Genomic DNA, 69957 nt, shown 5'->3' on the forward strand with positions numbered 1-69957 from the left:
TTAGGGGTCACACAAGGACTTCAGGTCTGGGAGAGTGGTCTTCAAAAACTTTATTTTTCTTGGACACATACACCTGAAACAAAGTTTTGTGAAGCTGCCGTTGCCTAGACTGTTTTAAGTTGACAGATATTTTTTATCATAACTTACATGGTTGCAAGTGCTAAAATTTTAGGTGTATGATAAGTATTTTCATTTAAATACAATGGGAGGGGGGTGCCTGGGAAACTCAGTTAAGTGTCTGACTCTTGATTGCAGCTCAGGTCATGATCTCATGGTTTGTGAGATCGAGCCCCACGTCAGGCTCTGCACTGACAGCGTAGCCTGCTTGGGATTCTCTGTCTCCCTCTTTCTCTGCCCTTCCCCCCTCTCTCTTTCATTCTAAATAAATAAATACATTTTTAAACAATAAATAAATAAATACAATGGGGAACCTCACTTTTTTTTCAATGTTTATTTATTTTTGAGAGACAAAAGAGAGACAGCACGAGCAGGGGAGAGGCAGAGAGAGACACACACAGAATCCAAAGCAGGCTCCAGGCTCTGAACAGCTAGCACAGGGCCCCCCCACACAGGGCCTCAAACTCACAAACTGTGAGATCATGACCTGAGCCCAAGTCAGATGCTTAACTCACTGAGCCACCCAGGCACCCAAGGGACCTTGCTGGGAGCTGCGTCGGCCTTGCTGGATGACACAGTCACAGCGAGGAAATGACAGACATTTGCACAACTCCTGCCATGAAGCAAAACAGGTATCTCCTACTATTGGCTCATATTGGGAACGGGACTGCTGTTATTGATTAGGCCTCACAATATTCCAAATCAGACCGATATTTCCCACACAGATACCTCAGGAGAAGAAGCATATTCCCACCTCTACTAAGAGGAATTCAGACAAAGCACTGCAGATGTTTGTCGAAAGGCTCTTCTAATGAGCCTTACAAACCCAAGACATAGATAATAAGGGGGGTTAAAGAACACAAGAGTTACTATTATCTTTGGCCCAGAGAAATGGAGCCTAACTTAGAGATCAGAAACAAACAAGAGCCGGACATAAGTTACTACCCATATCTTTGCTAATTGGTGCCACAAATACCTTACCTTACACTGATATCCATTATGAGGATGGGTAAGAGTAGTTAAAACTTAAACTCATACACAAAGGCCGGCACATCTAGGGCTCCTATGGTGCTTACACCTTCAACATCAAATAACAAGGTTTACTTACTAACCAGCGCAAATACCTTCTTCCTTTTGTGAGCCAGACAGAATGACTCCTAGCCTAGCCCATGCCTGAATCTTAGCATTATTGATATAAACAAATGTGTTTGCTATCTGCTTCTCACTGAGAAAATCCTGCTCAGATTTCTCACTCAGAAAATCCTGTAAGATTTACTACTGGTTTAAACAGATGTGTGTCTGCCTCCCCACTTTCTTTTCCTTCATTGCCTGAATAATTCAAGCCCAAACCAATGGATGTGTGCATTCTTGGGAGCCTCTGAAAACCAGATGTCCTGACAAGATTAGATAATCGAGAGTGTGTTGGGAGAAATTCCCCGGGGGCAGGGGTGGTCAGGGGGAGACAAGGAGACCGGGAGAGCCTCCAGACCACAAGGCTGGAGGGCAAGGTGGAGGATGGGGGAGGAAGTCTCAGAACGCAGAGCAATATAGAAAGCGTCGGCCATGCTGACAGAGGGTGCCTGAATGAATTTTACCTCCCATGTCTCTCTGAATGGGTCAGAGATGGAGGGGCTCCTGGCTAGCTTGGGGGTGACCTTCTCTTCCTTTCTTAAGGCAGGAACTCAATGGAGTCCTTCCACTGGGCAGGCCAGGAAAGGGAACCCTGGCAAACAGTGGCAAGTTCTTTGTGAGGGCTTCATCTGAGAGTGTGTCTGGGCCACCTGAAATCATCATTTGACCGAATAGTTCTGTGTCTGCCCCATTTCCTGTCTCTCGTTGTCCTTCACCTCACATACATATCCTGTCCCCTTCTTCTTCACCTCATTCCCTCTCAGTATCCATCTGGATTCATTTAGTTTTTATTACTGTATCTCTCTCTCTCTCTCTCTCTCTCTCTCTCTCTCTCTGCCTGTCCTTCTGTCTCTGACTCTCAGTTTTCATCATAATGTTTCCAGATGTTTGTCTTCTCTCCCTCTCTCCATTTCTATCATTCCTTGTTCTGTGTGTCTGTCTTTCCCTGGGCCAGGAGCACCAGAATGTGAACCCTCTGCCTTCCTTCCTGAGCCAGGGACTCTCATTGCCCACCTATCGGTCTGGTCCCTGGCACTCTCCCCTTGCCCGTCTCTGGGTCATGACTGCCTTGGGTCTTGGAAGATCCTGACCCCCTCCCCTCTTCCTTTTGGCTTCTGGGGATTCCTTTTACTCCCTGGGAAGATGGTCTCGTGCGCACTTGTTAAATGTACTCTTTCCTTGTCCATGTTGTCTTTCTTCAGAGGAAGAGAAAGTTAGAGCCCACCCTTCCCCCCGGACTGGTGCCAGGTCTGTTGGGCCTTGGGTTTGTGCCAGGATGATCAGGGACGCTCAGAGAAGAAGCGATGCTGGCCTTGTGCTCGTTGCGTTAAGTGCAGGAATCCTTCAAATGGCCTGAACCTGGGGGAGAAGCGCCGATCTACGAGGAAGGGCAAAGGCCGAGACTGAGGACAGAGAGTCATGGGGTGCGACAAGGCTTACTCTGAATCTGCTTGGGGACAAGGCCTAGCTAGGTCCCTGCCACTGGCTGTGTTGTAAAGTTTACTGGTGGCATGTTGACTGAAGGGCAACCATCAGCTGGTCCACCAGGGGGCCCACTGGGTTAATTGAATCAAGCCTTCCTTTCTGAGCTGGTTCTTCCTTGGTTGGGGTGCTGGGGGCTGGGGAGACGGGTTGGCTTCTGTAGGGCAGGGTGAGGCGGGGCCGCAGCTCTGGGCAGCGGGAGCCCATCCAGGTGAAGCCTGGGAAGCCTTCAGTGGGGAAAGGCACTTGTAGGACGCCCAACCCTCCAAACTTTTGCCAAAACGGTGCTCCGGGCTGACACAGCCTGACATGGTGCAAGGGCCCTGAGGAAGGTAAGAAGGGCTAGGCAGGCTCAGATAGAGGACACACCGGATGTCCCCCTCCCCCGGTGTGGCCTAAATCGGCTGACGCTCGGCCGTCCTTGTCGGGGGACAGCCCCACTCATAACAGCTGGCAGAACCGGCGCCTTTCCAAACCGCCTCCTGCCGTCCTCCAGGTGCAGAGCCTAGAGGGTCACCGGTGCCAGTGCTTCTAGGCCGGATCTCTCTGACCTGGGCCCTGGGAGGGAGAAACTGGCAGAAGCTTAGAGAAGCGGCCCTGGCTCAGAGCTTATGAGACAGAGGTTTGTACGTCTGCCTCACCTCCGACTTGCTTGTTGGCTCAGGAAGGTGGCAGCACCTCTCTGAGACTCGGTGACACTCAGCTTCTTCATTAGTACAGTGGCCATAATCATATCCTTCAAGGCTACTGGGGTGCAGGAATCTGTGTTCTGTAAATCATGTGTGCGGAGGGCTGTGGTTATCCAGGTTGAATGGCTTCTAGTCTGATACCACGGTCAAACTCAAGAGGACCAGAATATATAAAGAACTCTTTGGATTAGTCCAATGGCCAGATTTTACAGATGGAAAAACAAAGGTAAAAAGCCAGGATTTGAACTCAGCGTCCTGACCTCATGAACAGAGCTCATGTAACTAACGATACCACCTCCATTCTCCCTCTCGGCCTGGTCTAAGGAAATGCAGGGGGCTGGTGGCCACAGGTGTCTATGGACCTGGAGGTAGCCTGGCTAGCTCTAGTACTATTGCTCTGACCTGCTTTTCTCTCCATAGACTAATTCCTAGTGTAAGTGGTCTCTGGATTCTCTTTCCCTGCTAAGCTCCAAAACGTCCAAAGATCCCTGATGAAGACCTGGTTTTATCACCAATACCTCCTTTGGGTTCCGATTTGGTCGGACTCATCTGTGTATCCCTAGTAGCCAGGCTAGGACTTGCACCAGTTAGACACTCTGGAAATGCCCAGGGATTGGAAAATGAACAAATGAACATGCTTCTCCATCATTTCCAATTTCATTGGTCTGGTGGTTTGGTGGAGAAAGTGAGGGACAAGATATCTGCACATGTGGCCTCCTTGCCAAGCATGTGGAGTGTAAGGGATAAGGAACAGAAGACTTAGAAATAAACTTAACCAAGGGCGTGAAAGATCTGTACACTGAAAACCACAAGACACTGATGGAAGAGATTGAAGAAGACACTGATAAATGGAAAGATACCTGGTGTTCATGGGTTGTGAAAGTGTCCATACTACCAATCAATAGATTCAATGCAGCATCTATCAAAATTCCAATGGCATTTCTCACAGAGATGGAAAAACAATCCTGAGATTCCTATGGAGCCACCAAAGACCCTGGAGCACCAAAGCAATATTGAGAAAGAATAAAGGTAGGAGCATCACGCCTCCTGATATCAGACTCTCCTGCAAAGCCATGCAGTTAAAAACAGCCTCGTACTGGGGCTCCTGGCTGGCTCATTTGGTGGAGCATGCAACTCTGGATCTCGAGGTCATGAGTTCGAGTCCCACATTGTGCACAGAAAAAGACAGCAGATTACTAGCATGAAGGTGGACACAGGGACTAATGGAATGACAGCCCAGAAATGGACCTTGCATATATGGTGGGCTAACGTTTGACAGGGTAACAAAGACTACTCAGTGGGGAGAGGATGGTCTTTTCACTAGATGGTGTTGGGGCAACTGGATATGGAGATGCAAATGAATGAAATTGGACCCTTATCTGTACCACTCACAAAAATGAGCTTGAAATGGACCTTAATCATTAGACCTGAAACTATAAAGTGACTAGGACAAAATATAGGGGGGAAGTTTCTTGACATCAGTCTTGGCAGTGATTTCTTTAGACACAACACCAAAGGCACAAAAGCATAAACCAACAAGTGGAAATACGTCAAGTGGAACTAAAACACTCTTGCACAGCAGAATCAACAATCAGAAAAATGAAAGGACAACCTACAGGATGAGAAAATATTTGCAAACCATATATCTGATATGGGGGTTAATATCCAAAATATATAAGGAATAACAAGAAAAAGCTCAAACAATTAAAAAATGGACAGATGACTTGAATAGACATTTTTCCAAAGAAGACATACAAAAGGCTAACAAGTACATGAAAAGGTGCTCAACGTTACTAATCATCACAGAAACGTGAATCAAAGACACAATGAGATGCTATTTCAGTCCTGGTAGAATGGCCATCATCAAAAAAACCTAGAGATGACGTAGTCTGACAAGATGCACAGCAAGGGGAGGCCTTGTGCCCCGTTGGTGGGAATGTAAATTGGGACAGCCGCCGTGGGACGCAGTGAGAGTTCTTAAAAAGTAAAAATAGACCTAACATATGACCCAGCAATCTCACTTCTGAGTATCTATCCAAAGGAGACTGGATTACCATCTTAAAAAGATATCTGCATTCCCATGTTCGCTGCAGCATTATTCACTATAGTCAAGACATAGAAACAACTTAAGAGTCCACGGACAGATGAATGGATGAAGAAAATGTGGTACATACACACCATGGAATATTATCCAGCCATCAAAAAGGAAATAAATCCTACCATTTGTGACCACATGGATGGGCCTCGAGGCCATTATGCTAAGTGGATTAAGCCAGACAGAGCAAGACAAATACTATCCTGTCTCCCTTATATATGGAATCTGAAAACAGCAAACTCCTAGAAACAGAGGCAGAATGGGGGCCGCCAGGGGCGGAGTGGTGAGGGAAATAACAGATAGCCAACGAGTACAAATTTTCAGTCATAAGATAACTAAGTTTGGAAATAAAAGGAGGAATTGAGTTCCAGGGATCGGCGTGGAGCGTGGTGACTATAGTTCACAAAACTGTGTAGCATGCTTGAAAGTTGCTACAGAGCAGAACTTTAATGTTCTCAGAACAATGACAACAAAAATGGTAACTATTTGAGATAAAGGATGTGTTAACTAGCGTTATTGTGGGAAACATTTTACAGTATGTTCACGTACCTGGTCATCACATTGCACACCTTAAACTTCCACGTTATAGGTCAATTGTGTCTCAGTAAAGCTGGGGGCGGAAAATCAGAATTATATAAAAAGCTATCATTACAGCAGCTTTTAAATGCTCTTCACTCCACTTCCACCCAATCCTTTTAAGTAACAATTTCAATCCTTTATTCATTTATGATTTATCCTTCTTACATTTTCGTTATCTATATATAACATATATAATAGTATTATATAATATATAATAATAGTATATTATATAGAATACAATATACATAATATATAACATATATATTCTTATTTGCACTGTTTCTTATGTGAAGGACAGTTTACTTAGCACATACATTATTTTACTTACCAGTATAAATGACAATTCATCTCAGTGTATAGAGATCTTCACTCGATTTTTTAAAAAAATGGTGTTGGGGCACCCGGTGGCTCAGTTGGTTAAGCATCTGACTTCGGCTCAGGTCATGATCTCATGGTTCGTGGGTTTGAGCCCCGCATCGGGCTCTGTGCTGACAGCTAGCTCAGAGCCTGGAGCCTGCTTCAGATTCTGTGTCTCCCTCTCTCTCTGACCCTCACCTGATCACACTGTCTCTCCTGTCTCTCAAAAATTAATAAAATGTTTAAAAAATTTTTAAGTGGTGTTATAATATTGTGTGTGCATCATAAGTTTGTTTCTCTCATTTCCTTGTCTTGCATTAACAGTCTTTTGCTATTACAAATGTCACAGATTATGTTAACATGATTGTTGACGCATATCCTCAGGGTAGATTATCCGAATGGGATTACTGACAGGATAGACAGGTGCATAATCTGGTGAAACACGGATACATTCCCGTCCCCAGGACAGCACTGTTTTGGGTTCCTACCAGCTGAGTCTGAGAAAGACTGTTTCTTTACAGCTGTGCCGGTGGGGTTTGGGTTTTTTGCCAGTCTGGTAGAAAATGGTATCAGAGCATAATTTCAATGTGTAGTTTTCCTTATGAGAGGTCGATGTTTATTTTTTCCTTATTTCAAGAGACATTTTACTTTTTTTTCCCACTATGAATCTTCTCTTCCTGTGTTTTAGCCACATTCCTCTTGCGTTTTTGATAGTTTTTTCTTTATTTTATAAAGCTCTTTATATACTAGGGAGATTAACTCTTTTTCTATGATATTAACTGAGAATATTCCAAATTTTTCTGTCTTTTGATTTTGTCCATAGTTTCTTTTCTTCTTTTGATATGCATTGAAAAATTATTACAGTTTTCCTTATATCATTTCTCCGCTGACTTGAAATGCCACACTTATCGTATGTTATATTTTCATTTGTAGCTGAGTCTTTTCTCAAGCTTTCTATTTTGTTCCTTTAACTAGTCTGTTCATATACCGATAGCACATTGCTCTGACTCTAGAGACGTGATAGTGGCTTTTAACATATAGTAAGGCTAGTCCTTTTTGATGCTTTTCTTTTTCAGGAATTTCCTAGTTACTCTTGCTTGTTTTCTTTCCATATGAAGTTAGAACCAATCACCTCCTCTAAGCCCCAGGGGAGAAAAAAAAAGAACCTTAATCAGTACTTTTACTTTTATTGCAATCATGTTAAATTCGCTTGAAGAAATTGGACATTTTTATTATGCTGCAATCATTCAATGCAAGAACAAGGGATGTCTTCCTACTTACGTATACTTTTGAGTCTTTCAGAAATGCTTTAAAATTTTAGTAATTTCTTATGGTGTTTATTTACGGTGTTTAAATTTTTTGTTGTATTATAAATGAAATGTTCCCATACATTAAATCTTCTAATTTCTTGTTTAAATATAAGAAGAGCAATGATTTTTTAATGTTAATACAAAATTTTACGTTAGGTTTAGCATGGGCTCTTTTGGCTTTGATAGATACCCTACCTGTCATCATCAGTGATTATTTTAATTATTTATTTCTAATTCTTAATGTGTCTAATTTTTAAAATCTTGTACAACACACTGCTAATTCTTCCAATATAATATGAAATAGTAGTGAAGTTAGTGGATATTTTTCTTCTTAATCTTAATGGAAAAAAGCATTTGTATCTCTTCATGAAGAAGGTATTGGTCAATTTTCGGTTTATCAAATGTGTATACAGTTTTTAAAAACAATAAATGAGAGTTTACTTTTTGGAAGGTCTTTTCAGCATCTAACGAGAATGAATCTTATCATTTCTTTTCTCCCTAGATATATTTACATAATAAACTATATTAAAGAGTTCCGAATGTTTAGCCATCTTGTATTCCTCAGAAAAAAATCCATTTGGTCACAATGGCTTATTTTTAAAACATGCTGTTGTATTCCATTTACTAACATTTTAATTTGGATTTTTGAATTGGTATTCATTAGTGAAATTGATGAGTGATATTCTCTTTTTATGTAACTTTTCCTAGGCTTGGATGTTGATTTTACTCTTACTTTATGAAAAGACTTGGGAAAATTCTCTTTTCTATACTTTGGAGCAGTAGCTTAAGTGGCTTTGGATTTATGGGTCCGTGAGGCCTTGAGAGGAGCCTCCAGGGACCCATACAGGGTAGTTTTGCAATCATTTCTCTTTCTTCGAGAAAAATTGGTCTACTTTCACACTCTAGCTCTATTGGGATAAAATTTGGTAAATGGCATGTTCCTGGGAAATTACTTACTTCATGTAAAATTTTATCTCTATGACCTGAGGCACCGAGCACAGCCCAGCAGCCCCCGCCGGGTGATGTGGGACGGGGGCGGGGGGGGGGGTGCCTCATGGTAAAAACCAGCCACTATTTACTGATGGTGACAGCTTTCTGTGTCATAATATCTCCACCAAGTGAGGAAGTTAAAACCCTCCTTGGAGGCAAGAGACGACTGTGCCTCGGAAGGCTGGTGATTCTTCCCCCATCACAGTGGTGCTTGGTTGCAAAACTGGGACTTTCCAGAAGGGGGGCCAGCTTCACTGGGGCAGGAACCCATCTGGTCACACTGGAGCGATGCCCCGCTGCCACCACCTTGAAATCCTTAACGGTTTCTGGACAAGGGGCCTTGGATTATTGTTTTGCACTGAGCCCCACAAAGTACGTAGCAGGCTCGGGGAGGTTCTGGGTTGTGCATCTGCTCTCCAAACTTGACCTGGCATATGTGCCGGGTGCCCGGAGGAGCCACCCAAAGTCTGCTTGTTGATTATGGAAGCTTTAACAATGAAATTCACCTGGAGGCATTACCATCAGATCATTGATTACTTCTTTATAGGTATTTAAATTTCTCGACCCGCTGGAGTTCTGAAGTTTGTGATGGCCTCTTGGAGGGGAAGGCAAAAATGAGTGTGGTCATGTCAGAGGAGACCTATATTTTGCTTTCAGTGGTTTGTTATTTTCTTTTTTAAAGAACAGCTTTACTTTTTGTAATGTCTGTACATTTATTTTGAGAAAGAGAGAGTGAGCGACCATGAGTGGGGGAGGGGCAGAGAGAGAGGGTGAAAATCTCAAGCAGGCTCACTGGGTCAGCACAGAGCCCTACTCAGGGCTCGATCCCACCAACCATGAGATCATGACCTGAGCTGAAATCCAGAGTTCGAGGTTTAACCAACTGAGCCACCCAGGTGCCCCTAGTAGTTTGTTATTTTTAATTTAAGTTTTCAGGGGTGGCTCAGTGGGTTAAGCATCCTACTCTTGGTTTCGGTTCAGGTCATGATCTCACAGTTTCATGAATTCAGGTCCTCAGTCAGGCTCTGTTGATGGCATGGAGCCTGCTTGGGATTCTTTTTCTTTCTGCCCTTCCCCCACTCACATGCCTTGTCTCTCTCAAAATAAATAAGTAAACTTAAAAAAATAAAGTAAATTTCTGATCTCAGAATTGCAGGTGAAACCTTTCTGCCCTCCTCGCTCTAGATCAGTTACAACAAGCGGCGTCTGAGTAGCTCAGTCATTTAAGCATCTGACTTCGGTTCAGGTTATGATCTCTCAGTTCGTGAGTTCGAGCCCCTCATAGGGCTCTGTGCTGACAGCAGGGAGCCTGCTTGGAATTCTCTCTCCCTCCCTCTCCCTGCCCTTCCCCTATTTGCACTCCTTATCTCTCTCAAAAATAAATAAATATTTCAAAAAAGAAATAAATCTATTGGTTTAAATTTTTTTTAATGTTTTTTATTTATTTTTGAGAGACAGATAGGGACAGCACAAGCAGGGGAAGGTCAGAGAGAGAGGGAGACACAGAACCTGAAGCAGGCTCCAGGCTCTGAGCTAGCTGTCAGCACAGAGCCCGACGTGGGGCTCAAGCCCACGAACTGTGAGATCATGACCTGAGCCAAAGCTGGATGCTCAACCGACTGAGCCACCCAGGCGCCCCTAAATCTATTGGTTTTAAAAAATAATAATATATGATCAGACTTAAAAATTTTTTATCAATCGCTGATAAAAACCGGTGTCTTCTTTCATTTTACATGCATGATTATTTATGAGGCCAAACATATATTCAAACCCTCAAATAGTCATGATATAATTAATATCCATGTACGTAGTGCTGCATTAACAAGCAGTCGCAAAGTGTCCATGGCATAGCACTGTGCAAGTTTATTTCCACAGACTCAACAGGTTTGTAGGGGTGGTTGAGAAGTCATTTACGCCTTCTATAAGCTTCAAAAGATCAATCTAGGAAGAGCCGAGTAGGGAACACCGGAGCAGGAAGGACTTTGTCCGTAAAGTTCATTTCCAGTAGGAGGAGATGGCACACTGTTACCCATTAGATCACTGGTAGACAGGGGGTGTGATTGATGGGATGCTCCCTTATTTTTACCCCATTTCTCAATCTGTCCCTTCTGGCTCCATCCAGCGGGTTTTTGTCCCGACACCCTCCACCAGCTTGTTGGCACCAGGCCACCATGTCTAGTGGCCTGCCTCATGGAGGAGGTATCCTCCATTCCCCTTGGAGATTGTTGTTAGCCTGTTTCAGAGAACCTCTTCCAAACATAAGAAAGGAACATTATAAATCTGGACCTGAATGAGCATCCCCAAGGACTACCATAAATTGGGAAGGGGATTCATGGTTGGCTAATGGCATTTCCTGGCTTCCTTCATTAGTTCATTCAATGAATTATTTATTGTTTTACATATTCTAGATGTACCGTGTCATGTTCCTGAACTACACAGAGAGGTATTGTCTTTGCTCTGATGACAGGTGCAGTCTACATGTGCCAGTCATCGAGCAGGTGCTGGGTTAGATCTTGTTGGGTGAGTTCTCCTGGAAGCAGACCGGCAGCAATCATTTGAGGACAAGTAATTTATTTGGGAGGTGATCCAAAGAATACTATTCAGAGGACAGTTTTGTGAGACAGGGAAGAAGGAAACCAGAAAGGGTGCAGTGCTGAGAAGATTGCTACTATGGGCAACTGGGACTCAACACTGTCAGAAAACTCTGGAAGGTAGTAGAGAACCTGCTTCTTCATCCAGGCTGAGGAGATGGGGTATTTGTCCTCCAGCTCCTGTGTGTCTCTGGCTGAGGCATTTGGCTCCCCTGACTTGGGCTGAGAGAAAACCCTCAGGCAGAGTAGCCCAGGAACGTCTATTAGATGCCGCTGGGAGGTACTGGGATGGTGAGTGCCTTGAAATTACGGACAGGGCACAGACGGGTCAGCTGTAAAACCTTACTGTAAACTGTAGCCAAAACAATTTGGGCTGGCATCAAGATTTAATATAACGTTACAAGTCTTTATCTGCTCAGGCTGCTATAAGAAAATATCCTAAACTGGGTGGCTTAAGCAACAGAAATTGATTTCTCAAAGTTCTGAAGCCTGGGTAGTCCAAAATCAAGGCACTGGCAGATTTGGTGTCTGGTGTGAGGCCTCTTCCTGGTTTGCAGATGGACGCCTTCCTATTGTGTCTTCGCGTGGCAGAGAGAGAGAGAGAGAGAGAGAGAATCTCTTTCGTATCTCTTCTTACAATGGCACTAACCCCATTCATGAGGACCTCACCCTCATGACCTAAACATCTCCCAAAGACCCTACTTCTAGTACCAATAGGATGGGGACCAGGGCTTCGACACACTTTGGAGGAAACACAAACATTCAGTCCGTAGCATGACAGCAATGCAAGCAGTGGGGTACTGGCCAAAAGACAGGCCTGTACATCAGTGGGGAGCACAGAAAAATACTTATGCACCTAGAGTCAACTGACTGTTAACCAAAGTACAAAGAGAAGTCACTGGAGGAAAAAAAACAGTCTTTCAGCAAATGATGCCAGAACAACTAAACATCCATGTATATAAAAATACGAACCTTGATCCATGCTTCATGTCATTTACAAAAACTGACTCAAAATCGATCACAGACATAATCGCAAATATTACAACTATAAAACTTTGAGATAAAAGCATAAGGAGAAAATCTTTGTGACTTTGGTCTATGCCAAGATTTCTCAGGTACAACAGCAAAATCATCTGAAGAAAAAAATGATAGGTGGTATCTCATCAAAATTAAAAACTTCTAGGGGTGCCCAGGTGGCTCAGTTGGTTTAGTGTCCGACTTCGGCTCAGGTCATGATCTCACAGTTCATGAGTTCAAGCCCTGTGTTGGGCTCTGTGCTGACAGCTCAGAGCCTGAAGCCTGCTTCAGATTCTGTGCCTCCCTCTCTTTCTGCCCCTCCCCCATCTCAAAAATAAATAAAAACATTAAAAAAATTTTTTTAATTAAAAACTTCTGCTCTTTGAAAACCACTGTTAAGAAAATAAAGACAGGACACCAACTGGGAAAAACTAGTGCCAAAATACATATCTGCTAAAGTATTTGTATAGAGAATACATAAAAAGACTTCAGAATTCAGTGATAAGAAAACAACCCAATAAAAATGGGTAAAAGATTTGAACACTCACCAAAGAATACATACAGATAGGAAATCAGCACATGAAAATCATCACTTTGTTATTAGTCTTTAGGGAAATGTAAAGTCAAAGCTCTATGAAATCTACTACATATTTATTAGGATGGCCCAAAGCAAGCAAACAAAAACAAAAAAAAACCCCCAAAAAAAACTATACAAGAAAACAAAAAACAAAATGGCAACAAAAAGCAAACAAACAAAACCACACACACCACCAATACCAAAAAACCCAAATAACAACAAAAAACAAAACAACAATAACAAACAAACAAAACCATACACTTGTGTACACGCGTGTGTGTGCGCGCGCACACACACACACACACACACACACACACACCATCAATAATACGAAGTGCTGTCAGTGATGCAAAGTGATGACCGATCTGGTAGGAATCCACTGCTGGCGGGAATGCAAAGTGGTCCAGCCCCTCCGGAGAACGGCAGTTTATTATAAAGTTCACGTACATTTCCTCACTTCCTAACAATCTACTTCTAGATATGATCCAAGAGAACTATAAACCACACACGCACAAAAACCTGTTTCTGAATACTGACAACAGTTTTGTTCATAATTCCCCAAACTGGGAGCAACCCCCAAATCCTTGCACTGGGGGATGCATACGCTGTGACATTTCTATCCCTAACCCTTGCAAAGGAACAAACTACTGGGAACATAGACATTCTGCTAAGTGAAAAAAGGCAGACTCAACAGGCTATATCCTGTTTGCTTCCATTCATAGGACACCCTCCAAAAGGCAAAATGATAGGGACAGAAAACACCTCAATTGTTGCCTAGAGCTGAAGGTAGAGCACAGGATCGACCCCAACGGGTGCCTGAGAATTTTGGGAGGGGATGGAATTCTTCTCTATCTTGGTTGTGGTGGTGTTTATGTGACTTCACACCTTTGTCAAAATTCAGAGCCACACACTAAATTGGGCTCATTTTACAGCCCACAATAGACAACAGACACACAATCTTTCCTATTTAGGACCTTATGTTCTCATCGAGACGCATCCTTGCAAACTGGCACTGATGATCCTCAGTAATAATAATTAAGAGAGTGCTAAGTGCAGGGCAAGATGGGGAACGGAAAAGGGGCTCCCAAATCAGAGAGAGAGAGAGAGAGAGAGAGAGAGAGAGAGAATATATCTTCTGTCCAAAGGAACCCTATTGTACGAAGTATAACGCTTTGTGCTTTACCTGGATAAGTGCACATCTTCATGTTAAGCTAAGTGAGATAATAGATTTTCCTTCTTTTTAAATATTTTTCTTTATTTTTATGCAGAGACGAAAGAGTCACATAATCCTGCAAAGGTTGTTGTGACAAACAGCAGTTGCTTACCACCCCCCAGAGGAAACCACTTTTACTCAAGATAAGACTTTGTCCCTCATCTCCCAGTCTCTAAGTAACAGTCACGTTATGTTGCACTTGACTTTTCAGTTTTAGAATCCATCTTTTGACTTCCCGTGAATGAAAATGAGATTTTTCGGGGTGGCTGGGTGACTCAGTTGTTTAATCGTCTGACTTCGGCTCAGGTCATGATCTTGAGGTTCATGGGTTCCAGCCCTGCCTCGGGCTCTTGGCTGTCAGCACAGAGTCTGGAGCCTGCTTTGGATTCTGTCTCCTGTCTCTCTGCTCCTCCCCTGCTCATGCTCTGTCCCTCTCTCTCTCTCTCAAAAGTAAAATTTTTAAAAATGAACATCAAAAGAAGAAAAAAAAGAAAAAAGAATGTGAGACTTTCATCAGCCACTTCGCTCTCTCTGCCTCTAGCGCCCAGGCTCGCCCTCCCAGCCCCCTCCCTCCCTTTAGGGCTCCGTGACAATTTGACGAGATCAGCACTACTGTTTACATTACGGTGTCAATGTGAGCACCTGCCACCGCTGAACTGGGAGTAAACCAACGACTTTTCCTTTCTGGCCACACCTTTGTATTTTTTTTGACTTGAAAACCTGTCACGTGTTGTGTTTGCTTGGTTTTCTAGCACATGCCACTATTCAACCGCACCTTCTTCCCTGGTGGTTAAAATCTCCCCGGGAGCTCAGATGCATCAGGCGTGTTCTCACACATTCCAGAGGATGAATTTCCTGGACGCTCCCACCCTTTCCAGGCCTGGTGGCCCTGTGTGTCTGACCCTCAGCTGGCGCTCTGGGGTCTTCTGTCACATCATCGTGGGGACCTCCCTCCTTTTCTCCCCTGCATTTTGGTTTCCCTATTCCATGCATTTTTTTCTTGGTTACACCTTAACGGGCTTCCTTTTGATATTTAGAAATGTTCCACATGAACGTCTTACCACCTAGCCAATGCTCGGTAAAATGAGAACCTTCATCATAATTGCGAAAGCACAGCGGGGTAACTTGGGGTGTGGGAAACCTTTCTGAGCACGTTGGACGGCACACCCTGCTTGCCCAGCTGTTCAGCTGATGCTGGAAAGAGTCCTCCGGGTTCTGCTCGGGGCCAGGGGCTCACATGTGGGCGTGTTCCCACCACCCCACCTCTACCCAGGGCTCAGGGGCAACGTGTTCACGCTCCTCCATGCTCTTCCACCCCTTTGTCTCCAGTCCTGCTCAGTGATCCTGTCGGGTATTATTACCTCATCTCTTAGATGGGAAGACTGAGGCCTGAAGCGGTTTGGGTTGCTGTCCTCTCTTCACCATCCTACATGAGCTCTTTGAGAAACCCCGGTGAGACTGGCAGAGTGCTTGGAACTGCATGTATTACTTGAAAAATTGGCTGGAGATAGCAGGTGAATCGGTCACCTGACGTCTAGGAAAGGGAGTGACCCCGGTAATCCAGGAGTGTGGGACAGTGGAGGCAAACAGAGAGGCTCCTTTGTAATGTCCTTCTGTTCCGCCCCATGCTCTCCTCTCTTGGCCCTTCCCCTGCTCCACTCCAAAGGCAGGTGGTTCCAGAATGGCTTCCTGACCAGTCTGGTGACACCTCCCATTCTGGTCTTTACATTTCCTTTTCCGGGAAAAGGTCCATCACTACAGTGGAGTTACTGTCCTCCCTGAATGTCCTGCTTACACACAGCAGCTGGGAGGGTCTGGAGGGACTACACCCGCGGGCAGAGGTATAAAGGGAGAGGCGGCCTCTGGCCACCCTAGTCCCACCTCCGTCACTATGAAAGCCAGCAGCCTCTTCACCTTCACGGTGCTCCTTGCCCTTAACATCCTCACATCCTGGACCGTGGAAAGTACTACCATAGGTGAGTTGGTGTCTCTCAGGCCGTATCTAGGTGCCAGGGTCCGTGATGGCTCTGCATGGCAATAGCCTGTTCCTGAGAGTCCGGGGACTGACGCTGCAGCCACGTTTCCAGTGGTCCAGCCATGGGCCCTAATTTCAAGCATCTCTCTAAAGACTTTAGCTAAGAGTTTCTGAGTGTCCAGGAACCCACGTTTCGCCAGATGGGCCCGTTGACTCCAACCCTCGTATTGCTTACTTTTCTTTCTCTACAGTTCCTTCTTTACTGTTTGGTCTTTTTCTCTGTCGCATCATTTCAGTCTCTATCTGTTTAATCTTCCAAAATGTTCTCTTTTTTTTCCTCTTACTGTTTCTTTTTGAAAGGTCGCTCGTTCGCTCTCTCTCTATTTTCTTGTCAACTGATCTGCCATCTTTCCTTGGGGCTCTTAATGAGTCACTGCTCCTGCTAGCGCGGTCCCTCTCTGCCTGCCTCCTGGCCAGCCCCTGGTTGGGAGTGCTTGACCATGAGCTCTATCCAGCTGTGTGCTGGAGCTGGCTCATGCTGGTTCACAATAGCTGGAGGTGACACTTTCAAGACTTCGGCGAGTCAGTCCATGTCACACTGGGAGCTGGAAATCAGCCATGGTGGCAGTCTGGGATTGTGGTCATGACTCAGAACCAGCTCCTTCCTCCTCCTTTGTTCTTAACCTTAGGAGAAGCTAAGAGTGGAGACTGCCCTGACACACCTCAGTACCAATGCCTCGTGTACGAGCCCGGTGAATGCCAGAGTGACTGGCAGTGTCTAGGGAAGAAGAAATGCTGTTATATCTATTGTAGCACCAAATGCATGGATCCTGTAGACCCAGCAAAGCAAGGTGATGAAACAGTCCCGGAAGAGGGGACCAGGACAACATCTTGAAGAACTTGGAGTTGGGCAGGAGGGCGGGGCAGAGCCAGGGCCGACGGCTGAGCTCAGGTAGTCAGTCCACCAGTTGGCGAGTCAGGCAGCCAGCTGGCCAGTCAATCAGCCACTTGTTCAGCTAATGAGTCCCTCTGTCAGACACTTACAGCGCCAGCTGGGGCTCCTTTGGAAGAAAGGGGGCTCCTTCAGGGCACACGCTGGCTTCAGTTTGGGTGCTGAGGTAGGGAGGAAGTGATTGGCATGCCTTGTTCACATAGTTAAGGTCAATCCTGGGAGGTGCCCGGTGGTCATTGGCGAGTGTAAGGAGCCCAACCCCACGGACACCTGTCTGAATGACGGTGACTCCCTGGACAATCTCAAGTGTTGCAAGGAGCCGTGTGGGTGGGTATTCATGTGTTGAACCACTGAAAGGTAGATCCACATCTCCACTAGCCTATGACGGCCTCAACCTCCTGTTGCCCTTCCATGTGAAGGAGGATGCTTGGCCTCTCCCTATGCATCCCCGCCACCCACCACATAGATCCACTGCCTGCCACACCATTCACCCCCAGTTTTCTAAACAAGCAGCCCCCAGGGTCACCTACGACTGGCAGTCTGGGTCCTGGGAGGGAAGGATTGCTGGAATGAGCCAGGCGAAAGGAGCCATGAGACCGAAGGCATGAATTTGATCTTTCCCTCTGACTGACTATATGATGGTGAGCAATTGACTGTACTTTTCTTAGCTTCAGTGTCCCCATCTGTAAAATGGACACAAGTATATCCACTGAGATCAGAAATGTCAAAGTGTCTCTGAAGACTTGAAGTGCTGTGTGCATTGAGAGAGTGTTGCCATGGTTACAGCCTCGCTAGATGAGGTTACCTGGAACCATAGGAAATCCAAGTGTGATGCCCAGGTGTAGAGGCCGTTCCAGAAGTATCCGGCCCAATGCCCTGATTTTACTAGAATGAAGATGCAAGTGGAGTGTCATTGGACAGCCTGGATTTGTTCTTGATTCCAAGATCAAAGACCCCTGCTGTTTTGATCATTCTAGCACCCCGTTCTCTCTCTTATCCCAAAGGACACAGGGCCCACTGAAAGGAGGACCATCTGGGTGGGAGGAACATAAGGGTCACCGGGATTGTTTCTGTGCTGAGGCTCCATTTTATTTTCTTTCCACAGATACATTCTCACCAGTTCAACAAGATTAGGACTTCCTGGTACGTGTGGTCGGAGGATTCCTTTTTTCCCCAAGCCAGGGAGAGAGGAAGGTGCCTTGGCGAAGGTGTGGCTTTGTGACCAACACCTCCAGGGGGCTAAGGTTGGGCCTGTTTTATCTGTATGTGCCCAGTAGCCAACGTGAGGCTTGGCACACAAGAGAGAAATGCCTGTTGGTTAATGAATAAATAAATACATAGTTTTCTCTGCATCTCCACCTTCCTTGACTCATGGCGTCTGGTCTAGGGTATGAGGGGTGAGGTGAAAAATATCAGGTCTGCACGTGTGTGGTTTTATCCCCCAAGCTAGGAAGTGGGAAACAGAGCATTTCAGAGCCAAGCAGATATGGCTTTAAATCCTGCATCTGGGGGCACCTGGGTGACTTAGTCAGTTGGGCATCTGACTCTTGATTTAGGCTCAGGTCATGATCGAGTCCCGTGTTGGGCTCCTCATTGAGCATAGAGCCTGCTTGGGATTCCCCTTCTCTGTCTCCTTCTGCCCCTCTCCCCTGCTCTCTCTGTCTAAAATAAAATTTAAAAAGAAATAAAAATAAAAAAGAAATCCTGCATCTGTACATTATTGGCTCTAATTCAAGGCAAACGTGTGGGACTTTCTCCCCCTGAGCCTGTTTTGTCATCTGTAACAAGGGGAGGTTAATAGCAGTGCAAATTCTGTAAAGTTATGAGGATGGGAGGTATGACACATGAAGTGAGTAGCCCAGTGACTGTCCCCTGATGGCAGGAAGGGGGGAAAAGCAGCTTGTGAATGGCGGGCTCACGGCATCTGAGCAGCACCTCAGCCTCACTCCCCACCTGGCTGCAGACATTCTGCAGCCCAGCCTCCAGCCATCAGGCTGAGAGGATCCTTCTCTAGAAGAACTGAAGTACTCCAGAGCAGAGATCCTGCAGCAAGAGAGACGATGCTGAAGATAACTAACCTCAGCGATCACTCGTGTCCACAGCATCTGTGTTTCCCTGGGCACACCGCTAGGCTGTTTTTCACCTTTCTTTTCAGTTGAGTGTAGCTAGTGACTGAGCTCTGGTCAGTGAAAAGAGAGTGGGAGCGACGTGTTCCAGTTCTGGACCAGGTCCGTAAAACTCTCTCGCTGTCTGCTGGCATCATGGGAAGGACGTCAAGGACCTGGAGGAAGGAGCCTGGGATTCGGAATTTCTGTGTGGATCACGGCCTGTCCTCCCTACTTGCTTAGGACTATGACATGAGCAAGAAATAAATTTGTCCTGGGTTAAGGCACTGAGATTTGAAATTTGTGTATCACATGAATTGTACAGTTCCTGACCGCTGTTTGGAGTCCATTTTCAGCCCACTGGATGGTCTTGCTTCATCTCCCACCTTTGAGTTCTTTATGTTTCATTTCATCATGGATCCCACATGAAAGTGCTTCTGGTCCATCTCTGGGTGGGGGTGGGGGTGGGAAAGGAGTGAGAAGAAGCTGAAACCTCAGTTTGCACTCTCTGGCCAGGTTGTCCATTGCAGGTGAGAATCTTCCCTGATGCAACGTTACACATGGAAGACCATGACCAGGGTTAGACATTTTCACCATCCGCAGCCATGCTGAGCTGCTGGAGGAGAGTCAGGTGTTCACCCCTTGCTCTCTTAGACTGCACAGTGCCTTTCCCAGCTCCCGGATTTGGGGGCCAGGCCTTTTGGAGTATCTCTGTGGATAGTCTCCAGAACTCTGGAGGATTCCCTGGGTGTTCCTTCCTTCCCAGCTCTTTTCAAATCCTTTTCCTTTTTTATGTGATTCCCTTCTCTGTGCTACGAGGTCTCCTTTTCTTAGAGTATATGGTCCCTTGCTGCGGGAGTACCAAGTATCAATACACTAACCACACTCTCCAGTCCACTAAATAGCAAGTAACTTTCTCACATATGCTTCTGGTGCATGAGACTCAAATTTCAGTGTCTGTGGATTCCGTGTAGCCAGAGGGGTGACGGTCTAGATGAAAGGAGGCAGAAAACAATCTTTTGGGGAGTGGGTAAGGGGAAAAGGTTGCAATCTTTCACCCTGGCTCAAGCTCGCTTGAAAGTGAACAGCTTATCTAAAATCAAATATCTAGACCACAAAATCAATCTGAATTTTCCCCTGAAAATCTCTTGAGGTTTATACGATGGAATCAGACCTTATTGCTTGGGGTCTATTAATTCTGACCTTATTACGCTAAGAGAGTGTCTGTCCTTCCAGCACTCTGGATACATTTTGAACTTGCCCTACACTGACCAACAGCTCTGTGCTCAAGTCACTTCTTTCCAGTCCCTTGGTTTTTCCCATTCTTAAGAAGAAGACAGGCAAAATCTTCTCTCATCCTGACTCTTTCCAAACAGATCTCCTTTCATGGAAGTTAGCTGGAGGGGGCAGCCCTTTCTTTCAGCCCAAACAAACCTTGACTCAGTCTCTGGAGGTATAGGTGACAGGGGCATGAGAAATCACCTGGCCAGGCTTCACGAACTATGGGTGTCCCCAGATCTGCTGTTGACTCAGTGTGTGACATTGGACATGACCTCTTATTTGTGTAATGAAGGGTTGGTTCAGCTGACTTTCAATGCCCCACGTTGTTCTGCTGTTTTACAAACTAATGATTCATAGAAGCACCTTTGAGGGAAAGCCCCGATAGGATAGGCCACCTCATCTTGTTCTGGGAACTCCCCCAATCTCTTGGCCTCACCTCAGCCTCATCTCCTCTGATGGCTGTGGCCAGCTTCCTGGACACCTGCTTGTCTAGTGATTGTGACTTATGAGTCTCCCAATTAGGCACAACTAGAAAGTCAGAGGCAGTCTGTCTAGTAATACCTTCTTCGTGTACAGATGGGGAAACTGAGGCCCAAAGAGAAGATGTGCCTGAGATCACACAGCAAGTCAGCAGTGGAACTCAAAGCCTCACATTCTTTTTCCTTATTTTCAAGTATTTTTTTATATGATATAGTAGATGGTGTGATGTGCCGTCCAGGTCCTCCACAAGGCTGAGGCACCCACGCCTTCGGGTGCTGGGAGGATTGGCTGCTGATGCTCACAGCTGAGTCCCTCCCTGGGAATTTCTCAGCCAAAGTGAGCTGCTACATCCGAGGGTAACACCCGTTCCCAGGGGCAGCCTGTATCTGTTGACTGGTTGATGTTAGGCACAAATGCCTACCTCCCTAGTTCGATTAGGGACACCCCTAATCGATGGGCTCTTGTGGCTCCTGAGCTCCCCATGGGATCAGCTGAGCCCCTGTTGTAACTACATCACAAATGCACTTGTCCTTCCACCCAGCCCTGCTGCTTCTGCTTCTCCCAGCTGTTGCTCCTCAGAACGCCCCCCAGTAAACCTCTTGCATGTAAATCTCTGCCTCTGACACATTTCCAAGAGCATCTGACCTCAGGAAGATTATAAAAAGGGACCACTGCCAAAACGTTCATTAAAGTTAAAGAAAAAATCTGCTGTGAAGGGCAATGTCAAAGGAATGAGAAGACCAGTGACAGACTGGGAGAAAATATTTGCCAAAGACACATCTGATAAAGGATCGTTACACAAAATATACAAAGAGCTCTTTAAAGCCCAACAACAAGAAAACAAAAAACCTCAACGACAAGAAAACAAGTCGATTAAAAAATGGTTCAAAGACCTGAACAGACCTTGCCAAAGAAGATATACCAAAGGCAAACAAGCATATGAAAATGTGCTCCACATCCCATGTCACCAGGGAAATGCAAATAAAAATAACAGTGAGATACTCTATACACCTATTAGAGTGGCTGAAATCTGGACCACTGACAACATTAAATGCTGATGAGGATGTGGAGCAACAGGAACTCCCAAACATTGCTGGCGGGAATGCAAAATGGTTCAGCCACTTTGGAAGTCAATTTGGCAGTTTCTTACAAAACTAAACATATTTTTATCATATGAGTAGGCAGTCATGCTCCTTGGTATTTACCCAATGGACCAGAAAACTTATGTTCACACAAAGGAACTACACAAGGATGTTAATATCATCTGTATTCATAGCTGCTCAAACTTGCAAGCAGCCAAGATATCCTTCCATAGGAGAATGAATAAAGAAACTGTGGTACTTCCAGACAATGGGATATTATTCTGAAGAATAAACCACCAAGCCATGGAAAGATAGGGAAGAGATGTAAATACATATTACTAAGTGAAAGAAGCCAATCTGAAAAGGTACGTATTGTAAGTTTCCAATTATACGACATTCCGGGAAAGGAAAAACTAAAGAGACAATAAAAAGATCAGAGATTGTCAGGGATTGGGGACAGGGAAATAAAGAGGTGGAGGATTTTTAAGGCATTGAAATTACTCTGTGTAATACTATAATGATGGATATGTGTCCTTGTATATTAATCCAAACCTATGGAATGTATAACACCAGGAGTGAACCCTAATGTAAACTCTGAACTCAGGTGACTGAGATATGTCGACCCAGGTCCATGGATTGTAACAAATGTACCACTCTGGTGGCGGGTCTAATGGTGGGGGAAGCTCTGCACGTGTGGGGGAGGAGGTTACAGGAAATCTCTGTGCCTGTCTCTTAATTTTGCTGTGAATCTGAAACTGCTCTTAAAAAAACCTGCCTTAAAAAAAAGAATTAGGGAGTCAAAAATATAATTTCTGAGCTCTTTCAATATTTTTAATTCATTGATAATAGGTTCATTTTTTAAATGTTTATTTGTTTTGAGAGAGAGAGAGAGCACGTGAGGGAGGGGCAGGGAGAGACAGAGAGAGAGAGAAAATCCCAAGCAGGCTCTGCACTGGCAGCAGACATGGGGCTCTATCTCATGAACTGTGAGATCATGACCAAAACCAATTGAGCCACCCAGGCACCCTAAGAGTTTCATTTTTTTTTTTAAAAAGCAATTATTATCCAAACAATTGGAGAAGAAAAGTAGAAAGACAAAGAGCTAAGCAAGCTGTGCAGCACATTCTGTGTGTAACCCAGAAACTCTTCTATTTTCAGGGCTTGGCCTTCCCCTCCCACGAGGTGATGCATGGGCACAGCCCGACACTGTATTTCCCTGCGTCGGGGGTCCTCGGTCTGTAAAGGGTGCAGCAGGATGGTCTAGAGAGGAGGTCTTGGACATTCCACGTTTCCCCAAACGATCCAGAGTGGTCACTGACATAACATGGATAGCCCTCTCCAGCACTCCATCTGCTGTGACTTGCAAGCAATCTTTGTTTTCCAAGTGTCCAGTGAGTATTTGTCGGATCAGATGCCAGACGGGCTAACAACACGCCCCCCGCAAAGCATGAACATGTCATGGATAATGTACACTTTAAGTCTACACAGAAAAAGAAACATTTTCCTAAAATTTCCCCCATTTGCAAAGCTATCCTACCCACAAAGGAGCTAGTATTGATTGTTATTTCACAAACATTCCCTTTGTTCCTTTCAAAGTGTGACTCTTGCAATCTATGGGGAATCGAAAACAGTTTATACAGAAAAGAAGTCAAGGCTTTCACAGGACTATGTGTACAGACTGGCAGGTCACCTGCCCCTTCCCGCTCCCGGTCTGGAGGGGAGATGTGCTTTGTTCTTTCTGATTCAAGTGCATGTTTTCCTTGATTGCAATTATGTCTGATATACCATTTCAGATCCTCTTTTTGGCTTTACATGATAACACAATCTCCCAGTGTTATGCAAACCTCATAGCTATCATAATCTCCACCACAGCCCCCATGTCGATCTGCCCTATCAACTTTTGGCACAGCATGGACTTGGCAATGGACAGGAAGCCACGGTTCACCTGAACTCAGCTAATGGCCACATTGTTCACTTCAAGGCTGTGTCATTGTTCCTGTAACTCCACCAGACAAGCCCGTTGTTCCCAGGTCTTGGTTTCTATTATAGTTTATGTGTCCATGTAAATCTTTGTACGTGAATCATTTTTTCTTTATTTCAGAGTTTTTGTGCTAGGAAAGAAGTCTGGAAGTGCAATGTACTGGGTCAAAGGGTTTGCATATTTTTAAGGCTTTCAACACAAATCACCCTCCCTCTCTGCTCCCTGCAAGACCTTTGTGAAAATCAAATGAGACAGAGGATATAAATGATCACGTTGGTAACTTAGAGGTGTCTGGTGTATATAGTCAGCCCTCAAGAAATGCTCCCCGCCTTGAAACAAGACATGCATCACACTTACATACAGAGGTGCACAAGTGTGCCTGTGAACATACAGATCTGTGATACAAATGCACCCACCTGCCCGGTACTGACCTTCTTGCCCATGTAAAGTGTATGCTCTCCTGGGAATCTACAAACGGTCATTCCAGGCTAGTCAAGTACCAATATGAACAAGACCCACAAAAACGCAGATTTGGGGGCGCCTGGGTGGCTCAATCGGTTAAGTGTCCAACTTCAACTCAGCTCATGATCTCTTGGTTTGTGAGTTTGAGCCCCACATTGGGCTCTGTGCTGACAGCTCAGAGCCTGGAGCCTGGTTTGGATTCTCTCTCTCTCTCTCTCTCTCTCTCTCTGCCCCTCCCCTGCTCACATTCTGCCTCTCTCAAAAATAATTTTATTTTAATAAAATCAGATTGTGATGCAGTGGGCCTTGGATGGGGCCTGAGCTGCCGTATCTCCAAAGCATTCAGCCATGCTGACGCTGCTGGTCAGGGGGGCTGCCTCTTGGGTGGCAAGCAGGTATGCTACAAAGACATAACAGGCACCTAGAAACACACATGTAGGCATCTGTAAAAACCCCCACATGGACATGAGTATGCTACAAAGACACAACAGGCACCTAGAAACACACATGTAGGCATCTGTAAAAACCCCCACGTGGACATGAGTATGCTACAAAGACACAACAGGCACCTAGAAACACACATGTAGGCATCTGTAAAAACCCCCACGTGGACATGAGTTTACAATTTCTCAGAAATATACTGCGAAACAGGAGTCAGACTTCAAAGGGCATGGACCCATGCCCGATGGAAACAATCAGCACCTACCTAGAACCTAAGAAAAGCTATGCTCTGTGATTTGTTGGGGGCTGCATTGAAACACCTGCTCGTCCTTGTCAAGACCAAACAAATAAAATCGGTGTTCAGGGTTCAGGTAGGGCCAGGGGTGGGGAAGTGGGACAGAGAAGGACAGGACAGGACAATCGGGACCATCTTTCCTTGAAATAAGTGCTGTTCCCACAAAATACGGCTTGGATTCCTCCTGAAATGTCGGATTCCACCTCTCTGGGCCCTGGCATCCTTCCCTCCCGAAGATCCAAGCCTTCAGTAGCAATTAGCTCCTCAACTACCCTGGCCTCTCAGCTGCCCCGGGGTCGGAAAGGCGGGCAGCATCAGCAACAGGGGCATTTGGTACTGTGGCTCTGGTTCTGTCCCATGCTTGATGTCCCGCGAACACGTGGACGAGACCCTGCCCTTATAGGAGCCCCGGTCGCTCCACCTTCACACCAGGGTGCGACCTATCACCATCTCTTACCGATTTCTTACCTCCTGTCTGCTAGCCTCTACTCAGACATCCTGCACGTCTGTGTTTCATTCAGTTGATACTCCAGGGATCATGTGATCCAGTCTTCGCAGCATCTTCATGGGGAAACTGAGACCCTTAAAGAAGAAAGTGCTAATCCATGTTTCTGGGACCCACGCCCCTCCTCCCGGTTGACCTTGCAGTCCCGGCCAGCCAGCGCCCCGAAGGCAACTTTGGCTGACGAAGAAGCCAGATCCAGCTCCACCTCCGTCTAGGACGTTGAGACAACTTCCCACATGAGAGAATACATTCCGGCACAAGAGAGTGTCTGCATCCTCTCCGAGGGGGCATGGAGGCCAACTTCAGAGACTTGCCATATTTTTTTAACATATATTTATTTTTGGGGCGCCTGGGTGGCTCAGTCGGTTAAGCCTCCGACTTCGGCTCAGGTCAGATCTCATGTTCGTGGGTTCGAGCCCCGCGTCAGGCTCTGTGCTGACAGCTAGCTCAGAGCCTGGAGCCTGCTTCCGGTTCTGTGTCTCCTTCTCTCTCTGCCCCTCCCCCTCTCATGCTCTGTCTCTCTCTGTATCAAAAGTAAATAAAAACATTAAAAAAATTATTTAAAAAACATATATTTATTTTTGAGAGACAGAGTGTGAGCAGGGGAGAGCAGAGAGAGAGGGAGACACAGAACCTGAAGCAGGCTCCAGGCTCCGAGCTGCCAGCCCAGAGCCCGACGCGGGGCTCAAACTCATGAACCTCGAGATCATGACCTGAGCTGAAGTCAGCCGCTTGACCTACTGAGCCACCCAGGTGCCCCTAAGACTTTCCATATTCTTATGGTCCATTTTTTCATTCTCTGATGTACTTCTGCTTTCTAATATTTCCAAAGTACAAACTTAATATATAATTTCCCAATATACTCATAATACCTAGGTATACTTGAATTAATCTGTTGTAAAATATGGCACAGGGAGAAAAGTGCCTAAAATATAAATGTACAATGTGCTGAATTGTTATAAAGCAAAACCCGTGTAAGCCCCGCTCAGATCAAGATGACATCCTTTGCAAATATTTTCTCCCACCTGTGATTTATCTTTTCATTTTCTTAACAGTATCTTCTATTAAACAGAAAATTCAAATGCATTGTAGTTAAACTTATCAGTCTTCTTTATCGTTAGTGTTTCTGTGTTCTCTTTAGATAATCTTTCTCTAGACTGAAGTCATGAAAATATTAAATTCTAAAATCTTCTTGGCTTTGCTTTTTATATAAAGCCTACAACTCTGTTGGAACTGATTTTGCGTGTGATGAGAGGTAGTGATCGTTTCTCTTCTTTCTCTTTTTTAGAAATACACGTATGTCTGTGGCTACTTGTCCCAGTGGCATTTATTGAAAAGACTTTCTTTTCCCTGCAAGACAGCCTGTGACATAAATACCTCCCTGTACATAGGGAGGGGACGACTTGGGGGCTTTTGATCCTATTCTGTTTGTGCTGGGTTTCGATGTATTTCCTCTCAGTTCCAAATCCATCCTTCATCGCTGGCTTGTCATATGGGAACATTCCGCCCTTGCCAGCTTGCGTGCTTTGTCAGTAGGGGGCACAGGACAGGCATTGGAGGAGGTAAGGGCTTCTCTTCCTGGCTCAGATGTGCTTTCCTATTTCCTGTTTCTGCCCTGCTGCCCCGGTGTGCGGTGCTGTTACCAGAGAGAGAACCGATCCCGAATTCAGTTTCGGCTGCTGGCTGCTCAAAAATCAATACTCGAGAGACAAGTGATGGTGAGAAAGGAACAGTTTCTTTATTCAGGAAGCTGGCAACCTGGGAAGTCAGCGGGCTCACATCTCAAAGACCACCTTCCCTGTCCAGGGGAAGCCGGAGTGTTGTAAAGGGGAAGGCAGGGAAAGGGGAAGAGAAGCAGGTGCCCGGGGCCGTTAGTCATATATGAAGACGACCCTGAACACACTTGCTGACATCAGCGGGAGCTGTTCTCGATTGTGGTCAGGCCTTATCGTCTGGGAAAGTTTGGTCCTTCACTCCTCAAGGCCAGTGGTCTGCAAGTCTCAAGGGAAGTTAGTACTGCTGCAGACTGAGGGACTTAGGTTATGCAACAGGTGCATAAGCTTGAGGCAAGTTAACCCTCAGATCGATAGGAGGGCTGTTACAGTAGCACTGGAGGGACTCACCCAGCAGGTGTGTTAGATGGAACCCCACAGGGGCAGCTCCCAGAATTCCGCAGACAGCCCGCCAGACTTCTCAGGCATGAGCCCTGCAGGCGGCCGAACTCCCTGAGTTACGGCTTCCCAGTTAGGTCAACAGCGCCCCCAGCAGGCAGCTTCTCAGAGCCCGTCTCCAGCACCCCAGCCAGCCTCTGCCCAGGGACTGTGCAACAGCTCCGGTCCGAGACAACCCAGCCACTGGTCCGCCAGCCAACAGGTTGCCACCACACCCTCTCCTGTGCGTCTGAATCCTAAACTTGGAGAGGATTTACTCTCCTGAAAGTTTGTCCCTTCCTTGACTAACTTGCTCAGCTCTACGGTTTTCTTTAGCCTGCTCCCTTATTCCTTTTTATTCCTTTTTCTTCCCCGTAACCATTAAGAATATTCATATTAAATGTGCGCTGTTCACACTACTGTATTCTTTCTGTCTTCTCACTGGATGCTAATGTACCATTGGTCTGTGAGTCTAGCCTTGGCCAATATCACACTATTTTATTTACTCTTACGTTATAAAAATATTAACAATTTGTAGACCAAGTATTTCTGCCTTATTCCTATATTCTTTTTCAAGGATATGTCTTTGTTATTCTTGTTCTTTTGGTTTTCCAAATGAATTTTTAAAATAGCTTTACAAGATATGTACACATGCAAGCAAACAAAACAACAAAAACCTGTTGGGATTTTGATTGGGATTGCACTGACTCTTTAAATAAATGTGGGGAGAAAGTACACCTTTACAGTATTAGGGTCTCCGATTTATGAATATGGTATATCTCTCTGCTTAGATCTTCTTTAAGTTCTCTCAGTAAACTTTTACCATTTTCTACATAGAGACCATGCACATCTTAGTTTTATCTCTATTGATTTGATCTTCTCTGCTATTGTAAGAAGTTTCATCTTCAATTTTTTCTTCCTGGAATATGGGAATATAAGTAATTTTTTCAATATTTCACTCTTAAAAAATATTGATTTTGTACTCAGAGACCTCGGTAAGCTTTCCTGTTAATTTTAATAATTTATCTGTAGATATTTTTGGATTTTTGTCATTATCTTTTTGGATAGTGACACTTTTATATCTTTTTCCTTTCCAATTCTTATACCTTTTATTTCATTTCCTTGTCCGAATGCACTGGCTGAACATCTGATGCAGCGTTGAAAGAAATGGTGTTTTCATGCATCTTTGTTGTGTTTTGCTTTGGGGCGCCTGGTGGCTCAGTTGGTTAAGCGTTTAACTTTATCTCAGGTCATGACCTCAAGGTTCATGAGTTCAAGCCCTGCATCAGGCTCTCTGCTGACAGCTTGGAGCTCAGAGCTGCTTCAGATTCTACGTCTCTCTCTCTCTCTCTCTCTCTCTGCCCTCCCCCTGCTTGCACCCTGTCTCTCTCTCTCTCTCTCAAAAACAAATTTAAAGTCTTCAACATTTTGCTGTAAGCACAATTGCTATAGGGTTTTGTAACAAATACCCTTTATCAGCTTAAAGAAGTGCCCGTCTGTTCCTGGTTTGCTAAGAGTCTTAACATGAATGGCCACCACCGAAGTTTTATTAAGTGCATTTTCTGCAACTATTGAGAAGATCACATGACTTCCTCCCTTATTATGTTACAGTGAAAAGTTACATTGGTTGCTTTTCTACTGGAAAAACCACCTTCTATCACTTAGATAAACACAGCTAGATCATTACCCTTTGTGTAGATTGTTTCATTCTGTTTGCTAATATTTTAAGATTTTTTTTCATGTTCATCAGTGAAAGTGGCCTGTAATTTCCTTTTCATGCTGTTCTTGCCGCATATTGGTACTAAGCTTATGCTGCCTCATTAAATGAGTTGGGAAGTATAACTTTTCATTTGAATCTTCTGGAAGTTTTTTTAGTAAGAATTAACATTCTTTCTTCCTTTAATACTTAGTCAAACTTGCCAGCAAAGCCAACTTGCCAGCAAAGCAGAGTCAGAATTTTTTCCACACACTTAATGTCTTTAATATCTTTCTATTTTGTGTTATGTTCACTTCGATATGTTGCATTTTTCTATTGAGAAAGTAAGATTAACTCAGAAGTAAAAAATCTGCCCGGCTATTCATCAGCCTGGAAGAAGAGACAGATAAATCTCCCTGCAAAGTTAACGAAAGCCCTCTCTCCCTGTGACATGCTGTAGCTGCCAAGTGCTGCTAAGGACCCACTCTTTGAGTAACTACCATTTTCTCAGTCACTAGGAAACCGTGTTTTCTAAAATCACAGATTATCAGAAACTATGCTGGAAACTATATCTGTAAGAATAAAACATTCCGTTCAGGCTTAGGGCGCCTGGGTGGTTCAGTTAGTTGCGTGTTCAACTCTTGGTTTTAGCTCAAGTCATGATCTCACAGTTTCAAGAGTTTGCGCCTCGCGTCCAGCTCCACACTGACAATGCAGAGTCAGGCCTCCTCTTTTGGGAAGGAGTTAGTGTGTTTTTGGTTGTGCAAAGAATAACTATATCATGTTTGACAGAACTATGACCTTGTTATTGTCTTACTTTGGAGATTAAGTACGTCTATGGAGACAATGTGGGTGCCAAGTTGACATGGACTGGGCTTGTGGGTAATTTCTTGGGTCAACTTAACTGGCCACAAAATGCCCAGATTAAACATTATGTCTGGGTGTGTCTGTGAGGACATTTCCAGATGAGATTAACACTTGAATCTGTGGACTCAGTGAAGTAGAATCCCCTCTCCAATGTGGGTGGGCCCCATTCAGTCCACTGAGAGCCTGAATAGAACAAAAGGTGGAGGAAGAAGGAATAATCCACATCTTTTTTTCTTGCCTCATTGTTTAAGTTCGATCATCTCACTCCATTTTCTCCTGCTCCTGGGCTGGGATTTACACCATCATCTCCCCTCATTCTTAAGCCTTCAGACAGGAACTGTGTTATGCCACAGACTTTCCCATCTCCAGCTTGCAGACTGCAAAGTAGGGTATTTAGCCTCCATAACTGCACAAGCCAATTCCTCATCTTAAAGGAATGAAAGAAAAAAGGAAGAGAGAAAGAAAGAAAGGGGGGGATGAAGGAAGGAAGGAAGGGAGGGAGAAAGGAAGAAAGAAATTTGTTGGTTCTTTTTTTCTGGTGAAACCTGACTAATACATTACGTTAAAGATTACTATTAAATTCAGTAAAAGTTGTGAGTGTGAACTTTAAAAAATACAATAAAGCCAATTGCTTTTATTATTAGTTTGAGTTTTGCCCTAAGCAATTGTGAAAATTCCTCTTTGTTATATAATAAATTTCCACAAATGCATAGATTTCCTTTCAGATATTCTGTTCTGTTCCATTAGGCTATTTGTTTATTCTTATAGCAACATCGTATTCCATTAATTATTATAATCAAGGGGTACCTCGGGTGGCTCAGTTGGTTGAGCACCTGACTCTTAATTCCAGATCATGTTATGATCCCAAGGGTAGTGGGATCAAGCCCTCCATCAGGCTCCACATTAAGTGTGACACCTGCTTAAGTTTCTCCCTCTGTCTCTGTCTCTGTGTCTGTCTCTGTCTCTCTGTCTCTCTCTCTCTCTCTCTCTCAGGACACCTGAGTGTCTCAGTCAGTTAAGTGTCTCTTGATCTTGGCTCAGGTCATGATCTCATGACTTGGTTAGTAAGATTGAGCCCTGTGTCCAGCTCTGCACTGACAGTGTGGAGCCTACTTGGGATTCTCTCTTTTCCTCTCTCTCTGCCCATCCCCTGCTCTCTCTCTCTCATTCTCTCTCTAAAAAATAAATAAGAAAAATTTTAAAGATATTTTAAGACTTTCTCTCTCCCCCTCTCTGCACCTCCCCATTGCTCCTTTTCTCTCTCTAAAAAAAAATAATAATAATATGACCAATAACATTTGGATACCTAGTCTGGATTAATCCTACTGTTGTACTTTTAAAAAGTGTTCTTGGTTCTCCTGCAAACCTTCTAATATATCAAATGTAGGATCACTTTGTCAAGTTGTTTTTAAAAATTGTTAGGGGCACCTGGGTGGTTCAGTCCATTAAGCCTCCAACTCTTGGCTTTGGCTTAGGTCATGATTTCATGGGTCATGAGTTCAAGCCCTAAGTCAGACTCCACAATAACAGCACAGAGCCTGCTTGGGATTCTCTCTCTCTTTCTCTCTCTCTTTGCTCCTCCCCCACTTGTGCTCACTCATGCTCTCTCTCTCTCTTTCTCTAAATAAATAAATAGACTTAAAAATCATGTTTGAATTTTTATTATAGTTACATTGAATTTATAAATGATCCTTTAATGAGTTACAGTCTTGACCTTATTGAGTCTTCCCACACATAAACATTTTTTTTTCTCTGTTTATCCAGTTCTTATTTTAGAACTTCAACAAATTTTTTCCTTAATCCACAAGGTCCGAAATAAATTTTAGATTCACTCCTGGGTGTACTATAGGGTTTGTTTCTTTGATTAATTATCTCTACCTTCTATTATTTCTGAATCATTATGAATAATGGGAGAAATGCTATAAAATTTTATGCATCAGAGCTGTAGATTCAGCAACTCTGAGGAAATTGACTTCATCAACTTTATTTAATATCTTCAGTTGTTACGTAGGAAATGATACTATCCACAAATAACAACAGTTTAGTATCTCTCTTTCCCCCCTTACATACTTTAACCCCTGGTCTCATCTCACTGCAAGGGTTGCCATATCTCATACACCGTTGAAAATTGCAGTGATCCTGTTTCTGACTTTAGTGACAGTATCTCTGAAAATTCAACTGAATATAGGTTTTGCTACAGATTCAGATAGGTTTTCTGGTTTTTTAGTTAATTTCTGTCCTTTCATTTCTACTCTTTTTTTAGTTTTTTTTAAAAGTGTTTATTTATTTATTATGAGAGACAGAGAGAGAGAGATAGAGAAAGAGAGAGAGAAAGAGAGAGTGCTCACATACATGCATGCAGGGGATGGGCAGACAGAGAGGGAGAGAGAGAACCCCTAGCAGGCTCTGCACTGTCAGCACAGAACCCGACCTGGGGCTCAAACTCACAAACTGTGAGATGATGACCTGAGCCGAAACCAAGAGCTGGATGCTGAACTGACTGAACCACCCAGGTGCCCCTCATTTCTATTCTTAATTTTAATAAAGAATTCATGTTGAACTTCTTTGAAAGCTCTTCAGTCTTTCATGAATTCTAAGTTTTAACATTTTATTTAGGATTTTCCCAACTTTGTTCAGAGAAAATGACATTGCCTTATACTTATCTTTTCTTCTACTGTCCGTATTTGGTTGCAGTAACAGATTTTTGCTGACCTCATTGTATTAGGGATCTATTGCCGCATAACAAATTGCCCCCAAACTTAGCACCTTAAAATTGTGAACATTATCTCACAGTCGGAGGGTCAGGAAGCCACGAGTAGTTTCACTGGGTGGTTCTGAGTCAGGGTCTGTCACAAGGTTATAATCGAGCTGTGTGCCAGGACTACAGTCATTTCAAGACTAGACTAGGGTGGGGGGCACCTGGGAGGCTCGGTGGGGTAAGCATCTGACTTCTGTTCAGGTCATGATCTCATGGTTTGTGGGTTCGAGCCTGCATTGGGCGCTGGCCTGTTTGGGATTCTCACTCTCTCTTCTCTCTCTGCCTCTCCCCTCCCATCTCACGCTTTTCTCTCTCTCAAAATAAATAGGTAAAACTCAAAAAAAAAAAAAAAAAAAGACTAGACTGGGGCTGAGAACTGCACGTTCCCTCACGTGTTCGTTGGTGGGTCTCAGTTCCTCTCAGGCTGCTGGCCAGATCCATTATTGCCTTACACGACGGTCCAGGCCACAGATGGCCGAGTGTCCGCGTGACCTGGTGGCTGAGTTCTGCCGGAGCAGGTGATCAGGGAGAGGGCATGTGCTCCCCAGATGAAAGGTGCCATTATTTCCCATCTCATCTCATCAGGACATAACTGTTTCTCACTCTGCAATAACTTATTTGTCACATGGATCCACTGTGCAAAACCACGGAAGGGCCACACAAGGGCAGGAATCCTAAGAGGTGAGGGTTACCGAGAGGCCAGGGGGAGGGGGGCGGGGGAGTGCCACCTCACTCACAATATAAATAAAATGGTGCTTCCTCTTTCCCTTCTTTCCTGAAAGTTAATTTAAAATATCCATTTGCTACTCTTGGAACATTGGTTGCATATAGTTCGTGGAATGTTCTTTCTGGATCACTGACATTTTCCAGGAAAAGGACTGAATGACAATTGTGTTTTGTCCTTCTTCTGTGTCACTGGCCAACCAAGTGCTCTGCTTCCTTTGGAGTCCAAAGAGCCCAAAGAAATGGGGAGCACGGTTCCCTGCTTGCCCTGAGTTCTGGGAGTCCAGCTCCTCTTAATCTTTCTGCCCCACGGGGTCAAGAACAATGTCACCCTCATGTGGTGCTGGCCAGCAGCTGCCACAATGGGGCCGCCATGACAACACTCTCATTGTGGGGAAAGGCAGCCTCCTGTGTTCGCCTCCACTCAGCTGCATGAGAACGGCCTTGGACTTGGAATGCTTACTTACCAAGAGATAAGGCGCTCACAAGCCCCTTGTGCTGGCTTCTCACCTTGTGTGAGAGCATCTTTCCCCGTTTTAAGCTTCAGTGTGGGCTCCTGTGTCCTGTGCACATGCGTGTGCCAGAGCCTCTGACCAACCCCACTGCCTCCCCAGGGAGGGAATGAGTGTCTTTCTGTGGCAGAAGAGGGGCGGAGGTGGGGGTAAATTGCCCTGGACCAGCTCTGGGGAGAGACTTGCAGGCCATGGGGAAGACGTGGAGGCCCAAAGGTGGAAAGTGACCTTACTGTGTCTTTTCTAGGTAAATAATCCAGTACTTGACCACACTGTGCTTTCCTGGGAGACTCCGATACCAAGCTGCAATGGGCAGAAGCGTTCGGAATCTTCTGTCAGGACTGACCATCAGTGTGTGTTGCTGCTCAACACTTATTTTAAGATAGAAGAAATAGGGGCGCTTGGGTGACTCAGTCAGTTAAGCGTCCGGCTTCAGCTCAGATCATGATCTCACGTTCATGGGTTCAAGCCCTCCATCAGGCTCTGTGCTGACAGCTAGCTCAGAGCCTGGAGCTACTTCAGATTCTGTATCTCCCTCTCTCTATGACCCTCCTCTGCTCACACTGTCTCTCTCTGTCTCTCAAAAATAAATAAAAAACATTAAAATTTTAAAAAAATAATAGAAGAAAAAGTGTCTTGGGAGAGAAGGGAAATTACAAGAAGCTCAAAATCACCTCAGCAGGCAAGTTTCCATGTTTTTTGAGGCTGCTGTGGCCTAACACCGTTGCTCTTTGTTTCATGTGCATTGAGTACCCCAATGCTGCAAACGCAGGAGGAAACTGATTTTTGTTGCCACTTTGCAGCTGAAGAAATGAAGAGGTATGAGACAAAGCCCTGTGTCCCAAATCTCAGAACCGGTGTTTTCAGACTCATGATCTATATTCGTGTCTGTCTGGCCCCGAAGTCTCCCCTTCCACTCGGCACATACAGGAGGGAAGCCTCATAGCCACACATTCCTTCACCACATCCCGCCCGCCCCGCCGCCCCAGCAACCACAGAAGCACATGGACACAAAGAAATACGTTCATTTATTTATTCACCAATCAATTTCCTGAAAGCCCACTGTGTGGACTCCTTTCTCCAAAAGAGATCTGGGGGGTAGAACCGAGCCTTCACCATGGGGTGCCCCAGTGATCCAAGTCCCGGACACAAAGTAGGAATCCAGAGCGTCTTCCAAATGGCAGGAATCAGGCTATGAGAGAAAAATCAGATCAGGGCTCCAATACAGGAACCAGACAAATTATCTCCCTGTTCTCCCCCCCAAGAAACTTCCCGAGACAAAGAAAATAGCAAGATGGTGATACAGTGAAAGAGTCTTGGTATCAGGACACTAAGTTCAAGTCTCCGTTTTAGTACAGAACTCTAAACTCAGAGCATTCGCCTGGATTAGCCCTAACATCCACTGATCCTTTGGGCTTTGACCCTAGACAATATGCTGGAGATCATCTTAATAATAAATTCTTACGGCACACAGTGCTTGACAAAGCACTTTCATTACTTCCATTTTACAGATAAGGAGACTGAGACTCTGACTTGCTGGGGGCCCTCACGAGTGATGCCATGGAAATCCTGACCTTGGGGCCTGGGGAGTGGTGCCCTTGAGGGACAAGGGGCCCAGACAGAGGCTGTCCTGGGGGAGAGATCAGGAGCTTCCCTGCTCACACACAAGGGCTGCCAGAGGCTTGGGACCGAGAGGACTGGCGGGAAGGGAATGGGTGGGCCCGGGGCCTCTCCTTACCTAATTCAGGTTCCACGCAGGATTTCCCGCACAGGCCTGTACAGCACTTGTAGTCACCCACGCAGTCACCGTCGATGTTACAGTAGTTGCGGGGGCTCAGGATCAGACACTGGCCATTGACCTGAGGACACGAACCAGGCTTCCTCCTCGCTGGTGAGAGTAGAGCCGCCGGTCAGAACCCTTGTGCCTCGGCCACCACCCCCTGCTTCCTGGACCCAGACCCAGCCCAGGCCCAGGCCCAGGGAGAATCCTCTCTTCTCCACCCACAGCACCTCTTCCTCCTTCCCAGGGCCTCTGTGCCCCCTGATGGCAGGATCTGGGTCTCTCACATCGGAGCCCCTTGTCCACGAAGGTGACTGGTTGTCCAGTGCTGACTGGATGGGTGGCTACCAACGGCCTGCTTACCTGAACGACCAAGTAACTATAGACTGAAAAACTGACCTCCCGACAGAGTCGGCAGGACCCGCACCCAGTCCTGTCCCCCGGGTGCTGCATTCTCAGGCTCACCCCCTTCCTTTGAGTCCCCCCCGCCCCATCTCCTCACTTGGGTCGGAGACGCTGACGGGGTCCAGGCATGTGAATCCGCAAACATCAGAGCAACAAAGCTGCCTCCCTGGACACTGCCAGTCACTCTGGCACGGGGGGGTCAGAGGTGGATTAAGGCATCGGCCAGGTCTTCCAGCAGGGCAGTTTCCAGCTTTCAGTGCTGTTGGAGAGAATGTTGAGAGTTAAGGAAGGACCGCGGTGCTAAGTAGCCATCACGACTCCTGGATAAAGCACCACTCCCCGTGAGGGACCATCACCCAAGGGACTGTCCGAAAAGTCCAGAGGGAAATGCCTGTCTGACCTCCGTGAAGGGAGAAAGGCTTGATTAAACCACACGCATGAGCAGAAAAAGCCACAGATCCTGGAAAAGGCAAAGGACTCCCAGCCAATGTTTCCCGCTCTGGGGAAAACAAGTCTCCACAAGGCAAAGGAGATGGAGAGAAATAAAGGTAAGTAGAGAACTCGGGCCAGGTTGAGAGGAAGAGCCAGAGGCAGAGACAAGAGACTAAAGGATGAAAACAGAGAGACAAGGAACCGGGGAGAGTCAGAAACAGATGACTGCAGATTCATGGACAGGGTAAAGAGAGAGAGAGGTAGGAAGAGAGGGAGTGGGGTCAGGCCTACCAGATACTGGTTAAAGAGCACAGCCCAGGATCTTTTGGATGGCTCAGTTGGTTAGGCGTCCAACTTTGGCTCAGGTCCTGATCTCGCGGTTCATGGATTCAAACCCTGCTTTGGGCTCTGTGCTGACAGCTCAGAGCCTGGAGCCTGCTTCAGATTCTGTGTCTCCTTCTCACCACTCTGTCCTTCCCCTACTTGTGCTCTTTCTCACTCCAGAATAAATAAATAAGCATTTAAAGAAAAGAAAAAAAGAAAAGAAAAGAAAGAACACAGCCCAATGCTCAGAAGCCCACAGAGTCCTTGGAGCCCAGATGGACATGAACCCCCACCCTCAAGGAGGTCTCTTGAAACTAAGCTGAGAGATCAAAGCATCTAGAAGGAGACACCCCCACAGCACCAGGAGCCGCCACCCCGCAGCCGAGATTGTGTCAGGATGGCTCCAACTCACCATTTGCAGCACCCTCTGCAGCACCCTCCACAGTCCAAGGTACCAGGGCGCCCAGGGCAAGAAGCACGAGGAGGAAGAGGCTGCTGGACTGCATTGTGAGGGCTGGGATGGCTCTGAACGTCAATGCCAAACCTCATTCTTTATATCTTCATTAGTGGGTGTGGCCCCAACAGAATTTCCTTGGCCCCTCCCAGCTGTGATTGCACACGGAAGGAGCTGAGTGAAGACCAGCCACGCTGGTACCATGGAAACAGGGCTCTTTCCTGTCCCAGGCTAGACTGCAAGGCCAACAGAGTAACCGCCAGAAAAGAAATGCAAGAGACTGGCCTGGAAGATGTCACCAGACTGATAAGGAGGCCATCTCAGGTATCCTGGGGGTCCCAAGCCCATTGGCCTTGTGAGAGGGAGGAGAGGGTGAGAAGAGCCAGCTGCAAAGAAGCTATTTAGATCTGGAGCTGAGGGGCACCTGCCAGCTCAGTCTGGGGAGCATGTGACTCTTGATCTCAGGGTTATGAGTTCGAACCCCATGTTGGGGATAGAGATTACTTAAAAAAAAAAAAAAGATCTGGAGCTGAAACTGTAGAGAGTAAACTCCCAACTAAGACCTTGTGCAAGGCCCCCCTGGACTCTCGGGGATTGTGAAACTCTCTACTGATTGCTCAATGCAATTTCCTTCTCAAAAGTTCAGATGATGGATCAGTCAACCAGCAGATATTTATTTCCCCCAAATATTGACAGCATCCTGTCTCCAGTACCTGTTCCATGCCTGATACGTGGGAAGTGCTCACTAAATGATTGTCAAACAGGTGTGTCTGGTCAGCTCAGTTGGTAGAGCATCTTGACTCTTCATCTTGGGGTCCTGAGTTCAAGTCCCTTCTTAAGTGTAAAGGTTATTTTTTAAAAAATTAAAAATAGGCGGCGTCTGGGTAGCTCAGTCGGTTGAGCATCTGACTCTTGATATTGGCTCTCGCAGTTGTGGGATTGAGCCCCACCTCAGACTCCATGCTAGGCGTGGAGACTGCTTGGGTTCTCTCTCTCTCTCTCTCTCTCTCTCTCAGAGTGAATAAATAAACATTTTAAAAAAGAAAATAAGCAGTTGTCAAAGAAAAAGGTGAAGAAAGAAGAGCTCTGTCCACAGAAAATCTCTTCGGAGCTCAGTTTTCCCAAGTAGGCAATAGGGTGATACTAACAAATCAGCCCCTCTCAGAGAGTTGAGAGATGAAGGGTGTGGAAGAACTTGAAAAAGAACCAATGAATTATATTCCTTACAACTGAAGAACATTGAAATGAATCTGAGATCAAGGTGCAAACAGCTCCCTGGCCACCAGAATAAACATGTAGTTACAGTGCACAATCTGAGACACTAGAGGGATGCTTTCTACCCCCAAATCCACAGATCTCACACGATTAAAAAAAATATGGCTGCCATATAATGAACCTACTCCGTGTGTTACCCAGTCTACAGAAATCACTTCTCATTATCAAGAGAGTGATCATCGTGTCTAAAACTCAACCCAAACCTGTCTGACTGCAAAGCCCAAGCTCTTATATCATGTGGCTTGTAGATGCTTTGGATTTCCCCATCCATTCCTCCTAGTGAAGGTTTCTGGAAATTCAAATAGACATGAAAAGGCTGTGCGTTACCATGCAATAATGGCTCCACATGAACTAATTTGTAAATTTCTCTCCAGTAGTCAACTGACCGGCAGATCTGTCTGGGCTGACGTCACTCTACAGTTTACATTCTGGTGGGAAAAGAAAAGGAAGAAAATTAGTATGCCCTGGGGAAGTAGTAACTCCAGGGGTCCCCTCCTAACTCGAACACTCAGTAGGGCAAGTAAGAGAGAGACAGAGGGTCTGACTTCCGCCCATGGGGAATAGCCCTGTCAGCTCAGATAACATGGCTGATGTGCAGGATTGGGCTCTCACTTCCGCCACCTGGGGAGGACGTGATTCCTCTCACACAAGGATGAGAGTGGGAAAGGCTTCCCACTTTCCGTTTTCTCCTATCTTCCACATTCCCGAGAGTCTGGTGTGTTCTGAATGTTTGCTTCTTAAAGAGTGAAAAGGAGAACGCGCCAGTTGGAATTCTTTATCTGTGATTGATTGTAAAGGCCAACTCCTTTCCCATCAGGAAGGAGTGCTGTGATCCATTAGCAGTGACTGTCATGGGCACCGTAGGAGGATAACGACAATGTGCGATCATTTCCATCCTGCATACCATTGGTTCTAAGTCTTTAAATCATAAACCATGAAGATTAAAAGAGGATTTCAGAGGTCATCTAGACTAGGGGGTCAGCCAACTATAGCCCCCTGAGCAAATTCCAGACAGATGCCTGTTTTCTAAATAAAGTTTTATTGGAAACAGCCACACATTCATTTGTTTTTGTATTTCTGTGGGTACTTCCCCACTACCAATGGCAGAGTGAGTACAGTAAAGACCTAAAGTTACTCCAAAGCCTAAAACATTCACTCTCCGGTCCTTCACAGAAAATGTTTGCTGACTCCTGATCTAAACCAAACCTCCAGCTTGCAGCAAGGGACTGAGGCCCTCAAGAGCAGGCACAAACCCAGAGGTGCAAAATGAGTTATTACACAGCACCAGACTGAGATTTGCTAAAACCAGTTTACTCCCATGCTGAACCCCAGAAGCAGTTTGGTGGCGGACACTTGCCCTCCTAACCGGGTCATAACCTGACACTGATTCACTAGGCCTCTTCACACCCCCTCCATTGTCTTCTACCAGATACTACAGAGTCGTTCATTCATTAAATTCATTCCCACAAAAGTTGCTTAATGAATTCTTACAGCATCCCAGGAGTGTGCTAGGCCCTGAGGCGACAGCGAAGAAGATACAAGGAGTCAATACCTCATGGTCACTAAAAACCTAGACAAAGTGAGAGTTCCCTGGGCTGGAAGAAACTCCCTGAACCTCTCTGAGCCTCAGTGTCCTCAGCTTTGGTCTTGGTTTCTCCTCTATCACCGAGTTACCGTGAGGAGTAAGTACTTGGCAAGCGAGCGCTCAGCACAGTGTCTGGTTCGCTCAGAATGGCGGACATGTTCTTATTAGTCTGGACACTGGGCACACAGGGAGTTCAGCTCAAACTATAGCCTCAGGCCTTGGACCTGGGCCCTGCCTGCTCTGCCCCATTAAATGCCCAGCTGAGCCTTCAGGACAGAGCTATTTCTAGGACGTGTGGGGCCCCGGGGAAATATTTCTTAAGGGCCCTCTGTCTATAGAAACAATATGATTAAAAAATATATTACAGGGATGCCTGGGTGGCTCAGTCAGTTGAACGTCCAGCTTAGGCTCAGGTCACGATCTCACAGTTTATGAGTTCAAACCCCATGTCGAGCTCTGTGCTGACAGCTCAGGGCCTGGAGCCTGCTTCAGATTCTCTGTCTCTCTCTCTCTCTGCCCCCCCATCCCCGTTCCCATTCATGTTCTATCTCTCTCAAAAATAAATAAACATTAAAAAAATTTTTTTAATACATTACAAAATTCACTGTGCCCATGATGGGCATAGTGATTTATTTATGAAGATTTGGAATAATGAGAGGAAGTGCCTGTGTATTTGTTCATTGTCCAATGAGAGCAAGTGAAATTTTCTCTCAGTCTGCAGATGCCATTTCTTCCTCCACGAGTCTGGAAACAAGCTCTCCGTGTTCTTTATATATATATATATATATACATACATATATATACATTCATATGTATATATATGTATATGTATATGTATAATTTTTCTTAATGTTTATTTATTTTTGAGAGAGGGACAAAGTGCGAGGCAGGAAGGCGCAGAGAAAGAGGGAGACACAGAATCCAAAGCAGGCTCCAGGCTCCAAGCTGTCAGCACAGAGCTCCACCTGGGACTTGAACTCACGAACTGAGATCATGACCTGAGCTGAAGTTGGATTAACTGACTGAGCCATCCAGGCACCCCTCCATGTTCCTTACGGTCAGATGTGACTAGTTTCAGATCTCCCAGCTCAAGAAAAGACCACAAACCTATTCTGACTCAGAGAGTGCCAAGGCTTTATATTGTCTGTATTAAAATAATGTAAAAGTTTGTGATGATTCGTTTTTGTGTCACCTGGCTAGGCTTTGGTGCCCCGTTGTTTGGTCAAACACCAGTCTAGGTGTTGCTGGGAAGGTATTTTTTAGACATGACTCAACATTCAAGTCAGTAGACTTTGAGCCCAGCAGATTACCCTCTGTAGTGTGAGTGGGGCTCATCCAATTAGTCAAAGGCCTTAAGGGCAAAAACACGTTTCCTGGAGACAGGAATGTTCCTTAAGACTGAAACCTAGAAATCCTGCCTGACCTCTGCAGAATTCAGTCACAAGACTGCAGCATTAGCTCTTACCTGAATTTGGAGCCTGCCCTGTGGGTTTCACTCTCGCAAGGCCTCCGGATTGCATAAGCCAATTCCCCAATTCCAAAATAAATGTCACATTCTCTCTCTCCTCCTCTATCATCTATCTATCATATAATAGTGTCGTGTACATTATGTGCTGATATTGTATGTGTAATATGTAATATTGTATGTGTTGATATTACATATATCATATTGCTTCTGTCTTTCCGCAGAGCCCTGGCGGACGCAAGCCCCTTCCCTCCACATTCACAATACGTTTCTTCAATGCCTGCTGCACCACTGCCCTGATTCTGCATCACCCTCCGCCTTCCCTCAGTATCCTGGCTTCCGGCTTCAGCTTCAAAGGCTGTTCTTTAGTGTTACCAGTGCAGCTGGGGGGGAGGGGCCTTTAATGGCATTTCCCCCCCACTTTTGAACAAAAGGCCCACACGTTCACTTTGCCCCAGGCCCTGCAATTTAGATAGCCAGCCCTGGAGGGGCTCAGGGTGATGTGACAGGGGCCACTCCATTTGCACAGGCAATGTCCGGTCCTCATCGGGCTTGGCTCAAGTGTGACATGGAGAGCACATGTCAATCAGAAGCAAAAAAAAACCCCAAAAAACAAAAAACCCGAACAAATCAAATCCATCAGAAGGGCCTCTGGGGTCCTGCAGGGTGACTGCCCTGGATGGCAGCAGTGAGGGAAGGCGTAGAAAATGGGAAAGAGCCCCGAAGGGGAGAAAAGAGAACCAGAACCCCTGCAGGGGTCAGGGGCTGGTGCTTCAGCCCAATGGCACTGCTGGCCCCAGGCAGCGGAGGGGACACAGATTATTCTTTCTATGTTTATTCATTTCTGAGAGACAGAGAGACAGAGCATGAGCAGGAGAGGTGCAGAGAGAGAGGGAGATAGAGTCCGAAACAGGCTCCAGGCTCCGAGCTGTCAGCACAGGGCCCGTTGTGGGGCTCGAACCCACGGACCGCAAGATCATGACCTGAGCCGAACTTGGAAGCTTTACTGACTGAGCTGCCCAGGGGCCCCAGGACACAGACCATTTTGAGGAAGGTTCTCCAAAGCACGGGGCCTGTGAGACTGAGGCCCAGGGCAGGGGCCCCAGTGACCCATGTCCCAGGGAGCTTTGTGTAAGAGTTGCCATGGGAGGGCGACCAAGCGGCCACCTTGCTGTGGAGAGCTGCATGCACTGACAACCCCCACCTGCAGACCTGGAATGACCCGCGCCGTTTGAAAAGCACCAACGGCCATTTTATTGCGGGTCAGAGAATAGTGCCAGGCACCGCCAGGGTCCGACGACCCCCACTCTCTGATCTGGACTTTCAAACTGGAAAGTCTCACCATGGAATTCCAGCATCCCCCACCGAACTAAACAGCCAATCCTATCCTGCCACCGTCCAAAGATGCCCCTACTTGGCTATCTGCCCATCTGAGATCAAATCCGGAACTCTTGCACTCATAAAACACCTTGCCCTCCCGTACCAGGCGCGACTTCCCTGACTCCCCGCTCCAGAGTCACGGAACCTTGGCCGGGAACTGCAGACTTCTATAAAGGCTTTCTTGGCTCCATAACTTGGTCTCTCTCTTTCCTCTCGCCTCTGCCTCCATTTATTAAACCTTATACATTGTTTCCACGCTCCCCAAACTGATAGAAAACAGCATTTGCCTTTAGCGAAAATTTATTATCTTTCTCGGTCTCAAAACCAAAAACCCAAACTCAAACCCTTTCAGAATCCAGAAGTCAGGAGAGAGGTTGTCATAGGTCATTCGTGTATGGATGAGGCAGCCACTGCCTGTCTCTGTGCCTCAGCTCCTGCATCTGTCCCAAGTTGACGTGGTGACTTCTTAAGAAACAATGTCATCGTGCTTCCTTCAGGTCCTAAACACACCCCAGGAGTCTCAGCCCGTGTTGTGACTTTTGCAGTTGCCTTTATAACTTAACTTGAATACTCCCTCGAACAAAACATACAATATCTCCAATAATGACTGAAGGGGAGTGGAGACACCAAAGCCAGGAGGGCTGGAGAAGTAGCCAGGCGAGGCGGTGAGGACGCTGGGGATGCACACCACCGAGCTGGCACGGAAAGGGCGGACAGAGAAGAAGTTAGAACAAGGGCAGGGCGGGTCATTTCGGTCACCTCTGGAGATCCACAGGTGACAAATGTGGCAGGCAGATCTCCAAGCCCCTCAGAGAGGAAAAGGTGGCCTAGCCACTTCCTTCTTAGCGTTTCTTCCCCCGAGAAAATTCGAATTTTACAAGATTTGAATTTCCTCTTGAGTCACTTGTCCCATTCCTGACAAAGCTGGGGGAAATGAACTGTTCTTTTAGGCTTCAATGTGAATGCACAGGGAGCTATGAGGTTAAGCAGAATCTAGGCAAAGCTGATAAACACCCATCCATCCATCCAAGATGCAGCCGGAAGCAATAACCAACAAAGGGAGATGCAATGTCCGTTTATCTACCCAAGAGGAGGTCACTGTATAGATCAGCACTCTGCAATTTATTCCTTCAAAGGCTGAGTGTCTCTCTTCCTGGGAGAAGACACCCGTTTCCTATGAGGTTGATAAATCAGAGACTATGATTCATTTTGAGGGAACGCTTAGGGGTCTGGGATGACCAAGAGAAAACAGGTATTGGACATGAAGAAACTGCAAGCAAGACTACTTACAGAAGGCAAGCAGGGAAAGGGAAACTGAACTTTCAGCTCTGGAGCAGAGCAGGAAGCAGCCTGGGACCAAGTCTCCCCAAATCCCCGCACTCCAGCTCCTTCCGTGTGGAGTATGGTCTGGTCACCCGCAAACGTTACAGACCCAGAAATCAGCCACACCTGGGACTGATCCTGGCCTCACCACGTAAGAGACGTATTACTTTGGACAAGTACACTCACCATCCAAACACTTCCTGGAGACATTTATTGAGGCAGTCATAGTGGCGCATGCTTTGCAAGCTCTACCATATTTATTACTTATTTATGTATCTATCTATCTATTTTTTAAAGTAGGATCCACACCCAGCACAGAGCCCAATGTGGGGCTTGACCTCAGAGCCCTGAGATCAAGACCTGAGCTGAAATCAAGAGTCGGACACTCAACCCGCTGAGCCACCCAGGCGCCCGCGTGCTTTATCACACTTAATTTTCACAGGGCACCGGGCATGTGTGCACACGGCCCTGTTTTACAAATGAAGAAAATGAGTCTCCGGGAAGCTCTCCTTGCAGCATGAGAGGTGGTGGCAAGATGATGGGTGGATGTGGCATATGGATAACTGATGTATGGGGTCCGCATGTCCGGGCCTGAGGCCAGTGGAGAGCATCTCTGCAGCCCACACAGGACATGGGGATGATGGAGGACCTGCACTTGACCGCATCACTTCTGGCCCCCAGGGCCGTGTGGTCCTCAGGAGACTGAGCCAGAATCCCTCACTCCATGCAAGGCTTATGCTTCCCCTGGGCCTCAGACCTTAAGGTAAGATCTGAGCATTGGAACCGATGATCCCTAGAGGTGGCAGATCTCAGAGTTCAGTGGGGATTTGACCTTAGAAGCACCCTCCCCACCATAGTCAGGAGCCGGAGAGCCCAACCTTCCCAGAGAATAATTCTAGAAATAGACATCATGCATACAGAATCTCACAGGCAAGCAAGCACTTTCCCAGCCCATCTTAAGGAGAAGAAAAGGGAACCTCAGAGAAGTCAGTCCCAAGATGGCATCATAGCCAGTCAGCCGCACGGTGAGCCTGCAGAATGCAGTTGACACGCTGCCTCTTTCTGGTCCCTCCGAAGGCTTCACTCCCAGACCCAGGCTGGAGACGCCCAGATGATACCTGAGGCTCTAAAACAGCAAGCAAGAGAGATGCAGAAAGGTAGATAGAATAGCAGAAGCCTTGCTGAGCGGTGAGGGGTTGGGCAGCTCCCACCCAAGGGCCGGAGTTCCAGGACACTGAGGCCATGGTGGGGGGAGAGGGCGTCAATTAAAAGGAGTTTGGTGACATAAACCAGACATAGGGGAGGAGCACGTTGATTTCCTGCGTGGTTCCTTGTGATGCCTGAAATATCCTTGACACTGACTGCCCTTTCCTTGAAGTCTGTGATGATGAACGCCTTCCCAGGAAGGGCACCACTGAAAACCCCTCTGTGATGATGAACGCCTTCCCAGGAAGGGCACCACTGAAAACCCCCCAGGCCTCACCTCAGTTGGAGAGAAGGAAGCCACAGGCTGGAAGACAGAAGCCCTCACACCCACCAAGCACTCCAAGAGCCAGCCGTCCCCTGCCTGGGGTGGTGGAGGTCATTTCTGCTACCTACTGTAGTCCCGGGGCTGGCTCTTCACACTCCTGCAAGCAGAATGGGCCACCATTCAGCACTAAAGCTTACCTGGCCAGCAGACCACCTAGGACACTGAGGGACTGGGTGGCTAGGTGTTTGGTTTGCTGACTGACTGACTGACCATGGAATGACAGACTGAAATTTACTGGCTGTGCAGTTCGTTCTCTCCCCCCTGCCCCCCATCCACCTTCCATATGCTCTGAAATTGTGTGGTGGCAGACTCTACCCTTCCTGGTCCCTCTTTGCCTAATCAGGCTCTAATCACCTAAGCCTAGAGTGTCCGGGAATCCTGAAATTTGTGGCCACAAATCTGATGTTGACATTCCTGTTTCTCCAACAATTCCGGTCACTCTGGAACTTGAGGGTGTGGCATTCAGGGAAGAAGAAGCCAGTTTCTGAGAAGGCAGACCAAAGATTCAGGGGGATTGTTGAGGCTTAAGATGCCATTCTTAACCCTGAACATTAGGACGTACTTCCCAGAGCGAGAGGAAGATGGCAGTCTCAAAGCCAAAGGAAGGACCCACAGCAACTGGGACACTCGGACTCTGCGGAAGCAGGAGAGAAGGTGAGCCGGTTACCTGGCTCAAGGAGAAATGGTGCCCAAGGACAAGGACAGGGTGCCCAGCTAAGGGGTTTCATCGCAGGGAAGGTCAAAGACTCCCAGAACCAGAGACCAACAGAGTAACAGTGATGGGAGAAAGTCAGAGAACAGAGTTATAGTTTAAGAACAGAATGACAGAGACTGGGAGACAGCAGCAAAGACAACTAGTCAAACAAAGATTGTGAAAGAAAAAGGAGGAGAAAACCAGTGAGGGACCCAGACTGAGAATGAGACAGATCTGGAATCAGGGACAGAGTGAAGAGATAAAGAGAGAGAGAAACACGGATTTAAGGTCAGTTAGACATAGGCAGATAAGAAGAGCCACAGAATGGGAGACGAAACATACTTCTGGATGCTCAGAAACTCCCCTGGCAGAAGCAGGGGGTCCACTGTGGCCACCTGCCCTCTAGCCAGAGCCTCTTCCATGACTTTGCAACAATTGTTGGCAATTTCCACAGCCTCAGGTGCCAGGATTTCAAGGGTGGGAATCACCACAAAGCGGCAAAGTTGTTGGATTTTATAGTGGGGGCAGACTCAGTGGTTGTGATGGCCCTTTCCCAGCCTTGTGACTTATACTTTCTTTACTTCCTTCCCCTTCCAGAACTGGGTGGGCTTTTCTGAGCTAATGTTACATAGTTAGGAAGCTCAATCAGACACCCACAGCTCTGGCTCAATAATAATGCCTTATCTGCTCCAGGGAGGACCCCCAAGCCTCAAAGAACAGGAAGAGGGTAAAATGGAAAACATTCCAGCACCCCTACTGCTGCTGGAATGAGCAGACCGCCATCTTGCATCGCCAAGTTTGGAGCGCGGTGGAGGACTGTGTCAGAACCCGTTGCAGCTACACTTGAGAGAAAACTCTAATTCACATAGGCAAAGGGAAAAGCAGGATTTACTGGCTTAGGAAACTAATAAACTAAGAACAGGTGTTATTTTCAGGTGCAATTTGACCAACAGCTCAACTTACAGTTCCCAGAAGATTCTCTCCATTCCACTGCCCAACAGAGTGAGGCTCTCTCCTGGACTTTGTCATATGGCTGTCACACCTCCTTCCATCTTCTCAAAGCCACATCCAGCGAGAAAGCCAAAACACTTCTGGGTGACCCAGATGCTTAGAACTGACTAGAAGTAAACCTTCGAACCCATGATTGAGGCTAGAGACGTGGATGTACTGATTGTTTTAAGCCAAGGTCACTGCTTATCGTTGAGTGAAAATCCTAAATACAATGTGATTTTCAGAAAGTGGAAGATGGAGCGATTCTCCAGGAGAAATATGGGTAGAGCTACCAGAAGGGTGACAGGATGCCCAGTGGTAAAGACAACAATGTCTTCTAAAGTCTAACCCTCATGGCTCCCAAAATCAACAAGGTCATAAATTCCCATTCAAACACTTCCCAAACCACCAACAGTTACACCAAAGTGTACTCAAACTCTCTCCCAAGGAAGACAACAAAATGTCTCTTCTAGTACTACCTTTATGGCCGGAATCTGGATGACAGCAGTTCTCTCAGTGAAGTCCAGGTAAGGCTCTCTGTAGACTGTACAGATTAAGTAAATACAATAAGCTTAAACAAAATAAGCTTCAGTAAATTGAACCATTTTGAACATACCCAACATAAAATGGTAGGATGAGAACTGAGTAACTCCTATTTGCTAAAGAGAAACATGTGAAGCAACATGTAGGCAGTCACTGGTCCATGGTTCATATTGTATATCCCAGAAGACAGGGATGTGAGGGCTTCCATTCTGGAAGTGGAGTGCCTTTCTTGGTCTTGCTGACCCGACTCTGCTCTCTGGAAGCCTCTCTCTTGGCCAGTGCCTTTCGTGGCTACACATCAGGGAAGCACTGCTGAGAATGCCCTTTGGGGGAGGAGGAAGTGTGCCTTTTTGGGAATTCACTTCATAGGGTGCACTTCGTGTGGATCTCCATTTTGGCACGAGCAATCCTTGACCATTGCTGCTGACATTTGGGTTTCTTACTTAGTTGACGGCTGATCCATTTGCTTCATTAGTAGTCATAGGCAGAAGTCTTATCAAGTCATATTTGTCTTTTATTTCTTCTGCTCAGTCCTCAATGTGTACTTTTAATCTGAAGATGTGTGTCTTCATTTAATTCTGAGGTTTTTTTTCTTCCATTTATCTATTTGAATGTTGCTTCTCTGCCATTCTCTCCATTCTCCTTTGGGAACTTCCATTGGCTAATTATTAGACCTTCTATTTTTATTCCCCAGTCATTTTTATTTTTTATTTATTTTTATTTTTATTAGTGTTTATTTATCTATTTATTTTTGAGAGAGGGCAAAAGAGACAGCGTGAGCAGGGGAGGGCCAGAGAGAGAGGGAGTACAGAATTCGAAGAAAGGCTCCAGGCTCTGAACTGTCAGTACAGAGACCGATGTGGTGTTCAAACCCATGAACTGTGAGGTCATAACCTGAGCCCAAGTAGGATGCTTAACTGACTGAGCCACCCAGATGCCCCTAAACCTTCTATTTTTATTTTCCAGTCATTTTTAATTTCCAGAATGTCTATTTGTAAATGTGTACACACACACACACACATATTTATGTTTATATGTATGTGTTTATATGTGTGTGTGTATATGTGTGTGAATATATATCTCCAACTGGGAAATCTAAATGATGTGTATTTTTCTGCTACCCTTTAGTAAATAAAGCAGAACAAATTTTGGGCTCTTATTAGGTACCTTCATATCCTTAACATTCAACAACATTGATTATTTTAAAATGAAGTCAAAAGATAACTAGTTTCAGGGGCGCCTGGGTGGCTCAGTCGGTTAAGCCTCCGTCTTCGGCTCAGGTCAGATCTCACGTTCGTGGGTTCGAGCCCCACGTCAGGCTCTGTGCTGACAGCTAGCTCAGAGCCTGGAGCCTGCTTCCAGTTCTGTGTCTCCTTCTCTCTCTGACCCTCCCCCTCTCATGCTCCGTCTCTCTCTGTATCCAAAATAAAAAAAAAAAAAAACATTTAAAAAAAAGATAACTAGTTTCAGACAACAAATACCTGACAATAACTGTCTTATTTGGTGCTATTTTTCCTCCTGTGAATGAGAATCAAATTATCGATCAGTGGTGCTTCCATGTAAATTTAATTTTAGGATCCTCTCCAATTAGACAGCTAACCAAAGTCATTCCTTAAAATAAATAAATAAATAAATAAAACACATGAGTTATATATTGATGGAGGAAGGAAAGGAAGGAAATGGGCATCATTTACTAACCTTGTGTGTGCCTCATAGTTTTCATACAGGAAATACAGATTGACATCTCTATTGAAATGATTTCTGTCATTGTTTATAGATCATTGGGGTAGCCGTGGCTTTGGGTTCAATTTCTGGTTCTCACCATAATCACCCAGGAAAAGGTTAGAGGGTCTGGGATCCTGCTGACCTGCCACCCTCTCCCTCTCCCTGTCCTCTGATTAATTCATGTACACACCTTCATGAGGTTTGGAGTTTGGAATTGTCTAATATCTTCTGAATAGTAGCTCTGTTGGTGCGCACGATCTTAAAAGAATCTGTCACTGAGCAGTTGGTAATGGCTCCTGAATTTGAACAAGAACTTATAAGACGACATTTTGCTTAACAAGTAATCCGTAAGCACAGAAGATGGGACATAACCAGATAGCTCTCTTCCCTAAGCTGCTTATACTTGCTTCTGATCTTAAAATCATTGACTGTTTGCACTGAAATGTACTTCAGAATATATTTAGGCCAATCTATTTTACAGAGCAGAAAACAGAATCCCAAAGGGAGGTGACCCCCCCCCCATCCATAGTCACGCAGTAAATTAGTTACCATATGTGAAATATGGTTTCTCGGAATTTGGTCACTGCCAGCTAATACCAGGAGCCTTGCCCTATTTGGCCATGTCCTTTCTGACCTGATTTGGATCCCAGATTCTTACCCCATCTTTTCCATCCAACCATTATGGTCTCCTCCTATATCGTGTATCTTATAAGACTATTGAGCCTACTATGAACAAGGCACTATGCCAGGCCCCAGGGATACAAAAGTTAATAGGACACATAGATGTGGTACAATGTAGTGGGTAAATGCATGAGCATCAGAATTAACCCAATCTGGATTCAAATCTTGGCACTAACACCACACACACACACACACACACACACACACACACACACATACACACACACACAAATTGGGGCTCACAGAAAGATATCAGCCTTCCACCGACTGAGATTATTATATATTGAAAGATCATACTCAGTTCAGTTAGCTGTCAACTTAATCTACTCCCAGATTCTAGAGTTTTTGTCATTGACTCATTGTGTGACCTTGGTCAGGACATGGTGGCTCTCTGAGCCTCAATTTCTCCACCTGTACCTGAGAAAATTGAACTAGAAGAAGACAAAGGTCTCATCTGAAACTGACGTCACTGTCACTCAACACAGGCTGAGGATGCCCCACCCCACTGCCAATGGCCTCTCCTGTTCTCAAGGGCCTGGCTTGGCTCTGTCCGCAGCCTGGTCTCCTAAGGTTTATGGTGGGAAGAGGGTCACAAATCAAAACCACACTGAGACACCACCTCACGCCAGTCAGAGTGGCTAAAATGAACACATCAAGAGACTATAGACGCTGGCGAGAGTGTGCAGAGACGGGCACCCTCCTACACTGTTGGTGGGAATGTAAACTGGTGCAGCCGCTCTGGAAAACAGTGTGGAGGTTCCTCAAAAAACTATCCATAGAACTCCCTTATGACCCAGCAATAGCACTGCTGGGGATTTACCCCAGGGATACAGAAGTGCTGACGCATAGGAGCACATGTACCCCAATGTTCATAGCAGCACTTTCTACAATAGCCAAATCATGGAAAAAGCCTAAATGTCCATCACCTGATGAGTGGATCAAGAAGATGTGATTTATATATACAATGGAGTACTACATGGCAATGAGAAAGGAGGAAATCTGGCCATTTGTAGGAAAGTGGATGGACCTCGAGTGTGTCAGGCTAAGCGAAATAAGTCAGGCAGAGGACAGATACCATATGTTTGCACTCATAGGTCTAACAGGAGAACAGGAGAAACCTAATGGAGGACCAGGGGGAGGGAAAGAGGGTAAGAGAGTTGGGGAAAGAGGGACACAAAACTTGAGAGACTATTGAATACTGAAAATGAACTGAGGATTGAAGGGAAAGGGGGAGGGAGGGAAAGAGGTGGTGGTGATGGAGGAGGGCACTTGTGGGGAAAAGCACTGGGTGTTGTATGGAAACCAATTTGACAATAAACTCTTTTTAAAATTTTTTTTAAAACACTGCAAAAAAAAGTGTGAGAAGAGGGTACAGGAGAAGATTGTGGCGCCCCTTCTAAAGAAAGGCCACTGTACCTCACCTCTGGTTCCTCTTCACCCTAAGGCTCAAGCCCATGCTTCTGTCTGATGCACTTTTTCCTCTTTCACTCACAGATACCATATGCCCTGCCATCTATTAGTGTTAGAGGAGTTGGGGGTCTCCGACTCCCTTTCTGTGTTAGATGTCCCTTTCTGTGCCTCTTTTTACCTATCTCTCTGCCTATTGATGTGTATGTCTCCACACTAAGCTACGATCTTCTGGGGGGAGAAAACTTATATCAGTTTTGCTTTTTATTAGTACTGATAGTCAGTAGGTCTCAATAAATGTAGGTAGTAAATTCCAGAAGTTCTATTAAATAAACTATTTTCTATTAAATAAACTACTTACCCCAAAGCCTAACACGTAAGAACAATTGAATGAATGAATGAACCACTGGATACATGAATGGCTGAGTGAATGAACCCGGGAAGAGACCACCAGTGGCCATCTGTTCATCTCCGGTCCTCCATAGCTTTCCTTCCCCTGATGTGAAGAGCCCCAAGGCTGAAGCCCTAGGACACTTGCTGGATGCAGGAATGGCAGCAGCAGTGGGAGGTTTGGAAAGGAGACACGTAGTCATGGGACAAAAAGAGGCTGAGAAGGGATGAGAACTTGGGAGAGTCCATCTCCAAGCATCAAGAGCAGCTGGGTCTTCAGTGCTTTCTCGGACACACTTCCTCGGATTGAAGTTTTGCTATTTGTCCAGGTTGGATTCTTCACTGCAATTCTAGGGAGCCTGAGAGACATAGTTGCACTCAGAAAAGAAATCAGTACAAAGGAGGGCTAGAGACCCCAGAGGGGAGGAGAAAGGAGGCTGGGGGACAGGGGCAGCAAATGTCTGAATCTGAAGCAGAAGCCGGGGAGCTTCCAAGGCTGGAGCTCCTGAGACCTTGCCATGCTCGAAATGATTTGTGATCGTGTCGGATTTCAGACCAGGTGTTTCTCACATTTTCCCCCCAGGACCTGGATATTTCCCAAAAGGAAGGTGCCTGTTTACGAACAACAGAAAAGACCCTTTGTGACCTGTCCATAAAGAAGTGGTCTGGGGGCGTGAGAAACCAGACTGAAAACAGACATGACCTTGGTGGTGTATTTGCCTTATAATTATCCATTAAATCATGCTCTCATTTTATGTACTTTTCTGAATGTATTTTTATCCTACAATGTGAAATGTTGGTGAGAAGAGCAAGCGTTGGAGACAAGGTGATTGTCAGCTATACTAGAGCAAAACTACGCCATGAAACTCCAGAGCAAGGAGGTACAGACCCCAGGCTCCCAGGAAACAGCCCCCAAAGGACCAACTTCTAACTCCTTCCGCTCGATTTCAGGGACTTTTATTAAAAGATCAGGGACGTTGAAGTTAGACCGATCTGCTCTCAAATCCCTACTCCCCCCACCCGTAGTAAATACGCTCCCTTAGATAATCACAGCTAATAGTTACTGAGCGCGTTTACATGCCAGGCACAGTACTGAGTGCTTTATCACCTTCAAACCTCATGACAATGACAGTGAGAGGTGTTACAGTCATCTGATTTTACAAACAGCAAAAATAAAGCTCAGAGCTGGCCTCTCATATAATGTGACGGAGGAGGGAACACCTTGGATGAGGTTGACAGAGGGCTGCCTACGAACTGAGGCTACGTGTCCAAAGCTGGGGGTCAGAGAAGAGAACCCTGGGAGGGTCACCTCTAGTTTGTGCAGTTAATGGGTCTCATGTGCAAATGATGAATGAGCTCCAGAGAGAAGCATCAGTTAGCATATTAGCATCAACTTTGTCCTTGGTGTTGTCTTTGAAAAAAAAAATTCTTTATGTTTTTATGGGGTCGATTTTACGCCCTTCTTCCCTTATGGGTTATACTTTATTTTTTTAATGTTTATTTAAAGAGAAAGAGAGAGAGAAACAGAGTGTGAGCAGGGGAGGGGCAGAGAAAGGGAGACACAGAATCCAAAGCAGGCTCCAGGCTCTGAGCTGTCAGCACAGAGCCCGATGCGGGGCTCAAACCCACGAACGGTGAGCTCAGAGCCGAAGTCGCTTAACTGACTGAGCCATTCAGGCATCCATATGGGTTATACTTTTTATGGCAATATTAAGCAAACTATCTTCATCTGAGAACAATTTCCTATATTTTCTTCAAACGTTTTTAGAAGTTTTTTTCCCCACATTTCTGTCATTCATCCATCTGGAATTTATTTTTTATAAAAAGTTTAAACTAGGGATTTTGTTTCAATTTTTTCCAATATGAAATGCCAGTTGTTCCCCAACTCATTGATCTCCTGTTCATTTATAAAACCACAGCTATTTGTACCAAGTTTTCACTTATCGATGGACGTGTGTCTGCACTACATTAGGTGTTCTCGCTCAGTCTGTCGACCTCGAACTGGCATTCTTTGGGGCTTTTTTAATTAACACATATGTTTTATATATCTTGGTCCTTTGCAGCGCACTTCTGTTTTGCTTATTCAGAATCGTTTAGGCTCTTGTAGCACATTTACTGTACCATATACATTTTAGAGTCAATTTTCCAGGTCCTTAAAAAGATCTGTTGAGATTTCATTAAAGTGGTATCACAGCCATAAATTACTAGGAGCAGCCAAAATATTTACCACAGTAAGTCTCCCCAAATATAAAAACAATGAGCAGTCTATCCAAGCCCTCTTCAAGTCATTCAATAAAGTTTAATCTGAAAAAGAAAAAAAATGTTATTATTTTCACATAATTTTTGCAAACTTTGCCTTGGTTCATTTTTAGCTAGTTATCTATCTTACGGTTATTGTGAATATAGGATCTTTCCCTCTTTCTGCATATTTAACAGTTTCTGGTGTGTAAGCATGCCGTTAATTTTTTCGCATATTGATTTTTGCCATCGCAAACTCAATGTATTTTCTCATGAGTTTTAATAGTTTCTCATGAGGTTCAGTTTTCATCTGTAACTGAACCTCATGATGCTCACCTCATATGTAACTGACCTCATCTGAAGACGTATCATCTGTAAGCATTAACAACTCTCTCTCTTCCTTTCCAATCCTTATACCTCCCTATGTAAAAAGCTTTTTATTGAAGCATAGTTGACACGTAACGTTGTGTGAGCCTCAGGGGTGCAACAGAGGGATTCAGCTTCTCTCTATGCTGTGCTGTGCCCGCCACACGTGTAGCTGCCATTTGTCCCCGTGCGACAGTGCCACAGTATCGTGAACTATATTCCCTATGCTGTGCCTTTTATCTCCGCGACTTATTCATTCCGTAACTGAAAACCTGCACTTTCCAGTCTCCTTCAGCCATCTTGCCCAGCCCCCTACCATCCCCCTCCTCTGAGAACCACACACACACACACACACACACACACACACACACATATATATGTCTTTATTTTTATGTCTTCTTTTATTGCACTGACCTAAGATCACTGATATGATTTGGAATGGGTGTGGCGACAGGGGCATCTGAACCTTGCACTATGTTTAGGGATGCTGCTTCTTTAATTTCACCATTGAATATAACATTTGCTGTAAGTATTTGGTAAATATCCTCTACCAGGTTAAAAATGTTCACTTTTGTTCCTAGTCTAGTGTGTATTCTTATCATGAATGCGCATTAAACAATATAGATTGATTTTTAGAAGTCAATTTGAAGATTCTTGGTGGGGCGCCTGGGTGGCTCAATTGGTTAAGTGTCTGACTTCAGCTCAGCTCATGATCTCACCGTTTGTGGGTTCGAGCCCCATATCAGGCTCTGTGCTGCTGGCTCAGAGCCTGCAGCCTGCTTTGGATTCTGTGTCTCCCTCTTTCTGTCCCTTCCCCAGCTCACACTCTGTTTCTCTGTCTGTCTGTCTCTCTCTCTCTCTCTCTCTCTCTCTCTCAAAAATAAATAACAGTAAAAAAATTAACTTAAAGACTCCTTTGGCTTTTCTTCTTTAAACTTTTAATTTGCTTGATCACATTGCTAGATTTTCTCTTCTTGAACTTCCTTTGCATTCCTGAGACATATGCTATTTTTTTATGAGGGATTTTTTTAGCACATTCAATATCCTAACAATTATACTTGTCACTTTGAAATAATGTCAAGCGCATAGAAGAAACTGGTAGAATGGTACAAAGAACCTTCATAGTCCTTTCACTCAGATCCACTAAATGTTAACATTTTCCACATTTGCTTTATTGTCTTTCTTTCATGTGTGAGCGAGAGCATAATGTTCTGAACTGACCATTTAGAGTAAGCTGCTTACGGGAGACTTAGTCATGAATACTTCCGGACACGTTCTCTGTGAATAAGGGCATTCTTTTACATAATCGCGGGCCAGTCATCAACTTCAGGAAATTCAACATCGACAATTTCCTAACATTTTAATTGGGATTTTCCCACCGTAACTTCATAAGGAAAAAAGGTCTATAATTTTCTTCTCAAATTCTAATTATAATATCAACATATGGTATCAAAAATAAAAGCCACAAGAGTCTCTATCTGTGCTTTCCTTGTTCTGGTCTCTGAGATAGTTTGGGATTAAAATTGTCTCTTTCATAGAAGTTTAGTAAAAACTTTATCACCTATCATTTCCATATTTGGATGGAGAAATTTAATCACCAAATTGAAATATATCAACCTATTTCCTTTTATGAAGGGAGAAATTTAATTGCCATATCAAATTCTTTAATGATTATATCTTTATTTAGGTTTTGAATTTCTAAACCTTTATTTAGGTTTTGAATTTCTTCCTGAACCCAGAAAGGACAGAGACAGAGGAAAGACTGGTCATACCCGGTCTCCACTACAGGAGTTCAATTCAGACCCTTGTTCCAACTCCCGAAAAATGAAATCAAGGAGGCCCACAGCCATGTGTGTGCCAATATCTGAATAAAGCCCAGTAGAAAGTCCCAAGCCCAACCGACAATAGCAATTAACAGCACTTTCAACCGGAGGTGGAGCGTGCATCTGCGTAGGGAAGGACCCGGAGCTCATCCTAAAGGAAAATAACTGTGTACCACTATTGACCTACAGTCCCTGCATTCTCATTTCACAAACGGAACATCTTTCATCCTCGCCACTACAGAAGAAAGCAAGTATTATTGACCCTTTTACACACTTGGAAATGGAGGCTCAGAGAGGTGAAGTCACCCGCTCACCATCTAACAACGCACAACTATGATTCAAGCTATAATCTCTCTGGTTCAAAGCCCTTTGTTTTTTCCACTCCTCATGCTGAGAGAGGAAGGCCACAAATCCCACTCTCTCTCTCCTCATCATCCCTTAAGCCCCAAGCCAGACTTCCTTCCCAGACAGAAACGGAACACGTGGAACTACGTGCCTGGTCCTGAGTTGAGCGCTGGGGGCACACCAATGAATGGAGCCCAAAGTTGTTCTTAAAGAACGTGCTCACACTAGGGACAAATCTTTTGCTTTTCCATCCAGAGAGAAGAAAGAGGATCTCTGGACCACAGGACCACACACTCTTTATTCATTCACACAACCATTCATTCAATCAACAAATACATGTTAAAATCGACCATGTGCCAGGCATGTTCCTAGGCATAGGGAATTCAGAAATAATGAAAACTCTCTCTGTCCTTTTGAGCCTTAGAGAAAATGAAGAGGTTATGTTGTACTTACAGGAGCTTATATTCGATGAGTGAGCTTCCATTCTCTCCTCTTGGTGGTGGAATCAGGTTTGGGGGATGCAATCAGACCCATGCACTGGGGACCTGCTGTGTTTTCTTCCCACCCTTAGGGTTCAATGGGATGGATGGAGTCTCCATACAGAATGAGCATTAACTTGGGTTGGAGAGAGGCAAGTTCTAACCCCGGCTTCTACTGACTCCCTGTGTGAACAGCCTTCTCTGGGCCTTAGCCTCTCCACTCATAGATCATCCCATCAGTGATCTCGGTGGCAAAGGCAAAGCTCCAGGGAACTTTGGGAAACCTAGAAAGGTGTTTGGGGGTTTCAAAGTGATTGGGGAGGCCTACTTATGTCTAGTGGGTGAGGGCCAAGGCTGGAAGACCTCATACATACATTGCACAGACAATCCTTCACACCTCACAAGTGTCAACGTCTTACATAACTTTCAAAATGTCCCACAGCTGTGAGTTACATTACTATGAACATTCATGTATAAATATTTGTTTGAATACTGTTTTTTTTTTGCAATTCTTCTGGATATATTCCTAGGAGCAGAATTGCTACATCATATCATAATTACATATGGTAATTCTGTGTTTACCTATTTGAGGAAAGACTGAACATCTTTCCTCAGTGTTCCTACACCCATACAATGGGATATGATTAAAAAGGAAGCACTGATCCATGCGACCATGTGGATGAACCTTGAAAGCACTGTGCTAAGGGAAAAGCCAGACATAAAAGATCACCTACTTTTATCATTCCATCGTATGAAACTTCCAGAATAAGTAAGTCAATAGAGACATAAAGCAGATGAGTGGTTCCCAGGGGCCTGGAAGAGAATGGGATGGAGAAGAAACTTGCTTAATGGGGGCAAGTTTCAAAGGAAACCTGGGGTGGTGGATGTGTTTTGGAGCTAAATAGAGATCAAAGTTGCACAACATTGTGAAGGCACAAATGTCATTGAATTGGACACCTGAAGATGGCCAACAGGAAATTTGTGTTATATGAATTTTACTTTTATTTTAAAAGTTTTTTTAATGTCTTTCTGGACATTTTGAAGGTGAAACATCTGTTTATTTGAGCCTAGTACCAAACGCATTTTATGTACAAGTACAAAATATTCTTTGTCCAGTTTTAAGAACAACTGATTTTTTTTTCAGGAATGCAACTACCATCTAAATGCAGGGAAGATTATCTTTAATTTTTTTAATTTATTTTTTAGAGCAAGAGAGAGCCAAGTGCACAAGACGGCAAGGGGCAGAGAAAAGAGAGAGAATCCCAAGCAGGTTCTGCACTACTCACAAACTTGGAGATGATGACTTGAGCCCAAATCAAGAGTCAGATATTTAACTGACTGAGCCACCCAGGTGCCCCAGGAAGATTATCTTTTGTTCAGAACTTTATCCAGAGCTGTTGACCATTTTACAACATGATATCCCCAAGAGAAACATTTCCATAATCTTTGAGTTGTAATTATAACCATCTGCATCTGTGTCCATCACAACCCCAAAGGTCGCAAGCTCTTGGCAACTTGATCACATCTTCAAGTAACCCTGGTGGAGCATTTAAATATTGGGACACAGGCTCCGGTCATGGTCTCACGGCTCATGGGTCCGAGCCCCGCGTCAGGGTCTGTGCTAACAGTGCAGAGCCTGCTTGGGATTCTCTCTCTCTCCCTTTCTCTCTGCCCCTCTCCTGCTCCTGCTTTCTCTCTCTCTCTCTCTCTCTCTCTCTCTCTCTCTCTGTCTCTTAAAAAAATATATAGGAACACATATCATTTTACTATAAATTACACTTTCCTTTTACTTCATTTCTATCATTACAGTTAGTATGTAATAGTGACCCATTTCTGATATTACAGGTGTATTAATAAAGGGATGTAACAAAAGATTTGTTACTAAAAGGCTGGTGATGGTAAGGGGACATTGGGTCTAGAGGGTTGAAAATTACTTATTTAGATCACCTCCAGTGAGACTCCATGAAACAAGTTTAGGCTTGACTCTAGGCAGCACCCCCACATTCATTCCCAACCCACCCAGAGACCCCAGCAAACCAAGAGGACCCCAGCCAACCACTTTAGAGGTGGAGAGCAGAGGCTAAGGCAGAACCTGTGGATGGACCCACTCAACACCCATTCTGACCTCCTTCTTTCCGGTGTACCTCTCAAGAGCACAGAGGCTGGAGAAAGTTAAAAGCTACATTTCCTGACCCCTCAGAGTGCGGGTTCGAGCTGCGATTTGGGTTTCACCAATCAGTTGCGCTCTCTAAAGTGCTGCCCCAGAACCCAGGCTGCGGGGACGCAGAGTGCCGGCCACAGACCCTGCGGAGCAGTGTGGTTCTCCCGCAGGTCGCTTCCTGAACTGTGCCGAGGCAGCGTGACTCATAGGAGGAAACCTTCCCAGAAACTCGCCTCCTCCAGCCCCCCGAGCGATTCTGTAGAATGCCAGTTTCTGACAATAAATCACTGCTTAAGCTTAGCTACAGTGATTCCTGGTTTTGCCACCAGCCCTTAGCCAATATTGACAATAAGAGAGACGCAGGGCTTGCCTGAGGCCAGTCAGCCAGTCACTGGCAGAACTGAAGTTCAAAGCCAAGACTGTAGGATGTGGCCTCCTGTTCCCCAGCCCCAAGCACCCTTCACTCCCAGAAGCCTGATCAGAAGGGACTGGGGTAGAGATACTTCTTGGGGAGACCCTGTTGGGGAGGGAGGGATTCCTGTCCTAGGGGTTGAGGATGGCCACACATGCCCCTCAACGCTGGACAGATGATATCAAGAGCAGTTTACCAGTGACATTACACTCACGGCTTGAGGGAAGACACCACGTACCGGACGTGACGGTCACACTTGAAAACAGAGCAAACACTGGGTTCAGTGGGTTGTGAGAGGATGGATTTGTATCAAGAAGGTGGGGTGTCCTCTGGTTCCCATGGGAGGATGTAATTGGCTTGTTTGAATAATTCCGTGACCACAGGTGACTGAGGGCTAAGCAGGAACTGTGCCTGGTTCTTTGATAAGGGGGTGGTTTAGCTAGAAGACTTTATTAGTGGGTGCAGAGTGGGGGTCAGTGGGTGCAGAGTGTTTTTTCAAGAGATCCTTCATCAAAATGCCTTGTATAAATAAGCCTGAGACCCTGTAACACTCAGGATAAAACTGTCTTTCCCTCTATCTATTGGTTTAAAAATAAATTAATAGGGGTGCCTGGGTGGCACAGTCGGTTAAGCATCCGACTTCAGCTCAGGTCATGATCTCACGGTTTGTGGGTTTGAGCCCCATGTCAGGCTCTGTGCTGACAGCTCGGAGTCTGGAGCCTGCTTCAGATCCTGTGACTCTTTCTCTTTCTGCCTCTCCCCAGTCACACTCTGTGTCTCTCTCCCTCTCAAAAAATAAATAAACATTAAATATAAACAATACATTAATAGAGGGGAGTCTGAGTGGCTCAGTTGGTTAAGCATCTGACTCGATTTCATTTCAGGTCATGATCTCACAGTTTGTGGGATCAAGCCCTGCGTTGGATTCAGCACTGAGCATGGAGCCTGCTTGGGTTCTCTCTCTTTTTCTCTCTGTGCCCTTCCCCTCCTCTCTATCTCAAAATAAATAAACTTAAAACGGAAAAAAGTTTCCAATTAGTTAAATTCAATCAATTTTTAAAAATTAATAGAGTATAACAAGCAATCATACCAAGATCCTTGCCCGTTTCTCAGAAATATAAATTTTACATGTAGCAATAAATAGAACATGAAATGATTACAAGCCTGAGAAGTTTCTCTGGCCAAACACCGTGCCAACTGCCTGATCTGTTTACTGCTGCAGAGCAGAGAGGGATGTGGCCATGGAACCTGCCTCAAGGGCAATAGTGGAATGAAAGCAGGTCTGGCCACAGCCAATCATTTGTGCAACAAGAGAGGTTAGGAAACCAAACACGGCACCTCCTCTCTTAAAAATAGTTATAAGGGTGCCTGTGTGGCTCAATCAGTTAAGCATCAGACTCTTGGTTTCAGCCCAGGTCATGATCTCACAGTTTCGTTAGTTTGAGTCCCGAGTCAGGCTCTCTGCAGGCAGCAAGGAGCCTGCTTGGGATTCTCTCTCTCGCTCCTTCTCTGCCCCTCTCCGACTTGTGCTGTCTCTGTCTCTCTCAAAATAAATAAATCAACTTTAAAAAAATCATAAAGGGGCACCTGGATGGCTCAGTCAGTTGAGTGTCGGACTCTTGATTTCAGCTTAGATCATGATCCCAGGGTCATGGGACCCCCCAACCCCCGCATTGAGTGTGAAGCTTGCTTAAGATTCTCTCTCTCTCTCTCTCTCTCTCTCTCTCTCTCTCTTTCTCTCTCTCTCTCTCCCTTGCCCCCCCCTCCCCTGAGCACATGCCTTCTCACTCTCTCTAAAAATAAAATGGAATGGAATGGAATGGAATGGAATAGAATAGAATAGAATAGAATAGAATAGAATAAAAAGAAGTTTATAGGAGACACCAAGGGAAGTGTGTGCCTTTTTTATTAGTGTGTACTTCTGGTGACTATACAGTTTGAAATACTATTTTTTATCCAATTTTAAAAAAGCACAGGATTGTTTTACTTTTTTTTTAAGCTCTGTTGTTAGCACACAGGACACTTCGTGGTTTTGGAGGAAGGACATATGTCACTATTCGAATATCTCCAAAGCTAGATTGATACAAGGGGGGAAACACCTTCCCTTCCAGGTCTGAGAAACTTCCTCATGCTTCCCAGGACAAGGGTTTCCTTGATGAAGACACACCTTAGCCACCGTGGCACAGATGCCTTGTGGTGTGGAAGTTTTTAAATTCATTTTTTATGTTCTCTTCTCCCTCTGCCTTCAACTTAAACCCAGAGACCTATTGGAGCCTGACCCCAAAACCTGGTCCCCAGTGAGTCAGGTGATCTGGACCAGTGTCACCACGGACACAGCATGCCTCCTAAGCTCTCGCTCCTTTTGCAGCTTGTGGTTCTTCAGACGGATGGATAATGCTGCCATTTTCATTCCATTTCCTGAAAGTCTCAGTCAGCTTGTGAAAAGTTGTTCAACAACATGCTAAATATGAACTGTCAACTGTCACTCTACACTTATGCTGTCCAGAGCATCCCAGGAAGATTTCACTGAGTTTTATAGTGGCTTTCTGATTTTGGTAGTCCATTAAAGAAGGGAGTTTGGAAATTAATGCACACTGTTAAGAATCATCTGCCTGGGTACTGCCTGAAATACCATGGTTTTCTATGAAAAGTATCTTTAATAAAGCTGTAAACAGTTTGAGTTGGAAAAAATAAAAATAAATTTAAGAAAAGAGGGGTGACTGGATGGCTCAGTTGGTTAAGCATTGACTCTTGGTTTTGGTTCAGGTCATGATCTCATGGTTTGTGGGGTGGAGACTTGAGTCAGGTTCTGTGCTGACAGCAAGGAGCCTGCTTGGTATTTTCCCTCTTTCCCTCTCTCTGCCCCTCCCCTGATCATCCTCTCTCTCTCTCTCAAAAATAAATAAACTTAAAAAAAGAAAAAAGAAAAGAAGAAGAAAAAGAAAAAAGAAGTTTATAAAACTACATACTGAAATCACTTAGACAGTGCTTCCGGGATGCCAAGCACTGATACATTTACTAGAATTCACTCACTGAACCCCCGCAGCAATTCCGTGAGGTTGGAACTATTATTAACTCCACTTTATGAATGAGAAGACTAAGACAAGGGCTCCAACATACTCAGCAAATAAGAAACAAACCTAGGATTCCAAACCAAGCAGACGGGCTTCAGATGCTGCAGAGGAAGGGTCTGGACAGAATCACAAGACATTAAACAAGCAAACAACATGGGGCGCCTCGGTGGCTCAGTCAGTAAACATCTGACTTTTGATTTCAGCTCGGGTCAAGACCATTGTCCTGTGGTTACCTCTGGGGAATGGGATTGGGAGAGCCTGGGGGGTTTTTTTTCACTTGATACCCTGTGCTATTCATGTTTTATTTTAACAATGAGCCTGAATTCCTTTTATAATAAAAAAATTATTTTTAATACAAAATTTATTTACCAGTTGTTTGGGATTTTTTAAAGTTTATTTATTTATTTATTTATTTATTTATTTATTTATTTATTTATTTTTGAGAGAGAGAGAGAGAGAGAGAGAATAGGCACACAGAAAGAGGCAGAGGGAGAATCCCAAGCAGGCTCTGCACTGTCAGCACAGAGCCCAATATGGGGCTTGAACTCATAAACTGTGAGGCCATGACCTGAGCTGAAACCTAGAGTCAGATGCTCAATTGACTGAGCCACTGAGGTGCCATGATTTTTTTTCTTTTTTAATGTGTATTTGTTTTGAGAGAGAGAGAGAGAGAGAGAGAGAGAGAGAGAGAGAGAGAGAGAGAGTATGAATGGGGGAGGGGCAGAGAGAAACGAAGAGAGAGAATCCCAAGCAGGCTCCGAGATGTCAGTGAGGAGCCCAGCACGCTGCTCCATCCCACGAACTGCAAGATCATGACCTGAGCTGAAATCAAAAGTCAGATGTTGACTGACTGAGCCACTGAGGCGCCCCATGTTGTTTGCTTGTTTAATCTGTGTATGTGGGGGCTAAAAACTGACCCGGTCCTGTTGGGAGGAGACTGGGGAGGACTATGAGCACAGACACCTGTCCTCCTGGAGCTCTGTCAGGGCTGGGGGTGGAGGACACTGTGAGGGGGACATTATGGGGGACCTGGTGGAGGAACCGTGAAGCAAGGCCGTCACTCTCCCACAGCTGCTAGCAAACTCGGGGTGCATCACTGCCCTGGGGGCTTGTGGAAACACTGCCTGCTGGGCCCAGCCGGGCACCAAGAATGTGCATTCCTGCAGCTTCCCGGGGGATGCTGGGCCCGGGACCACACTCAGCCCTGGCTCCGTCCTTCTCTCGTGCGCAGTATTTCAAGTTTCTGACACGGATGAACATCACTGATCTCACAGCAGCCCTGACGCAACCTGAGAGAGAAGGGGGGGTGGGAGAGGCAGGGGCAGCAGAGGAGCCCCACGGGTGCAGACTGAGCACTATCATCTCTCCGCCCACCTTCAGCTCCCACCCCGCTGTCCCGCCTGCCAAGTTCCAGCCCCCAGGCCGTCTGTTCCAAGGCCCTGGGGTCACCCAGCTGGTGGGGCTTGAAGCTCCTGATTTGCAAGGCTGGCCCCTTCTCCTCACTTGGACCTCAGCTGAAAGACAGCCACCCCTTCTGAAGGCCTCATCTCTCCTCCAACTCCTATGCTGTCCTGCACAGTAGCCAATAACCACAGGGGCTGTTTAACATTAGCTAATTAATTCACAAATTCATGAAATAAGACAGTATTTAAAATTTAGTTCATCAGCTACATTAGCCACATTTCCAGGGCTTGGGAACCACATGTCGGCCACTAATGGTGAATAGTGCAGATAGAGGACAGTCCGTCACCACACAAATTCTACTGGACGGCACTGCTCCTACTTCCTTGATTGTATCATCTTCCTAGTATTTGCCACTATTTGAACCTTTATTCACTTATTTAGTTGTTGTCTGCCTTTCCCTCCTACAACACAAGTTGAACACAAAGCAATGTGACCCTCTTTTTTGTAATAGTTAACATGTCTCTGAACTAGACATTCAAGAAATACCCACTAGAAGGCATGTTTTGAGCACCTGCCAAGATTAGGAATAGTAGCCCTCTATCAGGAGACAGAGGCCATTCTGAGATTTTCTCTCGTTCTTCTGGGGCAGAACGGACCTGGCTGTCCTCGATGTGTTTTAGTGATGCCATTGTTACTTTCTTCGGCTGGCTCCCTCCACGAACCCTCACCCCCCAGCTTAGCCGTCAGGGAGAACTTTATCTGTCCTGTGCCCCCTGGCTGCAGGCGAGGGGTGGGGGAGTGGCCCAGGGGAGCACCAGGAGTCACATTCACTTCAGGAAAAAGAATCACCTTCAGGGGCGCCTGGGTGGCTCAGTAGGTTGAGTGTTCGCCTTCGGCTCAGGTCATGATCTCACAGTTCATGGGTTCAAGCCCCCTGTCAGGCTCTGTGCTGACAGCTGGAGCCTGGAGCCTGTCTTAGGATTCTGTGTCTCCCTCTCTCTCTGACCCTCCCTTGCTCACGCTGTCTCTCTCTCTCAAAAATAAATAAAACACAAAAAAATTTAAAAATGAAAAGGAATCACCTGCAACTTGGGAAAGGCAGAGTGGGGCGTGGGGGCGGGACTGCCCAGGGCGGGGCGAAGAGCAGAATGAACAGTTGGCTCACAGACCTGGGAGTTTCAAACGTGTTTGAGATGCTTCTGAACGAAGAACCACCACCCAGGTCCCTCTTCCCTGCCAAACCTTGGGCTTTGCTTTGGTCTGCCTCCTAAGTTTCCCAGTAAAAGTTTCTTTGAAAAAGTTCAAATTTGTCCCTGATGACTTGAAGGGCAGACATGTGAAAGGGACCCACTCTGGGATCAGGGACCCTTGGGTGCAAATCCTAGCCTTGAAGCTCTGTGACCTTGAGGACTGGCATCTTCGAATCTGTTTTCTCTTCTGTAAGTTGAAGGGTTTAAACAAGATGATTCAGGTCGTAGCATAGACCCTGGCACACCGCGGGTGTTTTGTGAGCGATAATTTTCTTCTCTCCCTCTTCCGGCTATCTTGAGTCCAAAGATCCAAAAGATGAGATACCCTTTGGAAAGAGCAACTTTGCCAACTGAAGACACTGAGAAGAGAGAGCTTAGAGCCAGAATAGAGGGATGGAAATGCCAACAATTGTGGAGAAACAGAGAAGGCAGAGGGGTGAAATTCAGAAAAAAGTCAGGGTGACTGGCTGAGGCTGTAGGCTCCTCCTGCCCTCGGCTTTCCCATCCCAGACCACGTCTAGTGCACATAACCACGTCTAGTGCTCATGAGTCACATCTCCATCAACCACTGCAGAAGATACTGTCCTTTTAAAATATTCAAATATCCAGTATACCAAGAGGCATGAGGGCACTGATTCCCTCCGGAGACCTGGGCTCAAGAGTCCCCCGAAACCTAATCGCCCTGTGCCCAGTCTTACCAGAATCTGAGAGCCACACAATACCCCTGCTCGCCTGGACCTCAGGAAGACCAGTGTCTGCTCAGGCTCCGTGTGTTCTCTTGGCCTAAGCTTGCTTGGCAGTGTTCCTCTCCCTCCACTGTTAACCTGGATTCTTGCTTTCTATTCTTGGGTTAATGTATATTTGTTTTGCTGAACTGATGAGCCTTTTATTAGTCTTCTGTCCTTGAAAGGAGAAGGATGCAAACAAAGACACAAAGGCTAGCTACCCTGCAAAGCAGGGAGTGTATGGCCAATGTCTAAGGAATACAAGCGGCCTCTAGGCGAGGGTGCTGGGTCTTCCAGAGCAGGGTAAGGGCATGATAGGAAAGGAAGATCATATGGAGAAGGGCAGGCCTGGCTCACCAGTCCAAATGCCAGGTGCTAAGTGCCTATTATGGCTCTGGAACCCAACTCTAAATCAGAGCTCCGGACGCCACCCAGTGGCAGCTTGGGAGATTGCAGGAGGAAAGTGCTGGGGAGAAAAAAGGCCAGAGCTGCCAGTACCTGCTCTACGGGAGGAGGGAAGGGGGAAGCCGCCCTTTGCCTTCAGTGTCCCCCCAGCCCCGCAATCAGTTAAGGACCCCGTCCTACTCAGAGCCCCCAGGCTGCTGCCTGGTCTAGCTGGGGTTCTCTGTGTTATCTCGGGCAGGCTAATCTGTTTCCAGGCCTGGCGTGCCAGTGAGGTAACATGCCAGGTTCTGGGCTTGGCACTTCGGCTAACGTGGGGTAAGATCTCAGTCATCCTGTTCCTCCATACTCCAGTCACTCCTGACCACACACGCTCACTCACACCACGCAGAAACTTCCAGCCATGCTTGAAGTCTAGGCTCAAAGGTCTCTTCCTCTAGGATCTCTCCCTGTTTACCTGCCTTTACCCACCTACTCCTCTTTCTCCCTGGACATCTCTCTGCTGCGGTTATAGTCAGGTGCACCTCACCCCTCAGCCCTGAGCTCCTCCACCTCAGGGGCGATAAAGACCTCAGGGTTTTTTCTCAATTATGTCTCTCCTTCTTCTTCACGCCTAGCAGGGTGTCAGGCACAGAAGTGCTTCAGAGGTCTGCTCTGAGGTCCGTCTGTGGGGCTTCAGACCTGTGTGTAGGCAGAATAATGGACCCCCAAAGATGTCCACGTTCCAGTCTCTGGAACATGGGAGTCTGTCACCTTATGTGGCAAAGGAATTGTGCCGCTGTGATGAAGTTCGAGCCGGAGATGGGGAGACTGGTATGGATCATCTGGGTCAGCCCAACATAATCACAAGGGTCCTTGTAAAATGGAGACAGGAGGTTCAGAGTCAGAGAAGGAGATGTGACACCAGAAAGAGAGGTGGAGGTGACATGAGGCCACAAGCCAAGAGAATCATGCAGCCTCTAGAAGCTGGAGAAGACAAGAAAACAGAAGCCTTCAGCAGAAATGCAGCCCTGCCAGCCCATTTTAGACTTCTCACCTCCTGAACCATAGGGTAATAAATTTGGGGGTGTCAGTGACCCCGTCGGTTAAGCACCCGACTCTTGATTTTGGCTCAGATCATGATCTCACAATCTGTGAGATCCTAACAGCTTGGAATCTGCTTGAGATTCACTCTCTCCCTCTTTCTGCCTCTCCCCTGCTCAAGTGCATGCAAAAGCTCTCTCAAAAAAAACTAGAAAAACTATACGGTAATAAATGTGTGTTGTGTAAAGCCGCTGAATTTGTAGAAATTTGTTACAGCAGCCACAAGAAACTAATACACCCTGGTTCTACTTCTTTGGGAAACTTACTTAACCTCTCTATGCCTCAGTTTCCTCATCTATAAAATGGGAGTGATAAAGGCAAGAATTCCTACCTCATAAGGTTGTTGTGAGGGTAAAATGAAAGCACTTGCAAATCACTTAGAATAGTGCCCAAGACTAAACATGATAGTATTATCATAAGATTAATAGCTACCGTTAATTGAGGACCTAATATGTACCAGGCACAATGTCAGATGCCTTAGAATAATTTCCTCCATTCTCACCCGAACTCTTGGGGGTAACAATTTCAGGACCCATTTTACAGGTAAGGAAACAAACCCAGAGTAACTGGCCACAATCACTCTAGAACTGGAGTGTTTTACTCTTAGCAGTCTCTTGCCCGCACTTGGGAAATGACACGGTTTTGTGCTCTTTCCTGACAAAGGGTTGGCTTTTGTTTTTTGTTTTTCGGAGGCGGGCGCAGAGAAAGGGGCGCGGCCTCAGCAGGCAGCTCTTGGCCAGAGGTCCTGGCTGAAACCTCCTCTTTTCCCAAAGTAGTGCAGGAGGCAGATCAAAGCCGCCCCCTGGCCCGTTCATTTAGGGGTCCAATGACTGCCTCTCGCTTCCTCACCAACTCCCTGACCCCATCCTAGCAGCTTTTCAGCCCCGATCTGGGGGCACCACGAGACAGGCAAGGCCAGAGGGCGAAGTGCTGGATCCTCTGGCGGAGATGGAGGGGCGCAGTGTCATTCAGACCCCGAGGGTTCGCGCGGAGCCCCCTCCGTCCCGCAGCGCGCATAACTAGCCGTCTGTTCGCGGCTGAATAAACAAGTGTGGGAAGCGGCGCCGGGCCCCCTGCCCCCCGGCCCGACCCCCGCACAAAGCGCCTTTCTCCGAGGAGACGCCAACAGGGCGCCGCCGGAGCGCGCTGCGTCTGGCCTCCCCTTCCCCTGGCGGCAGAGCAGGACCCACAAATCGACCCCGTGGAAAACAAAACAAAACAAAACAATTTTTAAAATTTTTTTTAAGAAAAAGGAAACAAAAAGGGAATCCAACAAAGAACTGGGCACAGAACACAGCGACGGCGTGCGGACCTAGCGCGCCTCCGTCCCCCGCAGTCCGGCTTCTGGTGCAGGCGAGGCCAGCTCGAGCGCAGCGCTGGGAGCCCGCCAGCGCCCCC

General features: G+C 45.8%; 3 protein-coding genes across 3 annotated transcripts in view; 1 reads left to right on the forward strand and 2 right to left on the reverse strand.

The window, feature by feature from the left end:
• Window positions 1–16039: 16039 nt before the first annotated feature.
• On the forward strand, window positions 16040–17421 carry LOC115273144 (antileukoproteinase-like). The gene is made up of 3 exons (XM_029916071.1): window positions 16040–16124; window positions 16813–16974; window positions 17279–17421. Exons 1-3 carry the CDS (start codon window positions 16040–16042, stop codon window positions 17419–17421), a joined length of 390 nt encoding a protein of 129 aa, XP_029771931.1.
• An 18011-nt stretch (window positions 17422–35432) lies between these two features.
• Window positions 35433–37893, reverse strand: LOC115274283 (antileukoproteinase-like). Its single transcript, XM_029917728.1, has 4 exons — window positions 37767–37893; window positions 36696–36857; window positions 36152–36301; window positions 35433–35605 (listed from the first exon to the last, which is right to left on the reverse strand). Exons 1-4 carry the CDS (start codon window positions 37858–37860, stop codon window positions 35601–35603), a joined length of 411 nt encoding a protein of 136 aa, XP_029773588.1. The 5' UTR covers window positions 37861–37893; the 3' UTR covers window positions 35433–35600.
• A 31533-nt stretch (window positions 37894–69426) lies between these two features.
• Window positions 69427–69957, reverse strand: part of MATN4 (matrilin 4) — an 11654-nt gene continuing 11123 nt past the window's right edge. Inside the window, exon 11 of the mRNA XM_029917957.1 lies at window positions 69427–69498. Coding sequence (XP_029773817.1) covers window positions 69427–69498 — 72 coding nt within the window. The remainder of the gene's footprint in view (window positions 69499–69957) is intronic.

This window comes from Suricata suricatta, chromosome 12 (assembly GCF_006229205.1).
Source record: "Suricata suricatta isolate VVHF042 chromosome 12, meerkat_22Aug2017_6uvM2_HiC, whole genome shotgun sequence".
In the NCBI taxonomy this organism is placed as follows: Eukaryota; Metazoa; Chordata; class Mammalia; order Carnivora; family Herpestidae; genus Suricata; species Suricata suricatta.

What these genes read in the sequence shown, in the direction of transcription:
- LOC115273144 (XM_029916071.1), top strand. Translation starts at nt 16,040, where the DNA reads ATGAAAGCCAGCAGCCTCTTCACCTTCACGGTGCTCCTTGCCCTTAAC. An exon ending in CGTGGAAAGTACTACCATAG is followed by an intron (nt 16,125 to 16,812) that starts GTGAGTTGGTGT and finishes TCTTAACCTTAG; the next exon opens with GAGAAGCTAAGAGTGGAGAC. An exon ending in TGTAGACCCAGCAAAGCAAG is followed by an intron (nt 16,975 to 17,278) that starts GTGATGAAACAG and finishes TTGTTCACATAG; the next exon opens with TTAAGGTCAATCCTGGGAGG.
- LOC115274283 (XM_029917728.1), bottom strand. Translation starts at nt 37,860, where the DNA reads ATGCAGTCCAGCAGCCTCTTCCTCCTCGTGCTTCTTGCCCTGGGCGCC. An exon ending in TGCAGAGGGTGCTGCAAATG is followed by an intron (nt 36,858 to 37,766) that starts GTGAGTTGGAGC and finishes TCTCTCCAACAG; the next exon opens with CACTGAAAGCTGGAAACTGC. An exon ending in CGTCAGCGTCTCCGACCCAA is followed by an intron (nt 36,302 to 36,695) that starts GTGAGGAGATGG and finishes TACTCTCACCAG; the next exon opens with CGAGGAGGAAGCCTGGTTCG.